Genomic DNA, 72,089 nt, shown 5'->3' with positions numbered 1-72,089 from the left:
TTTGGCAGTTTTCCAGAAATCTAACCAAGTTGATACATAGAGGTTTTGCTTTTGTATCAGTGTTTCTGTGATGTAAGAGGCCCTTGGAATACCTTAATCTATGAATTTTTCTTCTGAAAAGGAATTGGCAGTTACATCTAGGGCCACTAAGTGCTACATACTTATCTTTCAATTCAGTATGCTGAATTTAATCATAATTGCAAGATATATATGATAATTACAGTTTCCAGGTTTAAGATCCAATAGTTTGAGGGCCATAAATGAGCCTCTTATATATATTTCTCACTTTTGCTACTACATGTCTACAACACAAGTTGTAGAATATGTGAAGAGCTCTCTGTTGTGTCAGTCACCATGTATAGCCTCACCTGCTAGTGCAATAAGTCTGCTGATTACTATGGCTAGAGGGAAGAGTCATCATCATCATCATCATCATTATCATCATCATCTTACCATCTATCATCTAGAACTATTGCATATCTTTCCTGGGTGAAAGAGGACAAGGACATGGGGACAACCAGATAGATTATTTCAGTACCTCCATTTTTTTATCTATGGTGTGTCAGGTTTTGTGAATTATAGATATTCATACTTAACCCACAGAATCACGGGTATGTGATAGAAATTGTGTCATTCTTTGTGTACAAGTCATGTTTCAATCCTTTCGAAAATCCTAAAGGATGACAGAATATGTTTTCTACTCTGTTACAGAAGAGAGACTGAGAACTGGAGAGTCTAAACTTCTTACCCAAATTTGCGGTGAAGCCACTTGATGCCTGCAGTAAATGTTTAACCATTGTACTTGCCTGCTGTGAGTACAGTGGGATAAGTCTGCTTGGCAGCGAGGACAAAGAGGCAACTGTGCAAATGGAAGAATGAATCTCTTTCTTTTGATGGAAAAAAAAATTATTCCCAGGCTACCATGGTGATGGTAACATCAGGGAGTGTTCAAGCAAAAAAGAAAATATTTGCTAAGAGCATTTCTTGAGACATTGTTTAAAGGTCCACCAAAGTGACTTTTATCTTTGTGTCTTTGTCTCACTGTGGTTGAAGCTTTAGCAAATCTTCAGGTCAGAATAAGGCCTGGATGCACTAACAATGATTGTCATTCAGATGAATGGATTCTGTGTAATGAGGTCCCAGCATGGGGCATTTTTCTTCTAAACTGACATCATGTTTACTCATATTGGGATTTCAGAGGTTAATACATGGACATCTGGTGAGAATTATACAGATTTGGAGATCTCTGGAGAGATCTGAAATTCCTCATTCGATTGTGTTGAAGGAGATGCAATTAAACTGCCTATGGGGATCCACCTGGTTATTATAGTTTTAATGTTAATTGTATTTTAACTGATAAATGACAACATAAAATTGTACCTATTAATGAGGTATCATAAGATATTACTATACATGAATATACTTTGTAATGTTTAAAGTAGTTTAAAAATATCTATCTCCTTGAACACTTATCATTTATTTATGACAAAAATATTTAAAATCATTTAGTCTATATTGTTGAAATGTACAGTGTATTGTTGTTATCTATATTAATCCTAAGGACACCAGAGTTTCTGGCTCACTTTTAACTGTAATGCTTTACCCATTGATCAGCCTTTCCTGATCCATCCCTTGCCCCTGCTCTCTTCAGCCTCTAGTAACCACTGCTCAGCTCTCAACTTCTGTGAGACCAACTTCAAATTTTCCATGTATGAGTGATCTTATTCGGTAAATGTCTTTTTAGCTTGTCTGATTTCACTAATATCACAGTATCCATTTATATTCACATTATAGCCTATTACTAAATCTCTTCCTTGTTTATGGTTTAGGGGTATTTGATGGTATATATGTACCACATTTTGTCTACTAATTAATTCATAAGTTGATGAACACTTAGATTAACAGTGGTGCAGGGAATTTGGAAGTGTAGATGTCTTCTTGATGTAATTTCCTTTTGATTCACACTCCACAAAAGGATTACTGGTAGTTATATGTTTTATATTTTAAGGAAGCTCTTTTCAGTTTTCCATAATGGAGCTACAAATTTATATTCTCAGCATCGGCATGTGAATGTTCCTTTTCTCTACATTTTTGTAGAGAATTAGTAGCCAGTGCTACTAATTTTTACGTCTTTTTGATGAAACTGTTCTTTCTGGGATGAGGTATCTTCATGTGGCTCTGATCTACATTGCTTTGATTATTAGTGATGTTGAGCTTTTTGTACATAGCCCAGTTACCAGTTTTATGTCTCCTTTCAGTGATAGAGTGCATATTTTAGATCTTTCTGCTTTTTTTTTAAATAGTCACTGATTGCTATACCTTCCCTCTTAGTTCTGCTTTTGCACCATTGATTAGATGTTAATATATGGGGTTTCCATTTTGTTATTGTTGTTTCACTAAATGTTTCAGTTTCTTTCTTGATTTCTTTCTATTGGTTATTTGAAAGTAGGTTAATTTCCCTGTATTTGTATACTTTCCAAAATTTCTTTTGTTGTTAATTTCTGGTTTCATTTCATTGTGGTCAGAAAAGCATTCAATATGATATTGATTTAAAAAAAATTTTGTTGAGACTTCTTTTGTGGTCCCTCATATAATCTGTCCCAGAGGATGTTCCATGTGCTAATGAGAAGAATGCATACTCTCTATTCCAGATGCAGCTACTTGATGAAATGTCCTGTAGATGTCTTTTCAGTCTATGATGCATTTAATTCTGTTGTTTCTGGTTGATTTTCTTTCTGTGTGATCTTTCTGTTGCTAGAACACTGTGTTAATTTTCTCAACCATTACTATATAATTTTTCAGGTCTATTAGCCTTTTTATGTAAAAATAAGAAACTGATGAATTTAACTAAACATTAAAATAAAAAGAAAGTATTATTATACTTATCGTTTGTAACTTCTTGTTCTTCAAATGCAGTTTTTAGAAAGCATAAGTGTTGATTATAAACCAATGTTACTGGTAACACAATATAATAATGTAATTTGTGACGAAACATGAAGTGGCAGGATGTAGCTATATAGGAGTATAGAATTTGTGTACTTTAAAAATTTTTTCACAACACTTAAAGACTCAATCATCTTTTCTGGGGCTTGAGCATATTGCCCACCTGTAGATTTACTTTTCTGCCTTCATGAATCATATAGCCACGTGACTCATATATCTTTATATATGTATATGCATATGTATATATAGTGGACATATATACAATATATGGAGCATAGTAGCCCATAGTATGATCTGTAAATTAAGATACATGAATTTAATCATTGAATACTTCCCTATAAAATACTGAAATCACAGATCTGAGTTACCATGTGCTATGGTTCAAAATCAATATGCTGGGACCAAAATTCCAATGTGATTACATTAAGGTTCTGAGTCTTTAGAAGGTGATTGAGTCTCAGGAGGTGGGTAAGCTCTGCCACCATGTTCTGGAATAGTGCCCTCATGGAAGGGTTGAGAGAACTAGTTAGACCATTGTTTTGCTCCTTTGACTTCACAGCATTGTCCCATTCTGTCATGGGAGAATGCAAGAGCATTTCTTGCTTCTCTACCCAGCATCAAGGAAATGTCTTATGACCACCAAATTTCCAGGCACTGTAATATTGGTCCTCCTAAACTTCAGAGATGAAGAAGAATGAATTTTCATTATTTAAAAATGACCACATCTAATGTATTTTTTGTACCAACACAAATAAACCAAGACATTCTGTATGTGATTCCTCACTACTGCTGCTTAGTAGTAATACATAATGGTGGGTTTTTCTGTAGCTTATTTATATATAAAAAAGAAATATAATTTGATCAACTTTATTCCCCAGGTCCTCTGCTCCCCCCTCCTCCTTCCTGCTGACCCCCTTGCTCTACCCCAGTGGTCTCCCTTTACCCTCATGGCATCCTTTTTTCTTTTTTTTTTAGTTTCCACATGAGAGGAAACAAGCCAATCTTGACTTTCTGATTCTGGCTTTTGTTCAAACTTGTGGTCTCCTATACCACCCATTTTATTATAAATGACAGTTTTCTTCCTCTTCATAGATGAGTAAAACTTCATTTTGTATGACACATTAAAAAATCATTCAGATTTTGGTCTGCTGCTAGACTTTTGAAAATCCTAAATGTTATTCATGGGTCACTAAGTAAACAGTTGACCTGAGCTGCTTATAATAAAGTGGGTGTTATTTGACCTGCCAAATGATAAAATGAGGTCTACACAGAAGGACTCTTATTAAATAGAAATTATATATATAAACAAAGCAGGCCCTGAATGCAAAAGTAAATTATATGAAGACATGACTCAAAAGTCCATGGACTGTATCCTGTTACAATGCGTCTGTCCCCTGATATGCACCTTTGCCTCATAGAGAATTGTCTATGATCACTTGCAAGGATAAAGGAAGACTTGTATATGGTTTACAAGTGGCTTCTCATAATATACAGATACCACACACAGATGGACGTGACAACACCGAAACCTATTTTGCTACATTCCTAATGGACAGTGATGAAAGAACTTATACTCAGTGGGCAAACTTGAGGACAGCACACCTGGCTGTTAATTCTGTTTAGAAGGAAAAATATAGAAATGCATCACAAAATATGAATTTCCAAGTTATATCCTGTGGTTTGGAAGGATAGTAGGAGATTGACTAGAAGATGGGAGGAATATGATTGAAAAATTGACAGAAAATTCCATGAAAAAATTGAAAATGCTGGGCTGTCAATACCCACTGAAGTGTAATCTACAGAGTAAGGGATTTTAATAATCAAGTGGGTAGTGTAATTCAGTTTGTAGATACCATTCTATGTCTTCTCAGTCACCTTTGCTATTTTCCTTGAGGCTTTTGGGACAGCAATGGAGCTTATGCAAAAAGGCTCAGCAGCAACTTAGGCTTCCTCTAACTGCCTTGGGCAGAGCCATTGCTGAGTCCTGAATCCTCCAACAGTAGAAACTAACACTGAGTCCCTGAAATGGCACCATTTCTCAGAGTGATCAACCAATTATTGGGTTGGGGATTTTAGCAATATAATGAGGCACTTGAACTGGAGGTCAAGTTTTCTGTGTTTCTTTTTGAGAGTATCTTTCCTCATAAACAGCTAGTAAACAAGATTTGCAGTGTTGGTGGCTAGTTAATCACTAACAGACACTAGATGGCTTTTTAATAATGGAGGCAAGGAAGACCAATTCTGGAATACGTTAGATTCTTGAGGTATTCTGTTGACATTACCATGCCTGGTGATGAAATTCGATAGAAAACTATAATTCAATTCAAGAAACACTACAAATTTCTCATACTCTTCAGGAATGAAGGTTCAGTCACTCTACCAAATAAAGAATCATGAGAAACTGAGATGTTAGCTAAAGGAAAAGGAATGACAGAAAATTCAGTAGCAGTATGTGCTCATGAATACCTCTTATGAATACATGATCAGTTCAAGAAAGGAAGATTGTAATTATCATGAATATTGTTTCACTATTTTGTTATGCAGGTATGCATATATTAGAAATATATTTATTTCTTCCCTCTGTTATCCCATTACTGTGTGCCCTTAAATGTGCTGACTTTAGATCATAGCTTTTTTTAAAAAACACTGTATTGTTAACTTTACATAATATTTTTTATTTATGGGTTTTCAAGAGTGTAATTTTCACCAGATTGCTTTGCAATGACTGAGGAGAAAACCATGTGTTTCTGGTTGTAGTCATGTGAGGTGGATGAGCATCTTTGCTGTTGTCTTTATTTGGAGATTAAGTATGCTAAAGAGATCTGTGTATGTGCAATTAGATAATAGTGGACTTGAGATGATTAACTTTTATGTGTTTATTTTTTATGTGTTTTTAAATGATATCAGCATATAAACCAGGGAAAATTGGGAGAGGCAAATAGATAGCCCTCCATAATATGGATGAGCCTCATCCAGACAATTGAAGGCCTGAGTATAACATAAACACTGGCTCCCTGGGAAAGAGGGAATTCTCCGGCAGCCACCTTTGCACTAATTCAGCTCTTCTGTGTTTATGTGGCTTCAGACTGGTGAGATGATTATGTGATCACTTCTTGTGGGTTTTTGCTTATGACACTGCAGATTAGACTTGACAACCCCTATTATTGCATGAGGCCACGTTTCATAACCTTTCTTTCTCTCTTTCATTACACACACACACACATGCACACAAACATACATTCTTTTAGAATTGTTTGTATGAAGAACTCTAATGCAATCATTAGGAAAATGAATATATACATGAGATGGTAATAAACAGGTGCATGGCAAATACAATCTAATAATTGACACCAAAGGAAACTGCAATGAAATATTGGGAGAACAAAGTACATATGATATATCGAAAACAATGTTAAAATGGCTGCAGGAAGACCTGTTCTATCACTACTCGATTACGAATATATTAAGCTTCTTGGAACGGAGAAGTAAAGGAAGTATGCACAAGAAAACGTAATTAAACTGTGTAATGTCTACAAAGGATTGATAGAGAGACCAGCTAGTGAAGAGCACATAATTAAAAACACATCTGACAAGAGAAGCCCAAAATATGTGAAGCCAAACTTGCCAAAATTGAAGGGGGAAATAGCTGGTTCTACAATGAGTGATAAAGACATAAATATCTGACCTTGAATAATAGATAAATAGCTAGAGGGAAGAGAAATAAGAAATGGAGAACGTGAACAACATCAAAATCCAGCAAGTATTAACCGACATATAGAGCACCCTGCCCAACTGTGGAATTAATGGTACATGAAGTTTCCCTAAAATGAGACAAAACCTGGGAGGAAAACTGGTCTCAATGAACTTGAAAAGATTAAAAGAACACTCACCATCTTCATAAACCATGGTGCTTTTGAAGTGGAAATCAATAACAAGGAAATATGAATATTTGCATTTATATAAAGAACACACTACAATGATAAATGGGCAAAAGATGAAAAAAGAAATTATAAAATTGTTTGAGGCTTATAGAAATGAAAACCCAACTTATCACATTTTTTTTTCGCAGGCAGAAAAAGTACTGGCCAGAGGAAATTTATAACTATAAATGCATATTTTAAAAATTAGGCCAGGCACAGTGGCACACACCTATAATCTCAGCGGCTCAGGAGGCTGAGGTAGGAGGATTGTGAATGAAAGCCAGCTTTGGCAATGGCAAGGTGCTAAGGAACTCAGTGAGACCCTGTCTCTAAGTACAAAATACGGCTGGGGATGTGGCTCAGTGAGTGAGTGCCCCTGAGTTCAATCCCTCCCCTGCAAAAATTAGTATGATCTCAAAGAAATTAATCTGAGTTTAAATCTTTTTTAAGGTGAAATTTTAAACTAAAAGTAACAAAAAGGATGAAAATAAATATTAAAGCTGAATATGCAAAATGGAATACAGAAGAAGAATGGGAAATATAAAAACCTGAAAGTTGATTGTACAGATAGATCACCATAAGACAAACTTTTGCAGGCTGCCTATGAAAAAAAGAGAAAACTCCAATTACTAAAATTACAAGTGGAAGTGAGGATATAACTACCAACATTATAAGAACAAGAATGATTAAAACACAAGTGTCCACCAACATATTGGAAAACAGAGATAAAATACAAATTCCTGAAAGTACCAAAACTGATTCAGAAAAAAAGAAACCTGAATATACTTATAAGAACTGTAGAGATTTAATTACTAACTAATAATCTCCAAACAAAGAAGATCTCATAACAAGTGTCTTCATTTGTGAATTCTTCATTTGTGAATTCAAGCTAATATTAAATAGTAATATAAGATTATGACAGAGAAACCATGTGGGAGTTTGCATTAGTTTCATATGGCTGCTGTAACAAAATATTACAAACTTTGATGTTTACAACAGTATATATTATTTCACAGTTCTGCAAACCAGAAGCCCGAAATCATCTCCTAAACGGAAATCAATGTGTTGTCAGAGCCCTGGTCTTTTCATAGGTTCGAGAGGAAAATTCTTACATGTCTTTCATTCTCTAGGGGTGACTAAAATTCCATGGCTTGAGGTCAGATCACTTTGGTGTTGCTTCCAGACTCAGATTGTCAACTCCTCTTTTGTTACACATGGATACATAAAAGACAATGCATGCGTTATATTAAGCCACAGCTCAGCGAGTGTAGCTGCTGTGTTATCTCTAGGACGGGATCATGGTCTTTATCTTGGCCTGCTCAGGGAGGATGCTGACATGCAGGGTTTCCATTGTGAGTGGGTTTGAAGTCTCCGAGCTTCTCTCCCTGATTCACCTTTTCTCTGCACCAGGAACAATGAAATTTTCTGGGCTCTCCAGTGTTTCTGAGGCTGTCCTTACTGCAAGCATGTGATTGCTCCTTCAGCAATTCCATGTGAGCTATTATTTTTTTTTATTTCCTTCTTGAAATCCATATTTTAGTTTGCGTTTAAAACAGTCCATTCTACTTATGAATCCTTCTGTCATTACTGTCACCTTGTTGCCAAGTCACAGAGACCTTGGACTGACTTTAGCTTACAGATCTATATTAGTGGCAAAATCCACTTTGAAAAATATTTTTTATTTAAATAATTTCTTGTGTAGTAACAGTTTTTAAATTTTCTTTGTTCAATTTGAAAACTTTGGAAGCATATCCATTCAATACTAACAACTATCCCCTACTATATTTGTTTTAAACATTTGGAAACTTCACTTTATGAACTGCCCCATGAAGACATGAGGTTGGTCTGGCTTAACCCACATCACCATTTTCAGCAAATGATAAGGGCTTCATGTATTACTGAAATTCAAACATTTCAAATCACAAATGATTAGGGCTTCATAGTTTACTCTGTTATTACTTTGTGGGTCTGTTTGTGTGTCTCTGTGTGTGTGTCCATGCAAAAAAATAGGTAGAATTATTTTTCTTGCTTTGTAATTAAATATATTGAGGACTTGAGAAATTTCTAATGCTTTAAAATTAAATGAGTAGGGCTGGGGATGTGGCTCAAGCGGTAGCGGCTCGCCTGGCATGCGTGCAGCCCAGGTTCGATCCTCAGCACCACATACAAACAAAGATGTTGTGTCCACCTAAAACTAAAAAATAAATATTAAAATCTCTCTCTCTCTCTCTCTTTAAAAAAATCATATGAGTACATGAAAAAAATCTCAAAAATATAAGATTTAAAGCCAAATTCAATTCCAGTAAAAATGTATGCCTTAGATATGTCATTGTTAATATGTGTAAACATGCCAGTAATAACAGACCTAAGATGAATATGTGGTTTATAGCTTGTTAATTTAATGAGAATGGTTTTCTAGTTTAAAGATATATCACTTCACTCTTCCATGTTTTTGCTTTTGATTTGTCTGTTTAATGCCACTGAGAAGTAATTCTGTAGTGAGAAAGACAGGATCACTGACTAATCAATCAAAACATTATGTCTCATTTTGGGTGCAGATTTTTAGAGAAATAAGCATATGTTTCATAAGAAACAATAAATTCTTTATGATGGACACTTTGACATTTATACTTCAAATTCATGCCAGTTTTTCAGAACAACCTTGAAATCTTTCTTACCCCTTTTCTAACCCTTCAGTAAGCACAGATGCTCTTCTGCTTTTTCTTGAATTATGCTTCTCACTAACAATGCTTATGCAATACAGAAGCTTTCCATTTTGCTGGAGGAGAAAAAGTAGTCTAGAATAATCAGCATGAAATCATAAAATCAGCCACGGAGTATTGCATGAATTCTGTTAAAACCGTTCTCTCTTAGATAGTGCTCGAAAGGTTCCATATTCTCAAAGGCAGGAGAAAATTGAGGAAGGAACATGAGCCCGAAGAGATTTTTTAATCCAAATTCTTTGGTTCACTCAAGAGTCACTAGTCCTCTTCTTACACGACAAGAACAGCTCTCTCTCACAATTCAGTTTTCATAAATAATAAATAAAGTTCTGGAGACCATCGATGAAGAGATTATCATTTAAAGGTCAGTCAATGAGAGTTTTTCCTGACCAGGTTGAAGGTTCAAATCAAATCCTCAGGTGAGAAGAAAGCCTGTATATACTAGTAATAGTTTTCATTCATATGAATAAATGATGTCCAGTGGGGCATGGCATGCAGGTGTCCTTCCTAAAATGACACGATTCTGAGTCCTGCTGGGTTTACAGAGGCTAATTCATGAATATCAGGGGAAAATTATATAAACTTGGAGATCTCTGGAGCTTTCCCCTGTGACACCATCTGTAGTTCTTGACCCTACTTCGGTAGGGAAGAAGCAATTAAATTGCCTGTAGGGATCAAGATGCTTATTAAACTTTTAAAATTAAAAATTTTAATGAAATGAAAACATTTAATAAAATTGTACAGTTTAACAGAGTGTCCTGTGTTGTTACTATACATGAATATATCATGCAATGTGTTAATCAAGTTAAACATGTCTACTTCCTTGTAAATTATTTATTTTTCATTTGTACATATTAATTACACAGAATAGTAGATATCGTTGTGGCATATTTGTAAATGCATATAACAAAATTTAGCCATTTAGCTTCTTTTTTATAAAAAATATTCAATTTTTTTCTCTTAGCTTTTTTGAAACTTATAAGACATTGTTTTTCTGTATACTCACACTACTGTGCAAAGCTCACCAGAAATTCTTGCTCTTATCTCACTGTGATTTAGTACCCATGGATCAGACTTTGTTGATTTCCCCTTTGCCCCTACTCTCTGCGGATGGATGCTGGTAACCACTACTCAATTCTCAGTTTCTGTGAGAGTCACTTTTTTAGATTTCACACATGAAAAAGATCATTTAATAATTATCTTTCCAGCCTGCTTTGTTTCACTTACCATAGCGATCTCCAGTTTTTTCCATGTCATTTGCAAGCAAATTTCATTCCCTTTTTATGGCTGAATAGAATTTGGTGGTGCATATGTACCACATTTTCTTTACCCCGTTCAGTTCATGGACAATCGGGCTGTTTCCATTTCTATTCAGCATACATAGCCCTGCAAAGAACACAGGAATACAGATGTCTCTATGACACACAGATTTCATTTCCTCTGAGTTCACAACCACAAGAGAGAATGTTGAACCATCTTAAAGTTTTATTATTCATTTTTTTGAGAAACCATCATATAGTTTTCCAGGCTGTCTGGACTAATTTACATTCTCACCAACATTTCTCCATATCTTTGACAATACTAGTTATTGTCAGACTTTTCTATTACAAAAAACTCTTATTGTATTTATTTATTTATCTTAATTTTTGTTATTTTTTAGTGCATTATAGTTATACACAATATTGAGGTTCATTTTGACATAATTAATTGTACAAGCATGGAGTATAATTTACTCCATTTCCCCACCACTTCCTCTCTCTTTCCTCCTATCTCCCTGTTCCCCTTTCTCTACTAGAAATTCCTTCTATTTTTTTAAGTTGGTGCTTTATAAATATATGAAGAAAGATGAAATTCACTGTGATATATTCACATATGTATATAGCATAATTTGTTCAACCTCATCATGCTGTTCCTCCCTTTTACCATCCATTGTTCCTCCTTTTTCTTATCCCTTGTTTCTCCCCTTTCTCTGCTCCACTGGTCTTCCTTCTATTTTCATGAGGTCCCCTGAATTATTCCTTTATTTTGCTCTATCTTATGCATATGAGAGAAAACATTTGACCCTTAATTTTTCTGAGTCTGGCTTGTTTCACTTAACATGATGTTCTGGATTTCCATTCACTAACCAGCAAATAGCCTAATTTTGTTCTTCTTTATGGTTGACTTAAACTCCATTGTGTATATAAACCACATTTTTCTTTAACCATTCATCTGCTGATGGGCATTAGGACTGGTTCTATAACTTGGCTGATGTGAATTGTGCTGTTGGAAATATTGAGGTGGTTATATCACCATAGGATGCTGATTTTTAGTTCTTCTGGATAAATACTAAGGAGTGGGACAGCTGGGTCATTTGATGGTTCCATTTCCAGTCTTTTGAGGAATCTCCATACTGCTTTCCAGAGTGGTTGTACCAATTGGTAGTCCTACCAACAACCTATTAGTGTACCTTTTCCCACACATCCTCATCAGCATTTATTACTATTTGTATTCTTGATTCTACCTAGAGTGAGAAGAAATTTCAATGAAGTTTTAATTTGTATTTCCCTGATAGTTAGGGGTGTTGAACATTTTTTCATATATTTGTTGGCCAGTTGGATTTCTTCTTTTGAGAAATATATGTTAATTATTTTGCTTATTTCTTGATTGGGTTGTTATTTTGGTGTTGTTTTCTGAGTTCTTTACATATTCCAAATATTAATCCCCTGCAGGAAGATGTTTTTCCATTCTGTGGGCTCTCTCTGCACTCTTGTTTCCTTTGCTGTGCAAAAGCTTTTTAATTATATGCCATTCCACTTATTTTTGGTTTTATTTCTTGAGCTTTAGGGGTTTTGTTAAGGAAGTCAATGCCTGTGCCAATATGTTTTCTCCCAGAGGTTGCAAAGTTTTTGGTCTAATTCTAGATACCTAATTCACTTTGGGTTGACTTTTGTGAAAGATTGAGAGAGAGTTTCATTCTTCTACATATAGATTTCCAGTTTTTCCAGCACCATTTGTTAAAATGGCAGTCAGTTCTCTAATATGTCTTTTGCACCTTTGTCGAGTATTAGATTCCTGTATCTATGTGGGTTTGTCTCTGTGTCTTCTATTTTATTCCATTGATCTTCATGTCTGTTTTGATGTCAGTACCATGCTGTTTCTGTTACTATAGCTTTGTGGTATAATTTGAGTTCAGGTATTGTCATACCTCCAGCATAGCTTTGCCTCAGGATTGCTTTGGTTATTCTGGGTCATTTATTCTTCCAAATTAATTTTAGAATTTTCTTTTAGTTCTGTGAAAAATGTCATTTTGATGGGAATTGCACTGAATCTGCATAATGATTTTGGTAGTATGACCATTTTGACAATATTAATTCTGCCTATTCAAGAACACGAAAAATCTTTCCATATTCTAAGTTATTCTTCAGTTTCTCCTGTGAAATCTTCATCCTGCCATGTCTTCAGGTAGATTGGTTAAATTGAATCTGGCTGGTGACTCTGAAGCCCCTGTCCTGGGTATTTGTATCCTTTTTTAGGTTTGGGAAGTTTTCTGTTAAAATTTCTTTGAATAATCTTTTTACCCTTTTTGCATCCTCAAGACCCACTTGTGCCACAACAACTAAAATATTCACAATTTGAATATTGTTTCAAAGTTCCAATAATTTTTTCTCCTTTTAATTCTTTTATCTTCTGTGTGTTTTCAAATAAGCTGCATTCAAGATTACTAATTCCTTTTTTTGTTTTGTCTAGCCTACCACTGATGCCTTCTATTGCATTTTTATTCACACTGAGTGAACTTTCAGCTCAAAAATCTTTTTTTAAAAATATATATAAAGGAACCAAACATTTATTAACATTCATCACATGCAAAAAATGTACTAGATACTCTCTTTTTAAAAAATTTGTTCTAATTAGTTACAGATGACAGCAGAGTGCATTTTGACACATTGTACACAAATGAAGCATACCTTCTCATTCCTCTGGCTATACATGGTGCTGAGTCACACCAGGAGTATAATCATATGTGTATATAGGGTAATGTCTGTTTCATTCTACCATCATTCCCATCCCCACCATCCCCTCTTCCCCTCACTCTCCTCTGCACAATCCAAAGTTCCTTCATTTTTCCTTACCTCTCCCCACCGACCACCACCACTCTGGATTAACATCCACTTATCAGAGAAAGCATCCAGCATTTAGTTTTTTGGGATTGGCTTATTTCACTTATTATGATATTTTCTAGTTCCATTCATTTACCTGCAAATGCCATAATTTCATTCTTCTTTAAGGCTGAGTAATATTCCATTGTGTACATGTACCACATTTTCTTTATACATTTATCTGTTAAAGGGCATCTAGGTTGGTTCCATAGTTTAGGTATTGTGAATTGAGCTGATATAAACATTGGCTGCATCACTATAATATGCTGATTTTAAGTTCTTTGTGTGTAAACCTAGGAGTGGCATAACTGAGTCAGATGGTGGTGGTTTCATTCCAAGTTTTCTGAGGAATCTCCATACTGCTTTTCATGCATTTCTATCATAAGCAATGAATCCACCGCAAGAGAAATTAAAAACAACCCCTTTCACAATAGCCTCAAAAATAAAAAATCAAAATACTTGAGAATCAATCTAACAAGAGAGGTAAAAGACCTCTATATTGAAAACTACAGAACACTAAAGAAAGAAATTGAAAAGTCCTTAGAAAATGGAAAGATCTCTCATGTTCTTGGATAGGCAGAATTAATATCGTCAAAATGGCCACACTACCAAAACTGTTAAACAGATTTGAGGCACTTCATGTTAAAGTCTCCATGACATTCTTTGTAGAACTAGAAAAAGCAATCATAAAATTCATTTGGAAAAATAAGAGACCCAGAATAGCCAAAGCAATCCTTAACAAGAAGAGTAAAGAAGGAAGCATCACAATTCCAGACCTTAAACTATAATAAAGAGCAATAGTAACAAAAAAATGGCATGGTAATGGTACCAAAATAGACATGTAGACTAATGGTACAGAAGACACAGAGACAAATCCACATAAATACAGGTATCTCATACTAGACAAAGGCACCAAAACCATACACTGGAGAAAAGACAGCCTCTTCAACAAATGATGCTGGGAAAACTGGAAATCTATATGCAGCAAGATGAAATTAAAACCTCTATCTCTGATTTTGATCAAAATTAAACTCAAAATGGATCAAAGACTTAGACACAAGAACAGAGACCTTGCACCTCACATCAGTCAGCTTAAGAACTGACTTCCTTAACAAGACTCCTAAAGCGCAAGAAGTAAAATCAAGAATCAATAAATGGGATAGATTCAAACTTAAAAGCTTCTTCTCAGCAGAGAAAACAATCACTAATGTGATCAATAATGTGATGAGAAAGCCTACAGAATGGGAAAATCTCTTTACCCCACACACTTCAGAGCACTGATCTCCAGGATACATAAAGAACTCAAAAAACTTGACACCAAAAAACAAAACAAAACAAAAAGCAAAAAACAAAACAAATAAATCAGTCAATAAATGGGCTATGTAACTGAACAGATATTTCAGAGAAGAAGAACAAATAAATGGTCAACAAACAAATGAAAAAATGTTCATCATCTCTAGCAATTAAAGAAATGCAAATCAAAACTACTCTAAGGTTTCCTCTCACTCCAGTCAGAATGACAATTATCAAGAATACAAGCACTATTAAGAGTTGTGAGGAGGTGGGGAGAAAGTACACTCCTACATTGCTGGTGGGACTGCAAATTGATGTAACCACTATGGAAAACAGTATGGAGAGTCCTTAATTTTTTTATTATTATTTAAAATCACTTGTATTTATCTCTTCATTACATTTATCTTAGGTTATTGGATAATTTTGCAGAATTTTCTTCAAAATCATTGAATTTCCTTAAGGCACCTCTTTTAAATCTACCTGAAATTTCTCCAATAGTTATTACTATCAGTTAAGTTTCTGGTATTTTATTTCAAATGTTAGGTGAGATCATAGTTTCCTAAATCACCTTGGTACTTTCTGGTCTGCATGTCAAAAAGGGCCTTGTTGGATCAGGTATTTATGACACTCTTCTCAAAGTAATTGCATTAATGACTGCCTTTCCAGTTTTTGAGGCAGGCAGCTTATTTTCTGAGGTGAATCCACTTCCACTTCTCCAGCACTGATCATCCAGCCCCCAGGTTCAGGCCAGTGAGGAGTCTGCTGCTTGTGTGGTCACTCTTTTGGCACTATTAGGAAGTCTAAGCTCAAGTTTGTCTCGATGCACAATGTTGTGTTGTTCAATACTCTACACCAACAACCTACCAAGAGCAACACATCACTGGGAAGACCAAGGTCCATACTGCTGTATGTTGCTTATTGCTGAGTTGGACTCTTGGTCCAAAACTTTTGCAACTAGTGACAGGCAGTGCTAAAGAATAGATGTCTGATAGATTGGGGCCATGTGTTTTTTCCCAAGCATCAGAGCTATTCCTGATGCTCTGTGAACAGCCAAGCCTGGGATATGGTCTTTCTTGCATATTCAGTCAAAGCATTCATTAGTCCAGAACTAAGTTCCAGGGCAAAGTCTTGAGACACCTTGATCTATCACCAGTAAATAGGTTTTTGCTTTATACCATGCAGTCTGAGGTAGGGTAGTTTTGGTGAAGGCAGTTCATCATCCACCTAGCCTCACAGTAAGCTTGAGTTGTGATTAAATATCACAGCTCCTAGAACCTGCAAATCTCAGGGGTGAACTGAAGCCTACACTAGTTCTAACACTGGCACAGCTTAAAACTGAGTTACTGCCACTTGCGTGGCAGACTCTGGTTCATGCCAAGTCAGTTCTAAAGCAAGTCTCTGAGCATTGGTCCGGGGGATATGTGTTTCTTCAGGTTATATATTTTTTGTAATGTAGCCAAGTGTCAAGGTTGAATATTCTGTGCTATGTTGCTTCACCTTGAATTCTAATCAAAGGTACAACTTCTTCAAACATTTGTTTATTTGTTGTTGTTAACAAAGGAGATAATGATACTTAGTCATCCTCATATAATTTTGGATTTTCAGGAAGATTTTTATACTATGAAAATTTCTACCACATATTTGGAATTCCATGGGTTAAATATTAATGCATAGTATTTATTCATAAATGCAAAACAAGTTCTGTGTCTTTCTGCTAAGGTGAGATTTTTTACAAGCCCGGAGCTATGAGACATGTTGAGAAATCTCTTCTAAGAAAGATAAAAGAAAGATAGTTGGTGGAAGGCTGTCTTTGGACTAGAAAGAGGCACATCACCCAATAGTTTCCACTTTTCTTTAGAGATAATTTATTTTTCCTTTTGGTGTGTCACTCAGGCACATTTATCAAGTCATATGAAAAGCTGATAGATTCGAGTGGAATCTAGATTAAGAGCAGATCCTAGTTGCTGAGCAAGCTGCTCCACCATAGAGAGTTGACAGGATGCTGTTTGGATGCTTTGGTCCTCATAGGTGAGTTGTAGTGTAGGCCCCTAGGAGGGCAGCCCTGAAGTCTTTTGCAGAGAATTTCTCTCTCTCTCTCTCTCTCTCTCTCTCTCTCTCTCTCTCTCTTTGGCACTTGGGATTGAACCTGGGTTAATTAACCACTGAGCCACACTCCCAGGCCTTTTTAATTTTTGTTTTGAGCCACTTTCACAGCCTGCTGTGAGGCTTTCATAGAAACTGAAGGTTTAGTCGCAGGCCACCAAATTACCAGATCAACTGTGCTGCTTTTCGTAAACTGGACATTAGCTGATAGGTCACACCATAAAATGTAGCGTGCACAGCAGGGCTCCCCTGTCCGGTGGAATTGATTAGAACCAGACAGGACCTGATGGCAAACTTCCAAGAAGTGACTTAAAGGGCCATGGACACTCCTCCTGCCATATTCCTTTCTCCCTGTGGCTGAATTCTTTTCCCTCTTAGGGAATTCTCTCCAATCAACAGGGAAAAGAAGATTTGGACTTGACTTCAGCTGTTTTCACATGATATTTGGACACTATTCACAGGTGGACAGCCATAGCACTAACATGATTTTGGGGACAAACCTTATGAACAGTGTGAAGGAAATGCTACTCTAGACGTACACTTGGTGGATCATTTTACTTGGATGGAGAAATGGCCAGATAAATGATAATATTCCACTTCCCATATTTGGCAATACATAGGGATACAGAAGGAAAATTATTGAAAAAAAAAGGATGAAAAGTCTGTGGAAGAGCTGTGTGGGTAGAACTTTTGAATGTGTGCAACCCTTGAATATATTGGGTCCATTGTCAATACTCACCAAAGCATAACCTAAAGAGCTGGACATTAAAATAATAAAATGCATAGTATAACTCATTCTGTGGATACCAGTCTATACACCGTCATCTCTGCTAGTGTCCAAATAGTTAATTAACAAAACAATGTTGGTGTCAATCATAAGGCTTATGCAAAGGCTCAGTATGATACACTCTTCTAACAAAGTATTATCTTTCTATAGTCTCTGGTGACTGTTGAATGTGCCCATTAATATCCAAATTTAAACATGAAGTTATGATTCTTAACAGTGGTCTATTATAGTTCTATTGTGAAACAGAATCAATAGGATATACACAAAGATGATATGTATTATGAATATGGGCTCATTTAATGCAAAACCTAAGACTCACGCTGTTCTATCTGTAAGTTGGTGGTGCAGTTCACTCTGAGTTCAAAGACTTGAGGAACAAGGGTGTAGGTGCCACTGGTGTAAGTCTCTGAGGCTGAAGGCCTGAAAAGCTGTAGCTATAAAATCTCAGAGTGAGAGAAGGTGGATGTCAGTAAAAGAGAAGGAAAGACAAGAGAAAAGAGAATGAATGAATCAATCAGAATTTGCCCATTCTCCATTTCCACACCATTATGTTCTACTTAGTTGAGTCCTCAATGGATTGGATCATGGTCACAAAATGAATCAGGGAAGATCTTTACAATGTATACTGATTCAAATATCTTTCTTTGAAATCTCCTCACAGACACAGAAAAATGTTTTACTAGCTATAATGTTATTCCTTGGTCCAGACAACTTAACATGTAAAAGTAACCACCACAATTTCTCACACCCATGTGCATGTGTCTTCACAGAGTATCCCCTGTTCAGGGCTTCTTTGTGCCCTTGCTTTATATACATGTGCATTGACATGGAAGACAAATATTGCATGAAAATGATTGAGTACATTCATAGTTTTGAAAAAGTAATTTGATAAGCAGGCCCCAAGATGTCACAGACATTCTCATTCAGGTACAAAGCATAAAGTTTCCTGATTCCCAGGCAACAGAAATTAGCAGAGGTAAAGGTATAATTTCAAGAACTTGAATTCAGTGTAAGTTTTAAAATATGGCTGATTACATGAATAAGTTAAAAATTATAAAGATTATTTTGCTTCCAAAACAATTTTTGTGAAAGCACTCTTGACCTCCCTGTTCCTCAGGCTGTAGACCACAGGGTTCAACATGGGAATGACCATAGTGTAGAACACAGATGCAAGTTTGTCTGTGTCCATGGAGTGACTGGAGCTGGGCTGTAAGTACATGAAAAGGGCAGTTCCATAGAAGACAAAGACTACGGTGAAGTGGGAGGCACAGGTGGATATAGCCTTCCAATATCCTGCACTTGAGTGCATCTTTAGGATGGTAATAAAAATGCACAGGTAAGATATTAATATGACTAGGATAGCAAAAAAGATATTGAAGCTGCCTACATAAATAAAAACCAGCTCATTAACATGTCTCTCAGAGCAAGAGACTGCCAAGACAGCTGGAATATCACAGAAAAAATGATGGACTTCATTGAACTTACAGTAGGTGAGACTGAACGTGTTCCCAGTGTAGATGGAGGCATTCAAGAAACCACAGACATAACAGCCTATGACCAGATATGCACACACTCGTGTTGTCATGGTGGTGGTGTAGTGCAGGGGCTTATACACTGCTGCATAGCGGTCATAGGCCATTGAGGCCAAGAGGTAATTTTCCACAGTAGCAAAGACTCCAAAAAAGTACATCTGAGCAGCACAAGCATTGAAGGAGATGAACTTGTGTCCTGGGAGGAGCCCAGCCATGACTGTGGGCGTGACAGTTGAAGAGTAGCAAAAGTCCACCAGAGACAGGTTTCCTAGGAAAAAGTACATGGGAGTGTGGAGACGGGAGTCCAAGACAATCAACAGGATCATCCCCAGGTTCCCAGCCAGAGTGATGGTGTAGATGAGGAGGAAGGTCACAAAGAGGGGAAGCTGCAGACCTGGGTCATCGGTTAGTCCCAGCAGGATGAAGTGTATCTCTTCTGTCCTGTTCTCCATCAATGTTGTCTGAGAATCACTAGATAATAAGTATCATTTTTAAAAAAAGCAGAAGGAGGGAGAATGATAAAGTTATTGAATTGTAATTGGAGAGTATAAGATGTATTATTTTATTATTTCCAGAACCTGCATTTTGAGATTGTTTAGAGAAAGCGTGAGCCGGAATGACAAACTGACGCATTGATTATAAACAGGATTACGTACTGTATGATCTGAAGAATCTTAATGGAATGTCTATCCAGTTTAAAAGTTTTATGCATTTGTTAACTGAGATGTAACAATGAAATACCCTGATCAAAATGACTTATGTAGATGGATCTATCTAACAATCACTTCTCCTCTCAATTAAAGCTGGGTATACATCTCTTCCATATTTCCATGTTGCATGAACCATGATAGACAATTTAGATGTCAATCATTGTTTCCTTTCACCAATATCAGGCGGTTAACTGGTTGTTACATCCGCTTAAGTTTTGAAACAAAAGAGATAGAGCAATCAATACATATTCACCCTGGGATTATTTGTCATACTTTGCTCTGGACCTATGTGAACTTTTAACCCAAGTTGACTGGTTCCTGAGTCTAATGGTCAAAACTGAACTTTAATGAAATCAAATTTAACTGAAATTGTTATTATTATTTGCCTGTTTGGGTTCATCCTCAGTGTTTGGAATATCCATGATGAACTGAGTGAGTGATTGTTTGGTGGCAATTTGATCTTGCTCACTATATATTTGCTTCCTATGGGAGTTAAACAAACAAACATTCAGAAGAGAGGATCCTTATTGCAACCACTAGAGTGTCCTAATGAATGAACAATATCTGAATTGCACTGCCATTTTTTCCCAACACTATCATCTTTATCTGCTGCGAATCTCCACCTGTTGATTAGGATGTGGTTAAAATGTAATTTTTGTTTAGGTTGATTGTTTAACTTTTGAATCACTGTAGCACAAGTCTGTGTGTAGAAGATGGGGGGGGTGGGTAACTGGTGGGTGGGAGCCTGCAGAAATGGTTCTGAAAGGCGGTGCATCTTCTGATAGAGCAGACACAGACCTCAGCTTCCTGGAAGAGATGCATATCAGACCTACCATTTGCCACCTGGGTATCATTGTTCCTATGCTCCACAAATTCCTTGTGAGTTATTTTTCTACAAAATTCTTTTCTTGAAATACACATTTTAGTCTGTGTTTGGAAGAATTAATTCTGCTTAAGGACATTTCCTTTTGTAATTACTGTCACCTCATAGTCAAGTCACGGAGATCATAATTTGAATGTTCCCAGTTAAAAGATCTCTATTGGTGGCAATTCCTACATTGAGAAATGTGTTATTTGAATCTTTTGTGTGTGTGTGTGTGTGTGTAGTAACAGTATAACAGTACTTAAGTATTCTTGTTTTGAATTGAATTCTTTGGAAGCATATCCAATCAATACTAATACGAATACTATTACTAATACTAATACTATACAATATAATATCAATACTAATACTAATACTATTCCCTACTTAGTTTTCCTAAGTCTTTGGCAACTTCACATTATGACCCTGCCCTATGAAGGCAGTAAGTTGGTCTAACTTAACATGTATTACCACTTTGATCATATACTATGTTTCACAACAAGTGATCAGGACTTCATATATCAATGCATGTATGTGACTGAGTGTATGTCTATGGTGGTAGGATTATTTATCTTACTAAGTTATTAAGTAAATTTATGATTTGAGTACTCTCTCTTTCTTTCTTTCTCTCTCTCTCTCTCTCTCTTTCTTTTTTTGGTACTGGGGATTGAACTCAGGGGCACTCGACCACTAAGCTACATCCTCAGCAGTATTTTGTATTTTATTTAGAGACAGGGTCTCAACTGAATTGCTTAGCACTTCGCTTTTGCTGAGGCTGGCTTTGAATTCACGAACCTCCTGGCTCAGCCTCCTGAGCTGCTGGGATCACAGACATATACCACCTCACCTGGCTTGATTTGAGCAATCTTAATTTGTCATTTACTAAATTTAGGATTTGAGCAGTTTATAATACTCTACAATTGTATAGACAGTATAAAAAATCCTCAACATTTAAGATTCAAATCAACAATCTAATAAAAATGTGCTTTTAGGTTCATCACTGTCAACCTATGTAGTGATAACAATTCTAATATGTGGAAAAAATGCAATAGCTTGTAAATTTATTGAGTACCCATTCCTAGATTAAAGAAAAATCATTTATGGCTAGGAAGATAGCTCAGTAGTAAAGCAATTGGGTACCTTATGCAAGGCCCAGGGCTTGATCCCAAGCATCTCTCTCTCTCTCTCTCTCTCTCTCTCTCTCTCTCACACACACACACACACACACACACACACAGACACACACACACACAGACACACACACACACAGACACACACACACAGACACACACACAATACATAAACAAACAAACAAACAAATAAAATAAGGACCATTTCATTTTCCAAGGATTTTTGTGTCTGCTTTTGTTTCTCTGTTTACTTCCAGTGAGACATAGTCATATCGTGAACAAGACAAAATCACCAGCTAATCAATCAGATCAATATGTGTCTTACTTTGTATGCAGATATTTGGGGAAATAAGCATGATGTGTCATAAAAATCAATGAACTACTTATGATGGAAGCTTTGATATGTATACTCCAAATTCATGTGAGCTGTTCAGAAGAATGTTGTGAACTTCTTTTTCCCTTTTAAGTGACTCTAAGTAAGTATAGTTGCCCCTCCCCAAAAACTTTTGAATGAATTACAGTTCTTACTAGCAATGTTTATGGAATACAGAAGCTTACCAGTTTGCTGGAGAAGCAAAAAAGAAATCAATCCAGAATAGTCAGTTTGAAATCTTGAATCAGCCTCGGTGCATTGCATAAATTCTGTTAGAAGAGTTCTCTCTTGGGTAGTGGTCAAAAAGTGCCAAATTCTCCAGGCGGGAAAAAATGGAGAATAAAACATCAACAAGAAATGTGTTTTCAATCTTCCAGGATTTCTTTCTGTTTTATGAAATATTCACAGTTTCTTCTCCTTTGTAAAATAAGCATAATAAGATTGCTTTGTTCTCATAATCCACAGAATGTTTCTGTAAATAACAGATAGTTCCTCCATTACCATAAAATATGTAGTGAAGAGATATTCATTTAAAAATCAATGAAATTTTTAGGTTTGAGTGTGCTCCCTGACCAAGGTTGAAGACTCTTAGAAATCCTCAGGTGAGAAGAAGGCCTGTGTTCACATAAAAAGATTATCACTCAGAAGAATGAATGTTACCCAGTGGGGAGTGGCATGCAGATGTCCCTTACAAAAACAGAATGATGCTTGGTCATGTTTGATTGGATAGGCTATTGCATGGATACAAGGCAAGAATTATACAGACTTGTGGTCTCTGGAGATTTTCCCTGTGAGACCATCTAGAGCTCCTGATCCTACTTTGTTAGAGAAGAAGCAATTAAGCTGCCTGGAGGGATCAATCTGATTATTATTCATTTAAAATTAAATTTTTAACTGATAATGAAAAACATAAAAATTGTAAAGATGTATTGAGGTAACCTGACATGTCTACACATGAATGCAGAGTGTAATGCGTTAATAAGGTCAAACATGTCTAATCTCCTCAAATATTTATCATTTCTTTTTACTGGTACATATTTTTTGTACAAAATAGTGGGTACATAATAGTGGATATTACCGTGGCACATTCATACATGAATTTAACAAAATTTAACCATTTAATTTCTTTTAAAAATTTGTTTAAATTTGTTTTAATTAGTTATACATGACAGTAGAATGCACTTATATACTTTGATATATCATACCTAGATGGGATATAACTTCTCATCTTTCTGAGTATACATATTGTAGAATCACATTGGTCATGCAGTCACATACATACATACAGTAATAATGTCTGTTTCATTCTACTATCTTTCTTATCCCCACATCCCCTGCTTTCCCCTCCTTTCACTTCCCTCTACCTAATCTAAGGTAATGCTATTTTTATGCATTACAATTCTTAATACACACATATACCACAATTTTTGTATCTCTCTTTGTATATAAAGTATGTTGACACCCAATTCGAGTCTTCATACATGTACTTTGCATAATGATGTCCATCACATTCCACCAATCTTGCTAATCCCCTACCCTCTCCCTTTCCCTCCCTCCCTTCTTCCCTATCTAGAATTCATCTATTCCTCCCATGCTCTCCCTCCCAATCCCACTATGAGTCAACCTCCTTATATCAGAGAAAACATTCGGTATTTGTGTTTTGAGGGATTGGCTGACTTCACTTGGCATTATCTTCTCCAATGCAATCCATTTACCTGCAAATGCCATGGTTTTGTTCTTTTTTAATGCTGAATAAAATTCCATTGTGTATATAGGCCACATGTTTTTAATCCATTCATCCACTGAAGGACATCTAGTTTGGCTCCACAGTTTAGCTATATTCAAACTTCTTTCTTCTAAATGAAATAATTCAATAAATGTCTTTCTGCCTTGACTTATTTCACTTAACATAAGATCTCTAACATGTTATAGATGTCAAGTTTTCATTTTGTTTCATAACAGACTAGAATTTCACAGGGCGTATGTACTCTGTTTTCTTTTTCTACTCATCCATTTGTGGATGGTTGTTTCCATTTCTGGCTATTGTAAACAGTGCTGCAAGGAACACAGATATGCAGATTCTCTGCACACTGATTTCACTTCCCTTGAGTTCATACTTACTAGGGGGAATGCCAGATCATATTGTAGTCCCATTTTTAATTTTTTGAGGAACTTTCAGTTTCTCAGAATGTCTGGAGTAAGTTACATTCTCATTGACAATGGGCAAGGGCTCCATTTCTTTCTACATCTTTGGCAGCACAAGTTATCTTGAGACTTTTTGATAAGGCCAATTTTACTGTGGTGATGTGAAATCTCATTTTGGCTAGATTTGCATTTAGATTTTTATAAACCCATAGCAATTTATAGATCTTCTTTTGGGAACTATTTATTTAGGCTTATTGCCCCTTTTTGACACCATGCTATGTATTTTTTACCTATTGATCTTTTGAAGTTCATTATATTCTAAATATCAACCAATTTTTAGATGCACACTTTTCAAATATTTTCTCCCATTGAGTAAATTGTCTCTTCTCTCTATTGATTATTTCCTTTGGTGTGCAGAAGTTTTTCTTTTGATATAAATGGGTATTTGGTTATTTTTCATTTTGTTTCTTGTACTTTGGAAGTGTTCTCCAAAAATATCTCTGTGCATTCCAGTGTCCTGAAATATTTTCTCTATTTTTTCTTGTAGTAGTTTTTTTTTTAATTATTATACCATTGTTGTTATGCAGATTGAGGTATACACAATATTCTCCAGTTGTCTTTCTCTGGTTCTGACAATCAGCAGGCTTACTGTTCCAGCAGGTGCAGCTACAGATGATGATTTATGCCTTCACAAGCAGGCATCTTTGAGTGACACATACTGAGAGAGCCCCCCACTTACTCATGAAAACTGTGTAATGGACATGAACTACCATAAGATTTCATAAGCAAGATGCAAATCTTTTAGAGATTAAATAATGACCCCCTAATCAAAAACTGATATCTGATATCTCTAAATATCAACTTCTAAGACTATAGTTTTGCAGTTGTAATTAAATTTAGTATAGAACAATGAGATCTTAATCTGGGTTATTTATTGGGCCCTATGTGCTGCTTCCAAATCCTGATAAGAGAGAGGCAGGAAAAGTAGTAGATTAGGGTATTTAAAGGTCTATTACTTCACAGAAACAAACCTGTGATGAAAGTAAACAGACTGAGAAAGAACATAAAATGTGTGAAAATCAATTTTGTTACAATTATGAACCGTTGTCTAAAAAATTAATTTAAGGATGAACCAATAAAAATGTGACTTCAAGTGAGATTTAAAGAAGTCTTTGTCAACTGCCAGCTGACCCAAAGGAAGGCAATATAGGCATCAAACCACACATGATGAACACTCAAGAAACTCACTAAATACAAACTATGTCCAGAGCAAGCAACAACAAAATTTTCTTGGAAAGTGTGAAGAATTCCATTTTCAGAGTTACTACAATATAATATTTTAAATATATAGTTATTAATGACAACAAATAGATACAGAAAGAAATAAGAAACAGATTAGTAGAGAAGTTCTCATCAGAAATCCTGAAGGCCAGAAGAGAGATGACATATTTAAGATTTTTTTTAAAAAAATCTAAAATCTGACCAATCAGTGTATTCTAAGGAAACTTTCCCTCAAGAAAGATAGACAAAATATAGCTTCTGAGGTAAATAAAACTTGAGAGTTGATCACTGGTACAGCTGCTCTACGGGAAATGGTAAAAAAAATTCTTCCTTCCTAGAATTTAAAGATTCTAGAAAGTAACTAAAAGCCATGTTATCATTACATTGTACATCATAGATATATGATTATTGGTCAAGTAACAATTAAAGTATATTTTAATAAAATAAACAGTTAATATTAATAAAGAAAGAAAATTTATGGAGGTAATTATACAAGTAAATAAAATATAAGCATTTTTGTATTTTTCCTTATAACTTTAGACTATGATACATGGCTTTAAAATGTATAAAATATTTATTATAAACCCATGGTATTGGGTACAAAGTATATAAAAGAGAGATGAGGTATCAAAATTTTATGAAGTTGTAGGATTTGGTCAATCTATTATAACGAACTTAAAGTTTAATTATTTTATTCATTTATTTAACAAATATTTATTGAGAATGAACTATAATATAGGCTTTATTCAGGCCCAGATTATCACATTTGAACAAAAGAGATAAGTCACTGTTCTCATAGAGTTTATATTCTTGTTGGGTAAGATAAATAAGAAGCCAATAAGCAAAGCCATCGTAGGTGAGTGTGGAGAAGGTCCATGAAGATAATATAGTATAAAGGAGGCACTCTATAGTGTGAAAGGAAAGTGACTAGTTTATAAAGGTGACCAACGAAGAACTCCAGGACAGGGTTAGATTCAGCAAAGACCTGGGTGGAAATGAGAGCATTCCTTAGAGGGAGCACCGAAGGCAAAGGTCCTGAAGCGTGGCCATGACTGGAGTGAGGATGAAGTTGGGCACAAGAATATGAAGGTGAGAGGGTTGGAAAGATGGTGCAGTAGAGAAAGGAGGCACTTCCTACTTGTCCTGCTATTAGGAATTTGAATAACAGGAATAGCACTGCATAATGACTTTATCCCTTTGGGGAAGGGAATAAGATGGCTCTCTCTCTCTCTCTCTGTGTGAGTGTGTGTGTGTGTGTGTGTGTGTGTATGAATTACCAATTTATAAAAGCATTCAGTAGATGGAAGGAAGGCCAGGGGGATCTGGGTGGGTGGAAAAGGGGAGGTAGAGAAGTGATACTGGGGACTAAGTGGAATGAATTATATCCCAGGCATGTTTAGTTATATCAAAATGAATCCCACTATTATATATAGCTATAATGTACAGAAAAAAACATAAAAATACTATGAATGTGACAAAAGAAAATATGACTAATAAAACAAATAAACAACAACAACAACAACAAAACCAAATAGGGAGTACTGATGTTTTCACAGCCTTTCTGGAAAGAAAAATGCACACCAATACTATGTTTCAATGTACCTTTTAAATAGTCTGATAAATTGACATATGTGAATACATTAAAATGCTTTTAGTTTTCTTCCATTTTTCTGGTAATCTTGCAATTTTATCCCTTTAAGCATTAAAATATGAAGGTGTTGATTGTTTAAAATGACAAAATCAAACAAATATTTGTTTACCTGAGAAGCTAGCTTTATATATCATTTGTAAAAATGTGCAAAAAAGAACATACTTCATTCAATAGCATATCTTTTTCCCCCTCAAAATAGGACTCTGAGAATAATAGAGAAATAAATAATTAGATATAATTTTATTTTAATACCATATTAAAGGTTAAATGATTTTTAAACACTATTAGTCTGGGTTCTACAGACAAACAGAATCAACAGGACATGTATAGACAAGTGAGATTTTTATTATGAGTCTGGGCTCACGTGACGCAAAAGCTAAGAAGCCCGTGCTGTGCTCTCTGCCAACTGGAGAACTAGGAATACTGCTGGTCAGTTCATTGAGACTTGAGAAGCAAAGATGTGATGAGTGTGTTTTAGAACCTGAAGGCCTGAGAGGCTGTAGCTCTGAAATCCAAGAGTGAGAGAAATGGATGTTTCAGTTGGAGAAGGAGGAGAAGGAGAAGAGGATGAGGAAGAAGGAAGAGGATGAGGAAGAAGGAGGAGGAGAAGGAGCAGAAGGAGAAGGAGAACAAGAAGAAGAGGGAGTAGGAGGAGGAAGAGGAGGAGGAAAAGCAAAGAAAGGATAATTTGCCTATTGTACACGATTTTGTTCTACTGTGAGCTCTCCATGGATTGAATCAGACTAAAACACATGGGTAAGGAAAGATTTTGCTAAGACTACTGATTCAAAAACTAGTGACAAACCTCCTCACAGACACACTCTGAAAAAATGTTTTACTTGTTGTCTTATTATCCCTTAATACAGTCCAACTGCCAGACCCCCCCACCCTACCCCTCAAAAAATTGCCACGAACAGCCACATCAAAATCAATTCTGGCAAATCTGCCACACCAATGTAGGTGTATGTTGTCCTCACAGGACGGCCAACTTCACTTTTTCTCATGGGCTTTTATGTTTACTTGGTTTACAAACCCGTTGACATGTGGAAGAAAAATATTGCATGGAAAAAGATCGTACACATCAATATCTTTAATCAGTGATTTAACAAGCAGGCCCCAAGATATCACAGATATTGTTATCTAGATGTTATTTTTATGGACATTAAATTTTTTTCTCAGATGAAAAATTTTTTCAAAGGTAAAGGTATTACTTTAAGAAGTTGAATTCAGTGTGAGTTTAAAATATGATTTGTTACATGGATAAGAAATCACAGGGGTGAGGACACATGTGAATCTCAAAGAGTTAAAATCAAGTTGTTAAAGATTATTTTGCCTTCAAAAAAATCTTTGAGAATGCACTCTTGACCTCCTTGTTCCTGAGGCTGTAGACCATAGGGTTCAGCATGGGGATGACCATGGTGTAGAACACAGAGGCAACTTTGTCAGTGTCCATGGAGTGACTGGAGCTAGGCTGTAAGTACATGAAGATAACAGTCCCATAGAACATGGAGACAGCAGTGAGGTGGGAGGCACAGGTGGATATGGCTTTCCGATACCCTGCAGCTGAGCGCATTTTTAGGATGGTAATAAAGATAAATATATAGGATACGAAGATAAGTAGGAGAGCAAACAAGATATTGAAGCTGGCTACATAAATAAGAACCAGCTCATGGAGATGTCTGTCAGAGCAAGAGACAGCCACAACTGCTGGAATGTCACAGAAGAAATGATGGACCACACTGGACTTACAGAAGGTGAGACTGAACGTGTTCCCAGTGTAGATGGAGGCATTCAGGAAACCACAGACATAGCAGCCTATGATCAGATATGCACACACTCTTGTCGTCATGGTGGTGGTGTAGTGCAGGGGCTTACACACTGCTGCATAGCGATCATAGGCCATTGAGCACAAGAGGAAATTTTCCACATTGGCACATAATGCAAAAAAGAACATCTGAGCAGCACAAGCATTGTAGGAAATAACTTTGTCTCCTAGAAGGAGCCCAGCCATGACCATAGGAGTGACAGCTGAAGAGTAGCAAAAGTCCACCAGAGACAGGTTACTAAGGAAAAAGTACATGGGAGTATGGAGATGGGAGTCCAGGAGAATCAGCAGGATCATCCCCAGGTTCCCAACCAGAGTGATGGTGTAGATGAGGAGGAAGGTCACAAAGAGGGGAAGCTGTAGACCTGGGTCATTGGACAGTCCCAGCAGGATGAACTCTGTCACTTCTGTCCTGTTCTCCATCGGTTACCTGAGAATCACTAGATGTTAGGTAGCAATGAGGACAAAGGAAGAGAATTGGCAAAGGCATTGAATTCTAATTGGGGCATATAAGTACAAGATATATTCTTTCATTATCCCAATAACTTGTTCTTTTAAGACTCCTTGAAAAACACATTTCTGCTTTAATTATACAGTGAGTACAAGCTGTTGGATCTGAGAAATCTTAATAGGTCATCTACTAAATTTAATCATCATGTATAATTCTTAGAGGCATTTTAATATTTTGAAGAAAATGGCTTGTGTGGGTGAATCTGTTTATCACTCCTCGGCTCAGTAACAGCTGACACATCCATGTTTCTCATCTGCCAACAACTGCGGTAGACACTTTAGATTTTCATCTTTGTTTCCTCTCAACAATCTTATGGGTTTAATTGGTGTTACATTCACTTAAATTGTGAAACACAAGAGGTAGAGCCCTTAATACGTATTCACACAGTATTATTTGTCAATCACTTGCTCTGGACCCAGGTGAATTTCTAACCCAAGCTGAGTGGTTCCTAAATCTCATAGTCTAAAATGAACATAAAAGAGATTAAACTTAATTGAAATTACAATTACTCCTCCTCTCATCTACTGTGTTTCAATCTCAGTGTTTGATATTTCACAAGTGAAATAAATAGTGAGTGATTGGATGTAAATTTCATCTCATTCATTCTGTATTTGCCTCTCATTGGAGTCCTAAATGAATTAACAAGATCTAAATTGCATTGTGACCTTTACCTAACTCTCTTGTGCTTATTATTCTCAGCATATCTGCATATGTTGACTATGAGGACTATGATGTGGCTATAAGCATAAACTGTGATTAGGCTGAGGAAGAATTTAACTCTTTCTGATTTCGTTGTTGTTGTTCCTGGGGATTTAACCCAGGGGCACGTTGCCACTGATCTATTTCCCAGCTCCTTTTTAAATTTTTTAAAAAAATTGAGATAGTGTCTCAATAATTTGCTGAAAGCCTCCCTAAGTTTCAGAGTCTGGCCTTGACCTTGAGATGCTCCTGCCTCAACCTCCCAATGTGCGGGGATTTCAGGTGTGGACCACTGTACCTGGCAGAGTTTACCTCTTGAGTCACCATAGCAAGTCTATGTGCAGTAGATGTGGTGGGATAACTGGTGGGTGGGAGCATGTTCAGCCTGCAGAAGCAGTTCTGAGAGGAGGTGTATCTGATACAGCAGACCCAGAGCTGAGGTTCCTAGAAGAGACACGTATCAGACCTACTATTTACCACCTGGCTATCATTGCCCCTAACCTAACTCTCCTGAACATCATGTTTCCATTTGCAAAATGAAGACAGTATTAAGACCTATTTTTAGGTATTAAGAAAGATACTGTGTAAAGGACAATGGATGTTATATGTGTCTGGCAAGCAGAGCTTGGTGAGTGTTGGTTATATTATCATTAGAATGCAATTACGGTCTTTATTTTTTTTTATTCATTTATTTTGGCATAGAGGCAGAAGTTTATTTAGAAAGATAGATATACATTCAAGGAAGAATGCAGGCTGCAGCCCTGACTTGGGCTTGGGGTCCAATATTTATAGAAGGGCTGGATCAGTGGCTTGATTGGAAGTGGAATTAGGGTGGAGCTGCAATTTCCCACCAGTTTTTCTGCACTTGTATATTCCACTCATTTTACAAGGGCAAGGACTAAGAGTGTGAGCCAAGGTTTGCAACTGTGTTTTCTGCACATCAGTGGCTTGATTCTGCATTTCAATGGCTTGTTTCTGTATTTTCTCTCCTTTCCCTAAATCCCCATCTCATCTCCCCACCCCAGACTTTGGTCCCTTAATCTTAAGGGCTGGTGAGGGGTAAAGAGGATCATGGTTTTTAATCGTGGTTTGATCAGGTTGGATGCTGACTGTCAGGGCCTCTGTACTGGGTGAGTAGAAGTCTCCAGGCTTCTCTTCTAGCCTTTTTCCTACACAAGGGCCTGTGAGATCTTTTGTGCTCTCCTGTGTTTCTCAGGCTGTTCTTACTTTAAGCACAAGATTACTGCTCCAAAAGTTCCATGTGAATGACTTAAAGAAAAAATTTCCCTATAAACTAGTAATTTAGATGGGGTAAAAAGTCCATTCTACTTAAAAAATTATTCTTTCTGTCATTACTGTGACCAGGTGGCCAAATCACAGAGAGCAAGGGTTGAAAATTCCCTATTTAAGGGCTGTTTTTAGCCCACAGATCTCTTTTGGTGGCAAGTCTACATCTTAAAACACATTATTTGAATATTTTCTTGTGTTGGTAAGAGTATTTAAATATTCTTTAATTGAAACGAATTTTGGGGAAGCATATCTGTCCAATACTACTATTCCCTACTTATTTTTACTAAGACTTTGGTTATTTTCACTTTATGAAGACATGAGGTTGGTCTAACTTAACATCTATGACCACTTTTAGCATGTACCATCTTCCAAAATCAATAAGGGTTTCACATAGTAGTGTGTGTGTGTGTGTGTGTGTGTGTGTATGCTCTCTCACTTCTGTGTGTATGTAGGCCTATGCCAGGTAGGGTTACTCAAATGATCTATCTCATCCCCTGGATCTCCCTTTTATCAAAACACAAGATTGAAAGCTATCCTCAATCTAATAACAAGTGCTTGCTTTTAGTCATGCCATTCTTAATGATTGCCGATATGCTAGTAAAAGTCAGCCTGAGATTATGTGGGAAAGTTTAATATGCAGGTCGGAGTTTATTAGTTTGTTGAGGAACCTTTTCTAGTTTAAAGAAGTATGATTTCACTTTTTCTGATTTTTGTTTTTGTTTGTTTGTTGGCCTCAAATGAGAAGTAAATATATAGTGAACAAGACAAAAATCACCAGCTAATCAATAAGAACATTATGTGTCTCATTTTGTGTGCAGATTTTTGGAGAAATAAGTACAATGTGTCATTAGTATTAAAAAAATCACCTATGATGGAAGCTTTGACATTATACCCCCTATTTACCACAGTTTCTCAGAGAAATGTTAAAGATTTCTCATTCTCTTTTTAAGTAACTCTAGGTAAGCATAGCTGCCCCACTACTGTTGCATGCATTACACTTCTCACTGATGATGCTTTTGGAATGCAGAAGCTTACCAGTTTGCTGCATGAGAAAAAAGTCGATCCAGAAGAGTCAGTGTGGAGGCATCAAATCAGCCAGAGTACAGCATAAGTTCCAGTAGAGCAGTTCTCATTCGGGTAGTAGTCCAAAGTTTCCTCATTCTCTAAGAGAGGGAAAATGGAAGGAGAGATCCTTAACATAGATCAAGTTCTAAATCCTCCCTGCATTCTTTCTGTTTCCTAGAAGAGTCACTTTTTTCTTCCTTATTTATAAAATAAACATGACAAGATCACTTCTCTCCTAAAGTCCCCACATCAATTCTGTATATAACCAATAAAGAAGGTCTGTAGAACATCTGGTGAAGAGGTTACCATTTGAAAGTCCATCTATATGACTTCTTTTTTTTTTTTTTTTTTTTTTTGGTGCTTTCCCTGACCAGGTTGAAGACTCACAGTAAATCCTCAGGTGAGAAGAAGGCTCTCTGCACTAACAGTGCTTGGCATTTAGGTGGGTAAGCAAGGACCAATGGAGCATTGCGTGGAGTGAGCTCCTTCTAAAACACCGTGATTCTGAGTCACACTGGGATTATAGAGCATAATAACTGGATGCCAGGAGAGAATTATAGAGACTTGGAGATCTCTGGAGATTTTCCCCATGAGACCATCTACAACTCCTTATCCTTCTTTGGTAGGGAAGAAGCAAATAACCTGTCTGGAGGGATCAAGCTGATTATTATATATATATATATATATATTTTACCATGTCATATGTTTTAATTTGATTTTTGAAGGTAGTGCATTCATGTGATTACCAAAGCAAAATTAAAGTGAAAAGTAGACATTGAGAAGTTTCACAGACACTATCTTCCACCCTGTTATTTTACCTGGTTCTCTGTGGCCAGGACTTTTATTAGTTTCTTGGATTGGAAATAGAATATAATCTGCTTAGATAAAAAGTAATGTAGTATTATGTACATTCTTCTACACCTTGCTTTTCCCATTTAGCTTGTCCTGAAGGTCTCCCATATGAAAACATAAAGCTTTGTTATTTCTTGTACAGCTATATAGTATTTGGTTCTATGGAGATACCATAGTTTAAATATTTTGTTTTTCATACACTAGATTTGCCATTGTGAACAGTGTTACAATTAATGTATCTATGTCACACATGTAGAGATATAACTACAGGAAATTTTCCAAAATTAAAATCACACAGTTATGGGCTGGGGATATAGCTCAGTCAGTGGGGTGCTTTCTTTTTTTTACGGGCTTTTTTTTAATTGGTTGTTCAAAACATTACAAAGCTCATGATATATCATCTTTCATACATTTGACTCAATTGGGTTATGAACTCCCATTTTTACCCCAAATACAAATTGCAGAATCACATCGGTTACACACTCACATTTTTACATAATGGCATATTAGTGACTGTTGTATATTTTTAAAAGTAAAAATTTTAACTGATAAATGAAAAACAAAAATTGTCCAAAAAATAAGATATTAAGAGATGTTTGTGTAAATGAATACATTGCACAATGTTTTAGAATATACACCTATCTCCTAAAGCATTTGCCATTTCTTTCTTAATTGGTATATGTTAATTATACTGAATAGTTGGTATCCTCGTGGCATATTCGTACATGCATACAACACATCATTATCCAAAGTACATGCATGAAGACATGAATTGGTATGAATGTACTTTGTATACAACCAGAGATATGAAAAAATTATGCTCTAAATGTGTAATACGAATTGTAATGCATTCCAATAAATTTTATAAAATTTATAAAATATAAATTTTAAAAAATTAATAAAAAATTGATCATGCATTGGGTTTTAAAAATACTTTTATTGATGAATCAAAATTATATACGATAGTGGGCTTAATTGTGATATAGTTTCACTTACACATAGTGTAATCTGTTGCATTTCATTCTCCCAACTTCCCTTTCTCTCTTCTCTCCCTCTACCTAGTCCCCACTCTCTACTGTACTGTTCTTCCTTCTATTTTCATGAGATACTTTTTTCCCCAAAATGTACTCTAGCTTTCAAATATGAAACAAAACACATGATCCTTGACTTTCAGAGTCTGACTTATTTCACTTAACATCATGTTCTCTGATTTCACCATCTGCCTACAAATGATATGATTTTGTTCCTTTTTATGATTAAGTAAAACTCCATTTTGGTATATATACCTAATTTTTATACATTTGCCCATTGACAAACACACACACATACACACATATCATTATAAGTCTGCCCACTTTAGTTCTTTTGGATAAATACCAAGAAGTACTGTAACTGGGTCATATGATGGATTCCATTCCTAGTCTTTTGAGCACACTTCATACTTATTTCTATAGTGTTGTTCTAATTTAATCACCCACCAGAGTGTATTCACTAGCATGTTCGAATTTTCCACCTTCATAAATACATTAAGTCAATTCCTCATAATACAGTTAAAACAATATATTGTTAGAGTCTGTAAACAAGTCAGGATGGCGCCTGGCATTTTGCCAGAGAAATGTTAGCGGCTGTAAACAAGTCTGGATGGCGTCTGGCAAAATGCCAGAGGGAGTGGTTTGTGAAGTAACACCAGCGAGCCATTAAGTGTGGAGATTCCTTATTGGTTGACTGCTGTATCTATTTTATGTTAATTAGATAAGCTGTGTGGAATGTATAAATACCGCTCTTATCCTACAATAAATGGCTCCCACTCCTGCTGTATCAATGTACACAAGTTGCTTGTCACCCTCCGGTTATTTTGCTGCATCCGGACTGCAGCAATATATAGGTGTACTCTTTCTCTCTCTCTCTCTCTCTCTCTCTCTCTCTCTCTCTCTCTTAATTCTCATTGTCTTGAGACTCTACCCAAACCAGATTTTATAGAGTTATAGAGTTTTGTTCTGGTAGAATAAAACCTTAAAAATTAAATTTCTGATTTGATTCTGGAGTTTCTAGAATTAGTTCTCTAAACTTATTAAATCCTAAATCACTAATGACTACTTTAAGTAATAAGGAGGGGAGGACAGTTTAGCCCATGTTACCATCTGGGAACATATAAACACAAAATATCACCATTGGATCTTCCTAATAACTCACTAAAAACAAATATTGGGGTTTTTGTTCAAATGTTGTGTCTCCCTTAAATTCACCTGTTGGGACATAACATACAGTATGATCACATTAAGACATGAGGCCTTTAGGAAGTGGTTAAGTCTCAGTTAGGAGGTGATTTGCCTCAGTCCCCATTATTTGAATTAGTGCCCTTGTGTAATGGTTAAAGGGAACTGACTAGTCACCTTTTGCCTTTCTGCCTTCCACCATATGACAACACAGCACCCTCCTGTTCTTTCACGCATGCTCATGTTCTTTTGCTGCCTCAACACCTTATGAGGTTATAGCAATAGGCCTTCATCAGTCACCAGGTCACCTGACACCTTGACGTGGGACTGTCCACAAGTCCAAAATGTAAGGGAATAATTTGGGGTCCTTAGAATTGACTGCTTCTAAGGTATTTTATTATAGAGACACAGTTGGATGAAGACACTATTTAGTTGTTGGTTTTGGATCGTTTTGTCACTCTAGTGAGTGTAATCAAATTGGCTAGTTACTGGAGAAAGTAGAAGAAAACTGGATGCATTCAGGGATTTGAATGACCATCTTAAACTCTGAATAAATGACCTGAAATCTTCTAAATCTGTCCTGAAACACTTTTCTGCTGTATTATAGAACTGAGACAACTGAAACCAAACCAACCCTGTGAGAAGTTGACTTAAATTGCCAACACACACCCCTTACCTAGTAGTGTGTGTACTAAAAAAAAAAAAAAAAAAAAGAAAGCAGTGATTTTGAAGGTACAGAATCCTGAAAGCTGGAATAGATAAGCAGGAAAAGCCTGATGAAGCTAGAGACATTGATCCCCTAAATTATGTTGAGTCTTATTTACCAGGATAACTCTTCATTTTGCCACAAGTAGAGTCAACCTGCCCATTTACGTCTGAGGAGATTATTCTCATATTGCCCAAGAAAGTTTAATGGAACTCTATATAGACCAAGAAAAGGTGGTTATTGTAGCCGATGTAGCAGTCCTGAAAAACAAGTCTGATTGTCTTCAGGACCCCTTCCCATTGCTCTTTGCTTTAGCTCTCTAGCTAGTTTCAGGTTCCAGAAATTCCTTACACAGTATGTTATAGATAAGGAGGAGGTATGCTGATCTACAAAACCACTACTTGAGTTTTCTAATTTATGTAGAAATAAGCCTTGGGCTTATGTATGGCCATAGATATTAATAGTATGGTTGTGTGAAAGAAAGAAAAATCTGAGTTAAGCCCAAATTGCTACTATAGGTCAAAAAAAGATAAATTCTGCATTAAATGTTGTGTGTCAAAGAGTTACAAGAATTCCTAAATTTCTTTATATTTGGATGAAACAACAAAAGGTGGTCTTCAACATATGAAGTAGAAATCCATGACACATTTTGGTTTATTTTAGAAGAAGGGATTCAAAACCTTAGATAAACTGCAGTGTCAGAATGGATTTGTTATTGTAAATGTGCTTAGCCACTTGTGAGTTGATAAAGAAAACACACCTTATACCACAGCAATGAGAAGAAATAATTTTGTAAGGGGAAATCGAAGCATCTTTTTAGAGCTCTATGATTACACATCCCTGTAGGCCAGACCTTAAAGTCAGAAGTGAGGCCTCTTAATCGGAAAATATTAAAACATGGGAATGATTGAATCCCAATGTGGCAGGGGCCAACTGCCAACAGCAAGATGTGTGTGATTAACATAATGAATAGCAGATTCAAAGTAGCAGCAAGAATAGTGGGATGTGTGTAATCCTATAGCATTGCTTTTCCAAAAAGTTAACCAGAAATTAGCTCTATTAAATTCTTTTCTAAAAAAATATTTTTTAGTTGTCAATGGATCTTTTATTTAATTTATTTATATGTGGTGCTGAGGAACAAACCCAAGGCCTCACACATGCCAGACAAGCTCTCTACCCCTGAGCCAAAACTCTAGCCCCTTAAATTCTTATTCGATATATATAAGAACAGATTCTAAGTCAAGTGATCAAAATCTACCTGATTCATAAGAACAGTCAAAATCTGTCAATAAATTCCCAGACTTAAGTAAATTTAAAGATCAAGACATGCTCTAGAGAGCTGCCAACCACTCCTGCAAGGTAGGCGGGCCTGCGACCCACCGGCAGAACAGGGGCAGCGGCCTGCTGAGAGGCAGAGCCACCCCCTCCCACCGCGCCTGCAAGGTAGACGGAACTGTGACCACCCACAGAACAGGCCCAGCGGCCTGCTGAGGGGCAGAGCCGCCTCCCACCCCCTGCGCCTGCCAGGTAGGCGGAACTGTGACCACCGACAGACAAGGCCCAGTGGCCCGCGGAGGGGCAGAGCTGCCAACCATGCCTGCAAGGTAGGCGGAACTGTGACCACCCACAGAACAGGCCCAGCAGCCTGCTGAGGGGCAGAGCCGCCCCCCCCCCCCCGTGCCTGCAAGGTAGGCGTAACTGTGACCACCAACAGAACAGGCCAGACCTGCAACCAACAGACAGAACAGGCCCAGTGGCCTGAGGAAGGGTAGAGCCGACCCCCCCCCGCGCCTGCAAGGTAGGCGGACCTGCGACCCACCGGCAGAACAGCTCCAGAGGCCTGCAGAGGGGCAGTGCCGCTGCCTGCGCCTGCAAAGTAGGCAGAACTGCGACCACCGACAGAACAAGCCTAGCGGCCCGCAGAGGGACAGAGCCGCCGCTCGCGCCTGCAAGGTAGGGGGACCTGCTACTGACCGGCAGAACAGGCCCAGCGGCCTGCCGGCGTGGTAGGCACATTGCCCCAATTGGAGGAGGGGCAGAGCCACCGCCTGCGCCTGCGAGGGAGACTTTGCAACTATACAAGACCAATATAAATATATAGGGGGAAAATTCAATAGCACAACAGTTTCACCAAGTAGAAAGGAACGCGAACAGTATGAAGAGACAAGGAAAGAAAGGACCACAAGCAATGCACGTCAACTCAACGTTAGAAGAGGTAATAGCTGCAGCAGATGGAATGTCAGATAAAGAATTCAGGATATACATGCTTCAGATGATCTGGAGTCTCAAGGAAGACATCAGACAGCAAAATCAGACAATGAAAGATCACTTCAACAATGAATTACATAAACAAATCCAAGAAGCAAAAGATCAACTATACAGGGAGATAGAGGTTATAAAAAACAAACAAACAGAAATCCTAGAAATGCAGGAAGCAATAAACCAACTTAAAAACTCAATTGAGAATACTACCAGCAGAGTAGAACACTTAGAAGATAGAACATCAGACAATGAAGACAAAGTATTTCAACTTGAAAAGAACATAGACAGCTCAGCAAGACTGTTAAGAAACCATGAGCAGAACATCCAAGAAATATGGGATAACATCAAGAGACCAAATTTAAAAGTCATTGGGATACAGGAAGGGACAGAGTTTCAAACCAAAGGAATGAGCAATCTATTCAATGAAATAATACGAGAAAACTTCCCAGACTTGAAGAATGAGACAGAATCCCAAATCCTAGAAGCCTACAGGACGCCGAATGTGCAAAATCATAAGAGATCCACACCTAGACACATTATAATGAAGATGCCCAACATACAGAATAAGGAGAGAATTTTAAAAGCTACAAGAGAAAGGAAGCAGATCACATTTAGGGGTAAGCCAATCAGAATAACAGCTGATCTTTCAACACAGACTCTGAAAGCTAGAAGATCCTGGAATAACATATTTCAAACACTGAAAGTAAATGGGTTCCAACCAAGAATTGTGTTTCCAGCAAAATTAAGCTTCAGGATGGAAGATGAAATTAAAACCTTCCACGATAAACAAAAGTTAAAAGAATTTGCAGCTAGAAAAGCATCTCTTCAAAACATCCTCGGCAAAACATTACAGGAAGAGGAAATGGAAAATAACAATGAAAACCAACAGTGGGAGGTAGGACAGTAAAGGGGGAAAATAATCAAAGAGGAAAACAAACCATGTTTAGTAACATAAATAAACAAATATGGCTGGAAGAACAACCCATATCTCAATAATAACCCTAAATGTTAATGGCTTAAACTCACCAATTAAGAGACACAGGCTAGTAGAATGGATCACAAAACAAGACCCAACAATATGCTGCCTACAGGAGACGCATTTGATAGGAAAAGACATACATAGGCTGAAGGTGAAAGGTTGGGAAAAATCATATCACTCATATGGACTTTGGAAACAAGCAGGTGTGTCCATACTCATATCAAATAAAATAGATTTCAAGCCCAAGTTAATCAAAAGGGATAAAGAGGGACACTACATACTGCTCAAGGGAACCATACACCAACAAGACATAACAATCATAAATATATATGCCCTAACAATGGTGCAGCTATGTTCATCAAACAAACTCTTCTCAAGTTCAAGAGTCTAATAACCCACAATACAATAATCATGGGAGACTTCAACACACCTCTCTCACCACTGGACAGATCTTCCAAACAAAAGTTGAATAAGGAAACTATAGAACTCAATAACACAATTAATAACCTAGACTTAATTGACATATATAGAATATACTACCCAACATCAAGCAGTTACACTTTTTTCTCAGCAGCACATGGATCCTTCTCAAAAATAGATCACATATTATGTCACAGGGCAACTCTTAGACAATATAAAGGAGTAGAGATAATACCATGCATCTTATCTGATCATAATGGAATGAAACTGAAAATCAACGATAAAAGAAGGAAGGAAAAAGCATACATCACTTGGAGAATGAACAATAGGTTACTGAATGATCAATGGGTTATAAAAGACATCAAGGAGGAAATTAAAAAATTCTTAGAGATAAATGAAAACACAGACACAACATATCGGAATCTATGGGACACATTGAAAGCAGTTCTAAGAGGAAAATTCATTGCTTGGAGTTCATTCCTTAAAAAAAGAAAAAAACCAACAAATAAATGATCTCATACTTCATCTCAAAATCCTTGAAAAAGAAGAGCAAAACAACAGCAAAAGAAGTAGAAGGCAAGAAATAATTAAAATCAGAGCTGAAATTAATGAAATCGAAACAAAAGAAACAATTGAAAAAATTGACAAAACTAAAAGTTGGTTCTTTGAAAAAATAAACAAAATCGACAGACCCTTAGCCATGCTAATGAAGAGAAGAAGAGAGAGAACTCAAATTACTAACATATGGGATGAAAAAGGCAATATCACAACAGACACTTCAGAAATACAGAAGATAATCAAAAATTATTTTGAATCCTTATACTCCAATAAATTAGAAGATAGTGAAGGCATAGATAAATTTCTTAAGTCATATGATCTGCCCAGATTGAGTCAGGAAGATATAGACAACCTAAACAGACCAATATCAATTGAGGAAATAGAAGAAACCATCAAAAGACTACCAACTAAGAAAAGCCCAGGACCAGATGGGTATACAGCAGAGTTTTACAAAACCTTTAAAGAGGAACTAATACCAATACTTTTCAAGCTACTTCAGGAAATAGAAAAAGAGGGAGAACTTCCAAATTCATTCTACGAGGCCAACATCACCCTGATACCTAAACCAGACAAAGACACTTCAAAGAAAGAAAACTACAGACCCATATCTCTAATGAACCTAGATGTAAAAATCCTCAATAAAATTCTGGCGAATCGGATACAAAAACATATCAAAAAAATTGTGCACCATGATCAAGTAGGATTCATCCCTGGGATGCAAGGCTGGTTCAATATACGGAAATCAATAAATGTTATTCACCACATCAATAGACTTAAAAATAAGAACCATATGATCATCTCGATAGATGCGGAAAAAGCATTCGACAAAGTAGAGCATCCCTTTATGTTCAAAACATCAGAAAAACTAGGAATAACAGGAACTTACCTCAACATAGTAAAAGCTATCTATGCTAAGCCTCAGGCTAGCATCATTCTGAATGGAGAAAAATTGAAGGCATTCCCTCTAAAATCTGGAACAAGACAGGGATGCCCTCTCTCACCACTTCTGTTCAACATAGTTCTCGAAACACTGGCCAGAGCAATTAGACAGACGAAAGAAATTAAAGGCATCAAAATAGGAAAAGAAGAACTTAAATTATCACTATTTGCAGATGACATGATTCTATACCTAGCAGACCCAAAAGGGTCTACAAAGAAACTATTAGAGCTAATAAATGAATTCAGCAAAGTGGCAGGATATAAAATCAACATGCATAAATCAAAGGCATTCCTGTATATCAGTGACAAATCCTCTGAAATGGAAATGAGGACAACCACTCCATTCACAATATCTTCAAAAAAAATAAAATACTTGGGAATCAACCTAACAAAAGAGGTGAAAGACTTATACAATGAAAACTACAGAACCCTAAAGAGAGAAATAGAAGAAGATCTTAGAAGATGGAAGAATATACCCTGTTCATGGATAGGCAGAACTAACATCATCAAAATGGCGATATTACCAAAAGTTCTCTATAGGTTTAATGCAATGCCAATCAAAATCCCAACGGCATTTCTTGTAGAAATAGAGAAAGCAATCATGAAATTCATATGGAAAAATAAAAGACCCAGAATAGCAAAAACAATGCTAAGCAGGAAGTGTGAATCAGGCGGTATAGCGATACCAGACTTCAAACTATACTACAGAGCAATAGTAACAAAAACAGCATGGTACTGGTACCAAAACAGGCGGGTGGACCAATGGTACAGAATAGAGGACACAGAAACCAATCCACAAAACTACAACTATCTTATATTTGATAAAGGGGCTAAAAGCATGCAATGGAGGAAGGATAGCATCTTCAACAAATGGTGCTGGGAAAACTGGAAATCCATATGCAACAAAATGAAACTGAATCCCTTTCTCTCGCCATGCACAAAAGTTAATTCAAAATGGATCAAGGAGCTTGATATCAAATCAGAGACACGCCGTCTGATAGAAGAAAAAGTTGGCTACGATCTACATACTGTGGGGTCGGGCTCCAAATTCCTCAATAGGACACCCATAGCACAAAAGTTAATAACTAGAATCAACAAATGGGACTTACTCAAACTAAAAAGTTTTTTCTCAGCAAAAGAAACAATAAGGGAGGTAAATAGGGAGCCTACATCCTGGGAACAAATCTTTACTCCTCACACTTCAGATAGAGCCCTAATATCCAGAGTATACAAAGAACTCAAAAAATTAGACAATAAGAGAACAAACAACCCAATCAACAAATGGGCCAAGGACCTGAACAGACACTTCTCAGAGGAGGACATACAGTCAATCAACAAGTACATGAAAAAATGCTCACCATCTCTAGCAGTCAGAGAAATGCAAATCAAAACCACCCTAAGATACCATCTCACTCCAGTTAGATTGGCAGCCATTATGAAGTCAAACAACAACAAGTGCTGGCGAGGATGTGGGGAAAAGGGTACACTTGTACATTGCTGGTGGGACTGCAAATTGGTGCAGCCAATTTGGAAAGCAGTATGGAGATTTCTTGGAAAGCTGGGAATGGAGCCACCATTTGACCCAGCTATTCCCCTTCTCGGTCTATTCCCTAAAGACCTAAAAAGAGCATGCTACAGGGACACTGCTACATCGATGTTCATAGCAGCACAATTCACAATAGCAAGACTGTGGAACCAACCTAGATGCCCATCAATAGACGAATGGATAAAAAAATGTGGCATTTATACACAATGGAGTATTACTCTGCATTAAAAAATGACAAAATCATAGAATTTACAGGGAAATGGATGGCATTAGAGCAGATTATGCTAAGTGAAGCTAGCCAATCCCTAAAAAACAAATGCCAAATGTCTTCTTTGATATAAGGAGAGTAACTAAGAACAGAGTAGGGTCGAAGAGCATGAGAAGAAGATTAACATTAAACAGGGATGAGAGGTGGGAGGGAAAGGGAGAGAGAAGGGAAATTGCATGGAAATGGAAGGAGACCCTCAGGGTTATACAAAAGTACATACAAGAGGAAGTGAGGGGAAAGGGAAAAATAATACAAGGGGGACAAAGGAGTGACAGTAGAGGCGGTAGAGAGAGAAGAGGAGAGGGGAGGGGAGGGGAGGGGGGATAGTAGAGCATAGGAAAGGCAGCAGAACACAACAGACACTAGTATGGCAATATGTAAATCAATGGATGTGTAACTGATGTGATTCTGCAATCTGTATATGGGGTAAAAATGGGAGCTCATAACCCACTTGAATCAAAGTGTGAAATATGATATATCAAGAACTATGTAATGTTTTGAACAACCAACAATAAAAAATAAAAAAAAAACATGCTCTAAAATTTTTAGATGTTGGTGCAGTATAATATACATGTTAATGGTATTTATTGTAATTTTTTTATTACATGCACATAACATACTTTCATCCATTTTATTCCCCAGTACTTCCTCTTTATCTCTTTCCTTCTTCCCTCAGGGTGGATCCCTTCCTCCACTCTGCTGGTCTCTCTCTCTTCCATTTTCATAAGATCCCCCTTTTACACCTCTGTTTTTCTAACTTCCACAAATGAGAGAAAACATATAACCCTTGATTTTCTGCATATTTTATAATACTTTATAATAATTCTTTATAATCTTGCTATTAATCTTTTTCCTTTTCTTATCCAAAATTTTAATGGTGTTTTATACTAGGGCAATTTTTACTCTGATAAGGAAAATAACTAGATCTTTTGAGGGCTACTCAATAATGGCTCTAAATGGACACTCAGATGCACAAAACATCACAGTGGCATATTAGTAAGAGGAGGGCACTTGTGCTTTGGGTATGAATTGTCCCCCAGAGGCTCATGTGTTGAATGTTTGGTCACCAAACTCAGCGATATTTACAGATGGGGCCCTTGAAAAGTGATTGGATCACGAGGGCTCTGACCTCATAAGTGGTTAATCTATCAAGGCATTCATAATTTGAATGGACCATTGGGAGGAGGTATAAACTGTAGACAGGTGGGGGCATATTTGGAGGAAGTGCACCACTGGGGATAGTAGCAAGAAGTGAGGTGATTTCTTTGAATTTACTGATGTGGTTCAGAAACTGATTTGTGAGAGAAGTTTGGAAAACTTTGAAGATGCAAGCCAGAGAAGACTTAGTGTGGAGAAAAGGCTGTGCCCTGCTGCGTTAGTGCATAATGTATAAAATAGTGGTTTTCAGGCTGTCCCCTGCTCTGAATAGATAGAAGAGTAGTTTTAAAACTGTGTCTAACCCTCACTCTATTTCATAAAGTGGTAGTTTGCCATTAGTTACTCCATTTTCAGTACACATGCTGAGATAAAATGACCCTACACCTTGTTTATACAAGTAAACAACCACCAACTCCCAGCACAACCACAAATTGATAATAATTTATATTTGCCAACTTATCAAACTAAATTAGGAGTACCAAATCAAATTAAATTAGCAAATTTATCAAATTAAATTAGGAGTCACAAATCACATCAGGAACACCAGACTCAGGAGCTTATCAACCTCATCTCCTAAGACCCAGAAAATGAAGATTCCTCAAGACTGAACACAGTCACACTGACACTGTCACCCAGTCAATCATCAGGAGCCTTGCCCATCACCACAGTGATGAACATTTGATTTCTTTCCCACTGGACTTTGGCACAGGGTGATTTTTTCCTGCCTTTGAGTAGGATTCACTAACTTCCATCCATCCAGACTCTCTGCCTGGACAACTCTGCAGAACTGATTTGTTAAAATCCTTGTCTGAATACCTACTGTGACTCTTTGATACTTGGCATTAATATCTTATTCTACTATGTTCTTGGCACAGGATCTTGCAACCCTGGGTCACCTTACTCATTTCTTAGTCTTTCTGTGAAAAATAAATATATATTTCACACAATGATATGCATTTAATTGTGGAACACTAGACACATATAAACCTGGTGAGCTTACCATCCATGTCACTCCAGGTTGTTTTGGATGGAACTTATGACAGCAGATTAAAGGACATAAGACTCCCATTGGATTTGGTCAATAGTTACAGAAGCGGGTAAAAGAACATTACAAGGTTGTTGAAAAGACTTGTGTCACCTTTCTTGTTTTAGAGCCCATTACCAGAGAAACACCAGTCATGGCTGTACAACTAGTGAAGATAAGATGGTTGTGGAAAACCTTGGCAGAAGAAATTGCCATTTGACCTCATTGTAGACTAAAGCATACAATACTATGTGGGCAGCTGTAACATGCTGGGGACTGCCCACAAAGATGTCTGATGTTGTTGCTGTATTCCAGAACTGTCTTGCCTGCTCTCTCTTTGGTGCTTATCAAGATGAGAGTCCTTATTCATAATTCAGAGGTGGGGTGACTTCCAAATTCAGTCTCTTCCCCCAATACTTGGGTCACAAGATAGTCCTAAACTGGGCAATTACAATTCTTTTATTCCATTATAATCTTAATTTCTAACACCTATTACACTCAAGTCACACATTACATTTTAGAGAGAGCTGTGGACTCTGATTTTATTAAATCTCCTAATTGGACAGGCTTGTCTCTGTCTCTTTTTGGAGGAAGAGTCCACTCTACCTTTGAGATTGCCTCCCCTTTTGTTTTCTTATTGAGAGGTAATGGCCAAAACATCTTCCCCTTCAGCAGTCACTTCTACAACTGTACCAGGGTGTCATTAGGTTATTGATCTATTTTCCTCTGATCTACTCCTGCTGCTATTAAGTCTACCCACATGTGTCTATGAAAAGCTTGGAGAGGTCCTCCCAATTTGGGATGGGTGTCACTGTTTTCTGTCACAATATTTCTGTCTCCCTTGGATCTATTATGAGCTGTACTGCTTGCTGGAGGTGTTGCCTTATTAATGGAGAAACAGTTGATACCATGACACAATAAATGGATGGAGGGGCTATGTGTTACACTGCAGTCCTCATCCTGGCAGCCCAAGTCATACTGTCCGGTCCTGGGAAGGGCTTTGAAAAGTAGCATATTTCATTCCCAGTATCCACAAGTAGCTTTGTAGTTCTTTCATATAGTCCCAGGTATCTATGGGCATAGAAATATCTCTGGAATTTGGCCACACGCTGTGAGTGACAAGAAGTAGCCAATCTAGTAGTGACCCAACACTGTCATCTGCAGAACTGATGTAAAGCTCCTGACATAAAGCTGGATGAGCAGCTATCAATGCCATTTTAGACAATTCTACACAATTCAATATAATTCCATCAGTTCCAGGGCCCCACAGGCAGAGCAGACATGCCTGTACTTGGACCCCAGGTCCACCAGCTCCATGTCTCTGGAGTGAGGTGCAGATCTGGATTCACCCAGCATAGGCTGCATCTATTGGGGCTTCCTCCATTCATTCCTGTTCTACCTTTTATTATATTTTCATTCTCCACCTCAGCTTATATGTCACTAGAAGTAGAGGACTCCCTGAGTGGATCCTAGGTCTGAGGGTTCCAGTTTTCACTAGTCACTCCTGCTGACTCTGGGCACTCATACTGACTCTGGGGATGTGATGTTCCCTCAATTTACATTTTAGCCTGCTATGGGCTCTGGGAAGTCATCTATAAATTCTAGGTACCACAACAGCCCATCCTTGCTCTTAACTTGTGCTAAAGTGGCATCTCTTTCTAATTTCAACCCTTCCTGAGTGGCTAGCTCCTGGTATGTGACTAACTTTATTGCATACAGCAGGGGCCTTGTCCCCACGGAAGCAGCAGCAATGCTTGGTCCTTTCACTTTTCTGTGACCACTTTGGACACTGCTTCCAACACTTGCAACACTCCTCTTTTTATTTTTAGGTTGTCCTTGTATTCATTGATGGCTCCAGCCTCTCCAATAGGGAAGTCACCTCCAACCACACGGAGACTTATGGCCAGCCTGGGATTTTCCTTTCAGACACCAAGTCCCTCCCCAATTCTGGAGTCAATTCAACAAGTCCCCCTGTGGAATCCTCCTGACTATGTCAATTCTTCAACCTCAGGGCTGCAAACACCCCAAAGCATACTGTTTACTGATCCCCCAAAACACACATAGGGACCAAGCAGGCAGGTTTTATTACTTACTCTCAGTGACACTGGGCCAGGAAAAAATGGAGGGCTGCCTTATGTCTACAAGCAGAGGACATATATAGGATAGCTTGCATGCCTACTGCACAGGTGGATTTTCTCAGATATTTTATGAGTATATTCCTTTACTGTAAAACCAGGATCAATGTGATTAGATTCTCTCCTAAAGACTGGAACTAAGGGAAGTGGGCAGCTTCCCTTCTCTGTTTCCTTTGTTATCATATTCTTTAGAGAGCATCTTATCTCACTGCAATCTTACTTAGGCACTGATTAGTGTTTCATTCAGTATGAATTTCAGCAAGAAACTTGTCCATATCTTGTCCATGTCCTGAGAATGTGTGCTAGGCTGAATATAAATCTGGTGGTGAACAATAATTAATCTGGGGTGGTGAAAAGTTTAAGAAACTACAGCATTCAGGCCAAGGCATGGTATTGCTGGCAACTTTTAGCCAGGTTTATAGCTGAGAGTCAGAAAGAGGAAGAGAGCAGAAACATGAAAAAAAATTTAGTTTGGCTAGAAAAACACATGTAAAGTTGGTACCAAGAAAGGTGTGGTTAGTGAAGACATAAGCACCATTAACAAAAAGGTAGGTATTTTTTTCACCAGAAGAGTAGAAAAGATGCCTTGAGAACATTTCAGGAACTGAATAGTGTAGAGTTCAATAGTGTAATGTGAAAACTTGTTTGAAAGTCTTTGCTATGAGAAGAGAGTCCTGGGTGCCCTTTTCCCACAGGGCTGACTAGAAGATTTTTCTACAGAGTTTGTTTCAGACTCCCAGGCACTCAGAGCCACCTGTTAAACTGGGCTTTGATACTGTTTCTACTGGTAGCAGACCTTGGTGTCTTCCACATGGTGTAGGTTTTGCAGGCAGAAACAATGTGAAAGTTTGGATCTGGGGTATCTCTCCAAAAAAGCTCCTAGTCAATGCAAGAATATTTGGAGGTAAAAATAATTGGATTGCGAGAACTGTAACCTAATCAAGCCATCCTACTTTGAAAGGACCATCTGGGTAAATGCAGGCAGGTGGGGTGTAGCTGGTTGAAATGAATCACTGGAGGCATCCCCTGGAAGGGTTTTTCTTCTTGCAACATCTCTCTCCCTACTCCACCCCTCTCCTTCCTTGTTGCTATGAGGAGAGAAGCTTCTCCTTACTACAGTTTTGTCCCATGATGTCCTGCCTTACTTTGGACCCAGAGCAATGGAGTCTCTCATCTATGGACTTAGACTTCTGACCATGAGCTAAATAAAAATTTCCTCCTTTAATTTGTTCTTTTTGTGTATTTTTTTTTGTCACAGTGATAAAAATATCTGACCAAAACAGAGACTGGTACCAAGAAGTGGGGTCATAGCTAAGACAAACCTGACCACATGGTTCAGAAGCTTTTGGAGCTGGTTTGCAAGAGGTAGTTTGAAGAGTTTGGAGATGCAGGCTGGCAGAGGGATAGAAATGAGTGAAACTTAGTGGGCAATTCTGGTGGGAGCTCAGAAGACTAGAATGCCAATAGAATTATACATCATGCTCATGAGGTTTCAGAGGATTCTATTGGAAATTTGACTAGAAGAAATTCATGCTACACTCTGGCAAAAACACAACAACAAACAAACAAACAAACAAAAAACTAGTCAACTTTTTGCACATGTCTTGAGATTTGGTGTGAGGCTGAATTTAATGGTGATGGACTAATTAATGTGGTTGAGAAAATTTACAGCAGCACAGCATTCATCCAGTGGCATGGACATTTCTGGTAGCTTTTATTTAGTCAGCTTACTGTAAGAATTGAGAGCAGAAAACAGCTAAAGGATTTTTAAAACTTGAAATTTGGCTGGAAAAGTACATACAAAGCTGGAGCCAAGAAGTTGTGTTTGTTGGAGAAATTACAGTCCTTAAGGCTATGCTAAATACTTTGCACAGAGAAAATAGAAAAGATGGCTTGAGAAATTCTCAGGAATTGGTAAAACAACATCCATTGCAAGCTCAAGGATGTAAAAGTAAAAATTCCTTTGAGAAGGGATGATGAGGAAACCCTGCTTGCAGAGTGGGGCTAAAATGCTATTTCACCATTCTGGGACACATAAGTACTCAGAAGGTGCTGCAGCCATGATACCAGGGGATCCATGCACTAAATGAGCAGGTGGTGTACTTGGCAGCATTCTTATGGTGACGGTTTTTCAGGAAAAGAGGATGCTAAAATTGAGGGGTCATGAAGGTTTCCACTGAGATTTCAAAGGAAAGCTCGAGAAACCAGTAAAAGTATGGCAGGGTTAGAGTCAATACCCTGAGAAGGTGATATATAAAGTTGTGAAGGTGAAGCTGGAACTGGGATGGAGACCCCAGGGATTAAGAGATGCCAGTAATGTGAACTATTTGCTGAGAAAAGCTGTTGTCTTCAGAAAAAAAAAAAAAAAACAACTAAAAGAAAACCCATATGTTCTGCTACTGGCAACCAGAGCTGCCCATACACTTTTGGAAGCACATTTCCCTACCAGGTGTTCTAGAGATGCTGTACTTGGAGTTACTGGACCGTTTGACTGGCTGGGCTTTGGTCTTGTGTTGGCCGTATTTCAATTCTGTTCCTTCATTCTGTGCCATTATTCCTCATTTCAAAATAGGAATGTTTACTCTGTGCCACTGTATATTTATAAGTAACTTGCTATTGGTTTCTACAGGGACTCACAGCAAAGACTTTGCTTTGAGTTTCAGATGATTTTTTTGACTTGGATTTGGGGTAATGCTAAAACTGTAAACACTATGGGACTCTTGAAGATAAATTAAATGAATTTTATATTGTGAGGTAGACATAAATTTGGGGGGAAAGGAGCAAAATCTTATGGTTTAGATATAAGGTCTTCCCCCCAAAGCCCTTGTGTTAACAAAGGAGTATTTGGAAGTGAAATAACTGGATTGTGAGAGCTACAACACAATCAGACCACCCTAGCTCGCATGCATTGACTGAGAGATAACTGTAAGCAGGTGGGGCATAGCTGGAGGAGGTGGGTCACTCAAGCTGTGCCCTGGAAGTACTTATTCTTCCTGGGGCCCTTTCCTTTCTCTCTGCTTCCTTGCTGCCATGAAGGGAGGGTTTCTCTTTGCTGTGCTCTTCCCCCGTGATGTTCTGCCTCACTATGAGCCCAGAGTGAAGGAGTCAGCTGTCTATGAATTGAGACCTCTGAAACCTTGAGCCCCAAATAACCTTTTTCTCCTCTAAATTGTTCTTTGGGGGTTCTTTTGATCACACTTATGCAAAAGCTGATGGATGAAAATGGACTTGGTTCAATGGCTGGAGATATTCTACCAAGGGAGCTTACATAGATTCTAGTGAACTACAAGTCAATTTTTCCATTTTCTCATTGGGATTATCATTCATCTGAATCATCCATTGAATAAAAATTTTGCATTTCTTATTATTGTTTAATCATGACTAACATGATAACACTAAGCCACTGTTTCATAGAGATAAGGAAGATTCCACCAGGAATACAAGAGATCCCTTAGGGTTGTCTTAGTGTTATCATTCCCAGTGATTAAGTTGAATGGGAAACTATGACAACTCAATTAAAGAAAGCTAGTAATGTTCTTGGCCCTTCGGGAATGGAGATTTAGATCACCCCTACATGTTAAGAACTATAAACAAATGAAATGTTCACTGAAGGAAAGAAAATAAGAGAATGGGTAGTGGAACTAGGTATTTAGAACACCAGTTATATTCCCATGAGAAGTTAAAATTAAGAATACAGTCATGAGTACTTCTTCTTACGTTGTTTATGAGCATATGTGTGCTGTTTGAAATATATTTATTTTCCCCTCTCTCTTATCCCATGATCATGAATCACTTGATGTGCTCACTTTAGTTCATAGTATTTAAGTACAATGTTATTATATTTACATAACAGTTATGGGATATCAATAGTAAGTGTAAACATCATCCAAATTATTGGCATCCTGTGGTGAGGAGAGATCAGTATGTGTTTGCTTATACTCAGGACATTATATTATGTTAGGTGGGCGAATTGCCTTGTTATTGCCTTATTTGGAAGTAAAGTATGTTTTAAAGAAATGTGTATCAGTGCCAAGTCAACACATGTAGGACTTGTGATGATTAATTTTAATTCATCAACCTAGGAAGTGTTTTGAAATGCTATTAACATTTAAGCCAGTGAAACTTGAGTTGGGCAAAGTATGGATGAGTCTCATCCAATGACTGAGGATCTCAACGTAACATAACCACTTGCTTCCTGAATTACAAGGAATTCTCCAACAACTACCTTTAGAGTGATTGCACCATCAGCTCTGTGGAAGTCTTCTTGAGGCTTCAGACCTGAAATACACAATTAGTTCTAGTAAGTCTTTCTTTGCTGGCCAACACTGCAGACCTGGATCTGCCAGTCTCCATAATTGTAAGAATGCATTCCTCATAAAGTATCTCTCTCTCTCTTTTCTATCTATTTCACTCACACACACACACACACACACACACACACACACCCCTGTTTCTATGGAGAACACTAACTAATAAAACTACTGGGAAAATTTATACATGAATGGTATAGGAATTAAAAGGTGCATGACAAAAGCAATTCACACAAAAGGAAGTTGTAGCAGAACATCTGAGGAGCAAGAACATACGATGGATCAAAAACAGAAAAACTACAGCAGTTCTTTATTATCATTTATTACTGAACTATAAGTAAATGAAACTTTTCAATAAGGTAGACAATGGAAGAATGGATTTGAAAGGATGATTAAACTGTGCAATACTTACAAAAGAGCTGCTTATATACAAAGACACAAATAGCATGAAAATGAAAGGATGGAAAAATATTCACTCATTATCTGCTCCTGGAAAACAAAAGAAGTTATTATATGACAAAATAGGCTTTAAGAAAAAATATGTTAGAAGAGAAAAATAAACAATATATCTGGAGGCGCCAGTTATTGAAGAGAATATTATTAAAAACAAATATGATGGACATTATTACCCTGGGTCCACGTATGACTGACTGCACATGTGGTGCAATGCTACATTGTGTACAATCAGAGAAATGAAAAGTTGTGCTGCAATTGTGTATAATGAATAAAAATGCATTCTGCTGTCATATATATCTAATTAAAATAAATAAATTAATTTAAAAAATAGTCATCTATCATCTGGTTCTCAAAATATATGGAGAAATGTAAACAAAATTAAAAGGAGATCTAGACCATTTCTATAGTAGTAGACTTTATTATGTGACTTTTAATAATGAATAAAATAGCTAGAAAGAGGATCAAGATAAAATAGAGAATATGAGTAACATCATAATCCAAAAAGTCTTAACAGACATACAGAGTCTTCTGTCCAAGAACTGCTTATTCTGAGTTGCACGTGAAACATTCCCTAGGGCAAACTATATCTTAGGCTAAAAATATATTCTCAATAAACATAGGAAGATTTAAATCACAGAAAACATCTTCACCCGCCACAATGCAATTGAAGTAAAAATCAATAACAAGAAAAATTTTAGTATTCCCACATGTAAGAATACGTTATAATCAATGAGTAAAAAATGGAAGGAAAGAAATTATAAAATAATTTGAGACAAACAGAAGCAAAACAACAAAAAAGTAGATTTTGGCAGAAGCAGAAGTTTGTCATGGTAAGTGTCTATGTTAAAATTAGAGTGATCTCAAGGAAGTAAGCTGACTTCAAAGTTGAAGAAAATATTATTATAAAGTGAAAGCTTAAACTGAAAGTATCAAAGAAAGAAAATAAAGATTAGATCAGAGTAAATAAATAAGATGTAAAATAAGAATAGGTATAATCAATAAAACCAAATATTGATTGTGTGGACAAAAAAGGACAAAACTTTGAAGACTGTGAAAAAAGAGAGAAAATTCAAATTAACAAAGTCATAAATAAAACTGAGAATATAACCTCTGACCCTATTTATCCAAGAACCAAGTGAATTTTGTGAATAGCTCTATAACAATATATTGGAAAACACTGAAAAATACAGATTCCTGAAAATAACCACACAAGCAAAATGGACTATAATAAAGAACTCTGAATATACTCATAAAAACTGCAGATAATCAATTAGTAAAAATAATATTCCAACAAAGCAAACCCCAGGAGCAGATAGTTTCTATTTGCCTTCTCCAAAACTAACATATAATTGTGATGTATCATGATGACATGGAAGAGACTACATGTTTTGGCTGCTTTCTATGGTTGCTATAACTGTATTGCATATATGAAGTTTAGACAGCACATATGAATTCTTTCACAGAAACCAGAAGCTTGAAACCATCTTCCTGAGCTGTGACCAGTGTGTCATCAGAGTCTTGGTCTCTACATCATCTCTAGGTGAAACTCCCACATTCACACCTTCCACCTTGAGGTGGCGGCTACCATCAATGGTAACATCCCCTGCATCCATGGTCTTGTTGCCAACTCCCCTTTTTCTGTGGTCATGTTTTTCTGACTTTCTTTCATAATATGCATGGGATTGGCTTTAAGGCATGCATGGTTAATTTCAATGGCTTCTCAGTCCTAAAAGTCTCAGTTAATCATACCTGCATAGTTAGTTCCTGTGTGCCAGGTAGAATAACTGAAAAAAGGTTTTAGAAAACAGCACTTGACTAATTATAAGGCCAATATGGAGCTTGTCAGTGTTCCATATGCCAGTCACACTATGCACCGTGTTTGAATTTTTCCACCAATGCATAATAATTTCAAAATTAAAGACCATGAAATATGTGCCACATCACATGGAAAATATCATAAAGAAATGAGTTCAGGTACTATGCATCTCAAAAAAGTTAAAAGCAGAATCATAAAGATTATTTTGCCTTTAAAACTGTCTTTGTGAATGCGCTCTTGACCTCCTTGTTCCTCAGGCTGTAGACCATAGGGTTCAGCATGGGGATGACCATAGTGTAGAACACAGATATGATTTTGTCAGTGTCCATGGAGTGACTGGAGCTGGGCTGTAAGTACATGAAGATTAGAGTCCCATAGAAAATGGAGACTGCAGTGAAGTGGGAGGCACAGGTGGACAGAGCCTTCCTATGTCCTGTATCTGAGCGCATCTTCAGGATTGTGATGAAAATGAATACGTAGGATATTATGATAACTATAACACCAAAAAATATATTGAAGCTGGCTACATAAATAAGAACCAGCTCATTAACATGTCTCTCCGAGCAGGACAGAACCATGACTGCTGGAATTTCACAGAAAAAGTGATGGACCACATTGGAAAGACAGAACACAAGACTGAACGTGTTCCCAGTGTGGATGGAGGCATTCAGGAAACCAATGACATAACAGCCTAAGATCAGCCACATACACATACTTGTTGTCATGGTGGTGGTGTAGTGCAGGGGCTTGCACACTGCTGCATAGCGATCATAGGCCATTGAGCACAAGAGGAAATTTTCAACAGTAGCCGAGACTACAAAAAAGAACATCTGAGCAGCACAAGCATTGTAGGAGATGACCTTGTCTCCAAGAAGGAGGCCAGTCATGACCTTGGGAGTGACAGCTGAAGAGTAGCACAAGTCCACCAGAGACAGGTTACCCAGAAAAAAGTACATGGGAGTATGGAGACGGGAGTCCAAGACAATCAACAGGATCATCCCCAGGTTCCCAACCAGAGTGATGGTGTAGATGAGGAGGAAGGTCACAAAGAGGGGGACTTGTAGATCTGGGTCATTGGTCAGTCCCAGAAGGATGAACTCTGTCACTTCTGTCCTGTTCTCCATCTATGTTATCTGAAGAAGACAGTGAAATTCTACAGCATGAGAAAAATGAAAAGAATGATAAGGAAATTATAGTGAACTTGGGAAGTATGCATATCCTATGTAGTCTTTCAAAAACTTGCATGCTAAAAATTCTTCAGAAAAAGCATTGAACTTAAAACCGTGTTTGGGAAAAAAACAAACAAACCGTGTTTGGCGTACAAGTTATATATATAATTATTTGTGACAAATTATATATAATTGTATATGTAACAGGGTGACATACTGTCAAATTGAGGAACATTAATGAATTATGAACATAATTTTTAAAATTTTAATGCTATTTAAACTGTGATTAGATAATTACTACCCTTTGGAAAATAACATAAGGGTAGGTACATCTCTCCAACCATATACTTCTGCTGAGCTGTCAAAGCTGGCCCTTCCATGTTTCTCACTGACCTACAACTGCTCTAGACATATCAGATGTGTATTCATTGTTTCCTCTCAATAATATTAGGAGTTTGGTTGGTTGCAATATTCATGCAAATTATGAAGCAAGAGAGGCTTGGATCACAGCTCTAGACGAACTCTATTCAGCGTGCAGAAGTGATTTTGTGAGAAGCCATGCCATCAGATTTAGCAGACATAGAGTTTGGGTTCTAGTAAGAAACTCACATCAAACCTACCATTAACCACTAAGAATCACCAATCCTAACACAACTATCCTGAGCACATTATGTCCATCTGCATAGTGAATATCATAAGGAGGACTATTATGAGGTATCATGGTGGGAATCAAATAAGATATGCAGAAAAGACAACAAAATACTGGGTGTAATCACAGTCTGTTGAGTGTAGCTATCATGTTCTTATTAGGATGGGATCATGGTCTTTATCTTGATTTGATGGAGGGCATGCTCACATGCAGACTTCAGTTGTGGGTGAGTTTGAAGTTTTGAAGCTTCTCTCCCCAAATAGCATTTCTCCCACACTAAGTCCACTGACATTTTGTGATCTCTCCACTGACATTCTGTCCTTGCCCCAAGCATGTGACTGATGCTCCTGTAATTTCAATGGGCCACACTCTTAAAATTTCAACAGATGAATAGATAAAAACATGGTGTATATGTGTGTGTGTGTGTGTGTGTATAAATGAATATTACTCAGCCTTAAAAAACAATGAAATTATGGCATTTGCTAGTAAATGGATGGAGTTGGAAAATATCATGCTAAGTGAAATGAGCCAATCCCCAAAAAGCCAAAAGCAGAATGTTTTCTCTGATAATGTGGATGCTAATTCACCATGGTTGGGGTGGGGGAACTAAGGAAGAATAGAGTTACTTTAGATCAGGTAGAGGGGAGTGAAGGGAAAGGGGGGGTATGGGGATATGAAGGACAGTAGAATGAATCAGACATTATTACCCTATGTAAATATATAACTATATGACCAGTGTGATTCTATATCATGTGCAATCAGAAGAATGAGAAATTACACTCCATTATATATAATCTATCAAAGTGCATACTACTGTCTGTATAGCTAATTAAAACAAATTTTAAAAGTCTTCTTTAAAATGCATATATTTTGTTTGAGTATAAGAATCCATTTTTCTTTACAACAACAACAAATATTCTTTCTCTCCTACTGTCACTCCATAGACAAATCTCAGAAACCCAGGGTTAAAAGCTTCCAGTTTATGGGCCGTCTTCAGCTTTTGCTGTATATTCCCTTTCCTGTAATATCATATTTCAAATTTTCTTTGTAGTAACATTATTTTTTAAAAAATTTGCATTGAGCCTTTGGAAGAATTTCTACCCCAAAATAATTATTGTTCCCTAACATCACATCTCCTAGGACTTTGACTTCTTCACTTTATGTGCCTGCCTCCTGTGAAGTCATTGTGTTGGTCTAATGTAACACACATCACCTTAACCAACATATATTTCCACAAGAAATTATAAGGGCTTTAGGCATTCATGTGTGGGTAAGGTAGACAGCATACTATTTTTACATAGTCTTTTAGAAAATTGAGGATTTGAGAAGTTTCTGATCTTCCAAAATTATATAGCTAGAATGAGAAAGTCTCAAAATGAAACATTTAATGTCATCTTCTCCAGAATCTAAATGAATGCTTTAAGCTCCCTCATTGTCAAAGTGTATGGAAGTTCTAGTAATGATGAGCAGGAGCCTGCAGGCAGGTGAGGGAGGGCAATTCAGAGCTTCTTAATCCTGAGGACCCCTTTCTAGTTTAAAGAAGGATCGGTTCACTCTTCTAGGATTTTTATAGGGGGAGGGGTTGTTTGTTTGTTTGACCTATAATGAGTCATAAATGCATAGTGAACAAGATGAAATCACCTGCTAAACAATGAGAGAATCTTCTTTTTCGTATTTTCATGTGTATTTTTGTAAAAGTAAGCATGATGTGTCATGAGAATCACTAAATTAATTGTAACAGGCATTTTGACATTTATATCCCAGAGTCTTCTCAGTTTTTCAGAAAAGTGTTGAATTCATTCCTTTCTCTTTTAAAATAACTCTCAGGTACTATGGCCACCGCACTGTTGTTGGTTTTTTGCATAAATTACACTTCTTATTAAGAATATTTAAGGAATACAGAGCTTACCAGTTTGGTGTAGGAGGGGAAAAAAACTCTCAATTCAGAATAGCCAGTCAGAAATCATACAATCCACCACGGAGTACTGCATATATTCTGTGAGTGGATCTCTCCCAGGCAGTAGTCAAAATTTTCCAAGTTGTCCCTGGCATGCAGAAATGGAGGACAGAACACAAACATGGGTAAAGTTCCAAATTTATCATTAATTCTTTCTGTTTCATTGAAGAATCTCCTTTCTCCTCCTTATTTGTAAAATAAGCCTGGATAAGATTATATCTCCCACATAATTCACGGACTATGTCCATAAACAACAAGAAGCCAGGTCTCTAATACATCTTGGGATGAACTTATCGCTTAAATGTCAAACAATGGGACTATTGTCTTTGTGTGATTCCCTGACCCTGTTTAAAGGCCATTAGCAAGTCCTCATGTCAGAAGGCCTGTGTGTCCTAAGGACAATCATTCAGATTAATAAACAATGACCAATGAAGCACTGGCATGTCATGTGTTCCTTCAAAAACAATGTGACATTGAGTCCTATACATTTTTTTTTCTTTTGAGAATAATACATGGAGATGTGGAGAGAATTATATAGACTTGGAGATCTGTGGCATTTTTACCTGTGAGACTCTCTGTAGTGTCTCATTCTATTTTCTGGGAAACAAGCAATTAAACTACCTGTGGGAATCAATAGGCTACCATAACATGCACAGGTTTTTGTACTGCCTTTTTGTTTTTCAAAAAGTTCTAGTTAATGCATAATTCATATACAATAAAATACACATTTTATAGTATGTAGTTCTAAGGACTTTGTCAAACGCATGGCCCTGTAACTACTCCCACAATCATGTAAAGCTTTTCGTTTGAGCTCCTATTGGATAACTTGCCCATATTCTGCCCTTCGTCAGCTGTTTTCATCCAATTGATTTTCCCTTTGGTAGAATGTCTCCAGCTATTAATATGGAGTACTAGACTACGTTGTCTTCGAATTCCACATTTTTACTTAGAGTTTGAAGTCCATTCCTATTTTCAACTGCATCATTGTGAAAACTCATGTATCAAACAATAGTAAGCTTATACATTAATTCCATTCTGTAAGAACCATTTGCTTTTGCTTTAGTCTTTGGTCATTACACTTCAGACTGATCTAAATAGTTGTTTCAACTTTGTGGGGGTGTGTGTGAATATCAGCTTTATGGCACATGTGTAAATATAAAGGAGTCTGGTTGATTTGTGAAAGAATAAGTACTTCTTGATTGAATAAAAAAATTTGAAACTATTTTCTGAAAGTCTCTTCACCTTTGAATTCCCACCAACAATCTATTTGCGTTGTTTCACATTTTTATTTTTATTTGGTATTTAAATTTTTAAATTATTTTCTTATATACTTTCATTTTTGGTATTCTTTAACACATCTATAGAAATTTCTTTAGCAAAACTTGTTTTCTTCTTAAACAGCCACTGAGATGAGAGATGAATGTGAATTACATAGGGGGTCTAGATGCAAGCTACCATTTCCTTATATGATAGAACTGAAGTAAAAGGTAGTTTGAGGCATACCAAGGGCTTGCTACACCACAGAATACCCCCAAAGAAATTGAAACCTCTCTGAATCTAAAGGCTGGGTTCCTGTGAAATTTTCTAATATTTTTGGAATTTTTTAGTATTTTTAGAAAATTAGTTATTAGTGAATCAGGAAAAAATCATGTCATTTACTTATAAACAGATGAAACTTGAAACCAACATGCTAAGTGAAATTAGCCAGAGATAGAAAATGTCAAATACTTTTTCTCATATGTGGACAAAGAGAAAGTGGTGTGTGGGGAATAAAAAAGTGATATCATAAAAATAGAAGGTGTATCTAAAGAGTAGAGAAGGGGATTGCGAAGGTATGTGGGGAGGACATAAGGAAGCACTAAGGAATGAAATCTACCGAATTATGCTATGTTCATGCCTGATCATAGTATAATGAATCCTACTTTATATATATGTATATATATACACACACACACACATATATATAGTTTATATATATAGTATGTGTATATATTACTTTATACATATTATTTACATATATAATATATAAACTATTGTTTATATACATAGCATGTATATATAATTTATATAAGTATATATTATTTTGTATTATATATATTATTTTATTATATTTATATACTATTTATATATTATATATGATATTATAAATATTATTTTATACATTATGTGTAAACTATATTTCAATTATTTTGATTGTGGAGAATTGAAATCAACAAATTAAAATAATAATAGAAGGCAGATCAACAGAATAGACTATGTTGATCATGCGGAGAAAGAGGAGGTGAAGAAAAAGGAGGTCCTGGGGAATGAGACTGATCAAATTACATTATATAAACATATGAATATTGAATAATCAATCCCACTGTTATGTGTAATTGTAATCTACCAATAAAAATTTTTAAAAAATAATAATGAAGAAAGTAAATATGCATGGAATTTAAGAAATATTTGTCAAACTTCCGATTTTCTCAGGGAAAAGGACAGAGGTTTCAGACCAATATTGTCAAAGACTATACACTCTTGAAAGTATTTTAGGGACTGGGACTATAGCTCAGTGGTAGAGTGCTTGCCTTGTATGCACAGAACCCTGGCTTCAATACCCAGAACCAAAATAATTGATTTTTAGAGAACTCAACAAAATTAGCAACAGCACCCAAAACAAGCAATGACCTTGGTGATGGAGAAGTATTTGATTTACTGTGTAACCACACTAAAATATTACCAATGTCCAATTGTCAACCATAAGGAATATATATGAAAATAAATAATAAAATATTTCTCATTCACAGAAAACAGAAATTCACAGTAACTGGCCTGAAAGAGGATGAACATTATATTTAGAAAGAATCTAGATCAGCTGTCTTAAATATACCCAAAACAATTGAGGAAATATTGAACAAGGAACTAGAGCAATATAGGAAAATAATGTTTCCATAAATATTAAATATCAATAAAGACAAAGAAAATTTAAATGGACCCAGGTAGATCTAAAAACCACAGTAAGTGAAATAAAATGTTCATTAGAAAGTTTAAGTGGTGATTTGAGCATGTAGAAGAATCAGTGATGTTGAAGATAAATCAATCACATTAATTCTGTAGAAGGAGTAGAAAAGATTCAAGAATGAATAATAACTTAATGGAGCCTAACAGACCTATTGCTTGCCCCACAGTTACCAACATATGGATAACTGGAATAAAAGGAGAAAAAAATATGAAGAATTGAAGAATTTAAGAATAGTTAATATAATATGTCTAGAAGCTCACATTTGATAAAAGATGTGAACCTCCTTTTCCAAAATGTTTATAGAACCCATGAAGCCTTATACAAACCTAAAGAAATGCACACATACATCATAATTCAACTGTTCAAAGTCAAAGAGAGGAACATAAAAACCAGAAAGATAAGAACCTTGTTACATCTTGAGTAACTCGAGGGATTACTAATCAGATTAATAGGGATTTTCTCATAAATAACCATGGAGCCAGAAGTAGTAAGAAGACATATTCAATATTTGAGAACAGGAGAGAAAATATCCTGTACAAATCTATATACAATAAAACTATTGTTGCTGTCAGCTTCCCTTCACTGTGACAAGTGAAGACCTGACAAGAACAATGTAGAGGAAGAAAAGTTGATTAAGATTCATAGTTTTAGAGATTCACTGCATTGTTGACCATCTTCATAGCTCAGGCCACCCCCCGCCACCAGGTGTGGCAGAATATCACAATGGAAGGGTGTAGTGGAGGAAAGCAACACAGAATATTGCAACCAGGAAACAGAGTGAAAAAAGCTCTGCTCACCAGAAACAAAATGTAAACCACAAAGCACCCCTCAGTGGCCTGCTTCCTCCAGCCTCTACTTACCTCTAGTTACCACCCAGTTAATCCTTATCAGTAGATTAATCCATTGATTTGATGAAGGCTCTCATAACCTAGTCATTTCACCATATAATTCTTGCATCATCTCACATAAAAGATTTTCACGGGACAGTTTATATCTAAATCATAACAACTATTCTTCAAGAATCAGACAACAGAGACCTTATGAGATAAAGGAAACTTGAGAGTTGGTCACTGGTAGAACTGCTTTGTAAGAAATGCATAAATGTCCCTCCAACCTGAAATGAAGGGACACCAGAAAATAACTTGAACCCACATGAATATAAGGTTGTCCATCATAATAATGAAAAATAATTGGCTTAAAAATAAAACAATTTTGAAAAGATATCAAAGTCCTGCTGAAGGTGGACTGCCTATAATAATTAAAAATATATATAATTGCATAGTATTGCATTTTTTGTTTTAATTCCACTGTCCGTCACTGATGGTCTTTTAAATACATAAAACATCAAATATAAATCTATGGTAATGAACACAAACATATGAACATGTAATTTTTAATAAAATGACAAGAAAAAGGAGGAGATATTCCATACAATATTGGAGCTTTTTTGGCAGTGTACTAATTAGAGAACTACTGGTTCTTTCAGGTCTTGAGCATGCTCCCTCTTGCATATTGGTCTTCTCAGTCTCCATATTCATGGGAATCAATTCCATAAGTAGATAAAAATAACTTATGAGATATTCTATTAGTTTTATTTCTTCTGAATATCTGATAACCTTTTTTAAAACAGAATTTTGTATTGAAATTGGATCTAGAGGAGACCTATTTTAAGGATGAGTTTCCTGAATTGGTTCTAGAGATCGGGAAATGGAGCCCTATCAGATGGGTCAGATCTAAAATCACTCAAGACTCTGTTTTTGATAGTGAAGAGATCATGTTAGTTCATGGCATGATCTAGCAATAAAGACACACAAAACAGCAACATTGAATACTCACATAAATCAACTACTGTAATCCCATGCACCCAAGTGAACATTTGCTATAATTTAAAAGTACTTAAATCTCCCAAATTATTTTTTGGAGTCTAAGACCAAATTTGATGGTTTTAAAAGGTGGGACCTTTAATAATTGATTAAGTATCTTCTAGAAGGCAATTTAAATATTCCCTCATAATTGGATTTAGTGTGGTTACTGGAGAGCTTTGGGAACTAGCTATTCTTTTGTTGTCTCTCTGCCTTCCACTTTATGAAGATATAATAGTCTCCACTTTGGCCGTGTGACAGGTTGATTTAAAATGCAAATTAAATTTTTAATCTGGCAGGGAATCTACTACAAAAGTGATGCCATGGGTTGTGCATGAAGATCTGGATGCTGTAATCAGCAAATTTGAGAAGACTGCAATGAAGATAAATAAATGGAAATCCTAAATTCTGATTAATCTTCTTTATTAGTGGAATAAACCTTTCTTCCCACCACTACTAGAGAGTAGTAATGTCAGACTGTCCTGGTGTTTGAGGAAATTAGCCATACATTCTTTTCTGAAACTTGGACCACTAAGTGCCCTACAATGTATACTTGAAGTCCTTACACACTGTCATGGTGTAGAAGCAAAGATTCCAAAGCTTAGGGTTATTGGACTATTAGAATGGACTTGTTATTGTAAGCCTCATGTGCACCCCAAGAAGGCCTAGGAAACACACCTTTTACCACAACTATAAGAGAAAATAATTTTGTGAGGGGAGCCAAAACACCTTTGAAGAACTCTGTAATCACACCACTTTTTAGGCCAACCATCAAATGAGAAGTGAGGTCTCTGAATTGGTGAAATAATCATAGTGAAGCTTCCTGACGTGGCAGGAAAGCTATGTGATGTTGTCAAAATGCACAGAAAGTTGAAAGCAGCAGTCAAAATATTCTGATGTGTGAGTCTTGTGGTATTGGCAAGGTGATTACGGAGTTCCTGGAAGTGAAATAGAAAGCCACACTATTAATTATTATTTGATGTGTGTGAGCAGAGATTCTAGTCAAGTGAACAAGTCCATGAGAATCAGAAAAGCCAAGAGACATTATCACTCAGTCTATTCTCATAGGTGAACCAGTTAATGGCAACAGGATCCCAATAACTCACAAAGATGTATGTTGTATATTTTATCTAAACCTTCTCCAATATATTTTATAATCCTTTATCAGAGTAATGTAAACCAGAAAAAGGAGATAACTGGGACTTTGGATGACTACTGGACTTTAGCTTTGAAACTGATGCTATTTTTAGATGAAAAGCATTACTGTCGTCTGCTATTAATCTCACACCAGTAATATTAACGAGTCAATAGCCCATTGGGCCCAGTGCATCCCCATACCATTATGTGGTTATGACCAGAGTTTCAGAATGCATAAGTAAAACAGTTACACTTAGCCATTGGCAGAATTTCCATATCATTTGCTGACCTATGAAGGGCAGCTGTTATGGTTGGAAAGGCCATGGGGAAGTCAATGCAATTGCATATACCTGACAAACAGTATGTCAAAAGCAATTCCACGTGCTTGGAGGAATTTCAGAATGATTCCACTATCGAGGACTTCAAGTGCAAGGGTGGTGAGTCCCACGATACAGCCATCATATTAACTGTTTGGCCAGTGCACAAAGCAGACGTATCTTGGAGAACAAAAGTAAGTTATGGGGAGTTAAAATAGAATGTACACTCAAATGATAGTCACTATATTAGATATGGGTTTTTTTGTGAGCAATTAACACATCATCTGGTATTTGGGTGGTAGCTGGTGTTTTTGTTTGTTTGTTTTGATTTTTATCCTTATTAGTGATGATAACCAGAAGCTATCTGCTAAAAACACTTTCAATGTCCCACCTCAGGGCTGCTTCGTCCCCTGGTCTACTTGGTAATTTAATCCTCAGGGAACTTGATCAATTTTCCTTTCCACAAGATACCACTTGGGCCCATTAGATGGATGACATTATGGGGATTGGATATAGTGGGGGAGAATTCACAAATATTCTAATATTATTATAAAGCCATTTGAGTGTCAGTGTGTGGGAAATAAATGGAAGGGGCCATTTTCCTCAGTGAACTTTCTAGAAATTCAGTTATTTGTTATATCTTGAGATATTTCTTTGAAAGTAAAGGATAAATTACTTCATCTGGCCTGTCTTTCTAACATATACATAAATGAGCAGTCGTCTCTGAGTTTTAAAGGCAACCTATCCTTTTTTTGGTGTTACTCAAGCCCATTTTCCCAGTGACCTGAAATCTGCTAGGATTGAATGGGGTCCAAGTAAGAGAAAAAAATATATATTTTAGAAAATATATATTTTAAAATTCATATATTTTATATTATTATTTATAACAGTACAAATATATATTATTAATAAAATATGTATATTTTGTTGTTTATATATATATAAACAATTAGAATTTTGTGAATACAACAACAGATTGGAAAATAGTGAAAAAATACAAAGTTCCTTGAAATACCCACACTAGCAAAATGAACTACAAAGAAAAAAGAACTCTGAATATACTTATGAAAAGTGCAAATAATAAATTATTTTTCAACAAAGGAAAGTCCAGGAACAAATGAGTTCACTCTGAATTCTCTCAAACTAGCATATAATTGTAATGTATGATGACAGGAAAGAGACCCCACGAGTGTTTTTGCCGGTTTCCTATGGCTGCTCTAACAGGATTGCAAACATGAAACTTTTGATGGTACATATGGATTCTTTGACAGTTCTGGAAAAGAAAAGTCTGAAACCCATCTTCCTGAGCTGCAGTCAAAGTGGTATCAGATCCCTGGTCTCTATATAATTTCTGGGTGCCACTCCATCATCTATCCCTTCCACCTGGAGGTGGCTGCCAGCATCAATGGTAACACCACTTCAGTGCTGTATCTGTGGTCTTGTTGCCAAATTCCCTGATTCCTGTGGTTAAGTTTTTCTAACTTCCTTTCATCATATGCATGGAATTGGCTTTAAGGCATGCATGGTTAATTTCAATGATTTCTCAGACCTGAAAGTTTTAAGTTGATCATACCTGCATAGTTCCTCTGAGCCATGGAGAATAACAGTAAAAAGTTTTGGAAAACATAACCTGACCATTCTTAGGGCCATTAAGGAACCTGTCAGCATTTGGTATGTCAATCACACTATGCACTGTCTGAAATTTTTCTACCAGTACAAAATAACTTCAAAATTAAAAATATTGAAAACATGATTTAAAAATTTTTCAAGTGGAGAAATATCACCACAAGTGAAGAACTGAATGTTAGTGTTAACTACACTATTCCAAAGTATCAGTATGGCCATATTAGCACATTCAGTCCCAGATATATTGATGTTGATGCCTGTTATTGCATAGCAATAAAAAATTACCCATGGGGGCACAATACTATGCTTGAGTATTGTATAATATTGAGTTTTTTGAGGATTAATTTTAAAATCCAGGATATAGTGCATGATATAGGCATATTGAATATACCTTATAACTGCTATTGACAAATACTGTCATGTGTATATTCCACATGGACTTTTTGAATATTTTCAATTAATTGTATTATGTGTGTGAAGCAATTTTAAAAATATAACAATGAGGGAAAACTTTAATTCATCTCATACTGAATTTATGGTTTCCTGAATAGTACTCAATTGACATTTTACCTGCCGTTTAATGACACACCACTTGTAAGTAAAAATTATGAGTGTTTGAAATGATCTACTCCATGGTGGAATTTCTAGGAAATGATTTCCTTAAAAGTGTAGCATGTGCTGGGCACAGTGACACATGCCTGTAATCCCAGAGGCTCGTGTGGCTGAGGCAGGAGGATTGCAAGTTCAAAGCCAGCCTAAGCAAAAGCAATGGGCTAAGCAACTCAGTGAGACCCTGTCTCTAAATAAAATACAAAATAGGGCTGCAGATGAGGCTCAGTGATCAAGTGTTAGAGCCTGTAAACAAGTCAAAATAACACCTGGCATTTTGCCAGGGGAATGTTAGAGTTCGTAAACAAGTCTGGATGGTGCCTGGCAAAATGCCAGAGGGAGTGGTTTGAGAAGTAACAAAAGCGAGCCATTAAGTGTGGAGATTCCTGATTGGTTGACTGATGTATCTAGTTTATGCTAATTAGATAAGCTGTGTGGAATGTATAAATACTGCTCCTGTCCTACAATAAATGGCTCCCTCTCCTGCTGTATCAATCTACTCAAGTTGTTCGTCACCCCCCCTGTTATTTTGCTGCAGCCGGACTGCGGCAATCAAGTGCCCCTGAGTTCAATCTCTGGTATTCCCCTGTCCCCCAATAAAGTGAGGCATGTGAGAATTGAGAGACAATGCAGTAAAGCTGTTGCAGAAAAGGAAAAAAATTCACTGTGTCCCTACAATGCATGTTTATCTAGATGGTTTATCTCATGAAAGACTTGGCAATCAACAAAGGTCAACAGACTTATAATAAGCTTAAGTATTTTATTCACCCTTCTAACAAATATGTATTGATAATCTACTATGAAACAGGTATCTATGCAATTACTGATGGTCATGTTTGAACAAAACAGGAAGTCCTTGCTCTTATGGAGTTTACATTCTGATTGGGAAAAAAATAGGAAACTAGTAAGTAAATATATAGTAGGAAAGGGTTTATAATAATAGGTTAAGGAGACAGTTTGTGGTCAGGGAAGGACTTTCGGATGGGGTAAGAAAAGACCTGAATGGTATGAGGGTGTTCCTCACAGGGAACAAAAAGTGCAAACACCCAGAGACGTGAACAAGGTGAAGAAATTTGTGAAGAAATAGCACAGAAATCAGAGAGAATGGACTGAAGTAAAACATTAGGGAAATGACAGTAGAGAATAAAACTCAAACAAAATTAAAAAAATAATAATAGGAGCACTAACAATTTCAAAGCACTTACAGAAAGAAAAATGTACAGCATTATTGGTTTCTCTGTGCAATTTTTACCACGTCTAAAAAATTGAAGTAGTGGTAGATAAACATATTAAAAACTGCTTTTATTATTCTTTCATTTAACTAGTAAGAAGACTATTTTATTCCTTCAAAATTTAAATCATGAATATAATGGTTGTATAACATAATACTTTCAGACAGATTCACTAATTCATATGAGGTGCCAGATGCATGTGTTTCTTGTTAAAAATTGCAAAGAAGAATCACAGAGTTGATTTGATACTGTACCATGTTTTCATAATCCTTAAAAGCTTGTCTATGAATCAGGGTTCTGTAGCGAAACAGCATCAGTAGAACATGTACAAAAGTATAAGAGGAGACTTATTACAGGTATGTGCTCTTGAGGTTATGAAAGCCTCGTAGACCCACACTGGGCTGTATGAAAGCTGAATGTCAAGGGAACTGAAGTGTAATTCAATCTGGTTCAAAGACCTGAGAAAGTAAACGTATGTATCAGTGCACGACGGGTGGGGACGGGGACAAGGAGAAGGAGGAGGAAGAGGAGGAGAAAGACAGGGGGGGAAAGAGAGACAGAGAGAGACTGAATTCACCCATATTATGAGGGAAGATCTTTAGTTAAATCTACTGATTCAAATAGTAGTCTGTTTAGGAAACAGACTCACGGACACACGAACACCCAAGGTGTTTTATTACCTATCTAGCTATTCCTTCATTCAGTTAAGGGATATACTAACATGTAGAAGTCAGCAACACACGTTACAGATGGCACTTAATTCTGGGACATTTCCATATACCCATCTGTCTGCATTCTCTCAGGACACCTTAATGCAATGTTTGTATTCATGTTCTTCCTTGTGCACTTGTTTTACATGTATCTGCACTGATATGTGGTGAAAATTAGATGGGAAATTTAAACGTTTGAGGAGACAGAGTTCTCTCTCAGGAACCTGAATATGGTGTAAGGTTTAATATGTGCCACATTATATAGAGGAAATTTGAAAGAAATGAATATAGATACTGTACATCTCAAAAGAGTAAAAAAGTAGACTCATAAAGATTATTTGGGCTTCAGAAAGATCATTGTAAATGCACTCTTGACCTCCTTGTTCCTCAGGCTGTAGACCACGGGGTTCAGCATCAGGATGACCATAGTGTAGAACACAGATGCAAGTTTGTCCATGTCCATGGAGTGACTGGAGCTGGGCTGTAAGTACCTGAAGATAACAGTCCTATAGAAAATGGAGACTGCAGTGAAGTGGGAGGCACAGGTGGACATAGCCTTCATATGTCCTGCTCCTGAGCACATCTTCAGGATTGTGATGAAAATGAACATGTAGGATATTAAGATATTGATAACAGCAAAAAAGATGTTGAAGCTGCTACATAAATAAGAACCAGCTCATTCACATGTCTTTCAAAGCAAGAGAGAATCATAAGTGCTGGAATATCACAGAAGAAATGATGGACCAGGTTGGACTTACAGAAGGAGAGGCTGAATGTGTCCCCGGTATAGATGGAGGCATTAAGGAAACCAACAATATAAGAGCCCACAACCAGATATGAACACAACCTAGTTGTCTTGGTAGTGGTGTAATGCAGGGACTTACACACTGCTGCATAGCAATAGAGTCCATTGAGTCTAGGAGGTAATTTTCAACAGTACCAAAGGCTCCAAAGAAGTGTATCTGAACAGCACACGCATTGTAGGAAATGACCTTGTCTCCTAGATGGAGACTAGCCATGATCTTGGAAGTAACAGCTGAAGAGTAGCAAAAGTCCACCAGAGACAGGTTACCCAGGGAAAAGTGCATGGGAATGTGGAGACAGGAGTCCAAGATAATACTAGGAACCAGGATCATCCCCAGGTTCCCAGCCAGAGTGATGGTGTAGATGAGGAGGAAGGTCACAAAAAGGAGGACTTATAGACCTGGGTCATTGATCAGTCAGCAGGATGAAGTGTGTCACTTCCGTCCTGTTCTCCATCAGTGTTACCTGAGAATCACAGGATGTTCTGTAACCATGAGAAAAGGGAAAGGAATGATAAAGAAATCGAATTGAAATTGGGAAGAATACATACATTATGTATTATGTATTCTTTTAAAAACCTCTACTCTAAAAATCTCCAGAATTTTATGCACAGGGTTACTGTCAAATTAAAGAATTTTAATTGATAATGTACTTAATTTTAAAATTCTGTGCTTTGTGAACTGCTATTTAGACAACTTCTCAAGTTGGTAAAATGCCTTGTGTGGATGAATCTCTCTGATGATATACTTTGAAGGACCTCAAGACCCAGGCCCAGCATTAGGTGACCTAACCCCTAGGCCTCAAAGCTGCAAGATGTTCCCTCACCCAACCCCCATGTCAGAACCCCTCCAGCAGCACGTAGCACCTCAGGTGTTGCACAATGTTACCACAAGATGTTCCATGTAGATAACCCTAAGGGGCCCCCTACCACAAGATGTTCCTTTTAGACAGCCCTACCGGTTAAACTTGAGAACTAGGTTTAAAAACAGGAACTGAAAGGACAGAATGCAATTTTATGGTTTTTCCGAGAACAAAAAGTTGAAAAACAAGTTTACCCCCTAGGTGACCCAACTGCTGGATTCAGAGGGACCAATAGGAAGGCTGTTGCTGTGCTAAGCTAAGACCTAACCCATCTGTTCCCTATAAAAGATCTATACCCCAAAGCCCGGTGTGCCAGTTCACCGAAGCTCCGGCTGAGGTTACGCTGAGCACCCGCAGGCGCTTGTGTGAGAATAAACGCCTCCTGCTTTTTGCAGCCAGTGTCTCGTGTGGTTCATTCCGGGTTTGGGATCTGTGGATCTTTCAACTTTACCTAAGCTTAGTAAAAGCTGCACCTGCTATGTGTATTCATTGTTTCCTCTCAAAAACATTAGGAGTTTGATTCTTGATTTTAATTCTTGTACTTTAGGAGTCTTGTTAAGGAAGTCAGATCCTGAGCCGACATATTGAAAATTTGGGCCTACTTTTTCTTCCATTAAGTGTAGGGTCTCTGTTCTAGTCTTTGATTCACTTTAAATTGAGTCTCATGCCTGATGAGAGACATGAATTTAATTTTATTTTGTCACATGTGGATTTCTAAGTTTTCCAATACCATTTGTTGAAGAGGCTATCTTCTCTCCAGTGAATGTTTTTGGTGTGATAGGGAAGACAATGACTGCATTAGGCATGCGCACATATTACCATAACAAAATAAGGAAGAAATATTCTTTGAATAACAACCTTGATTTTTTTTAATGAGCAAGTGGTAAAAGCTGGTGTTAATAACTACATGTTTCTGCTCCCCATTCTGTTATTACCTTTGTCTTCAGTAAGCATGTCAGGTGGTCATGGCTCTTAATTGGTGGGCTCACCCAAAACTATAATCCTACAAGTTCTAATAGTCCTTCCTTAATTGAACCATTGGATTTTTCCTTTTAGTCAATTGAAATACAATTTACAATAAGCAGCTAAGGTTGCTGGTAATTTGGGGCCCATGGTTAGGGTTTCAGTGTCTGCCAATGCCCAATATCTTTCTATTTCTCAATATCTGTTTTACAAAAGGAGAGTCATTATTCATAAAGGACAGCAGGACCTTCTCAGAGTCTATGTTTTGAACTCTTGCATAACCTCCTCATTATTAGTTGCATACTAATAGTGAAAGGAGTCCCAAGGGGGTCTCCTGCACTCCAAGTATATTCTTCTTTACCTCCACAGTGAAGTAGAAGTCCCCTCGCTAGTCAGTGTCAATCACCAGAGAATACTTAAAATTTTTCACAACCTTTCATTTCAGAAACATGGAGAGCTCAAAGTGGTTGAGCACCAATCTTAACTTCCACTCTCTAGAACCACTCTTGTGTCTTCTGGTGGAAGAATTTCTCACTAGCATTGATGTCATTTTCTTTGTCAC

At 36.9% G+C, this 72,089-nt stretch overlaps 3 protein-coding genes across 3 annotated transcripts; all 3 read right to left on the bottom strand.

Moving 5' to 3' along the window:
• Nucleotides 1-18,968: 18,968 nt before the first annotated feature.
• On the bottom strand, nucleotides 18,969-19,892 carry LOC124092830 (olfactory receptor 5B3-like). The gene has a single exon (XM_046444642.1). It carries the CDS (start codon nucleotides 19,890-19,892, stop codon nucleotides 18,969-18,971), a length of 924 nt encoding a protein of 307 aa, XP_046300598.1.
• A 9,024-nt stretch (nucleotides 19,893-28,916) lies between these two features.
• On the bottom strand, nucleotides 28,917-29,852 carry LOC124092795 (olfactory receptor 5B3-like). The gene has a single exon (XM_046444603.1). The coding sequence runs from the start codon at nucleotides 29,838-29,840 to the stop codon at nucleotides 28,917-28,919; it is 924 nt and encodes a 307-aa protein (XP_046300559.1). The 5' UTR covers nucleotides 29,841-29,852.
• A 24,975-nt stretch (nucleotides 29,853-54,827) lies between these two features.
• Nucleotides 54,828-55,754, bottom strand: LOC124092796 (olfactory receptor 5B3-like). The gene has a single exon (XM_046444604.1). The coding sequence runs from the start codon at nucleotides 55,749-55,751 to the stop codon at nucleotides 54,828-54,830; it is 924 nt and encodes a 307-aa protein (XP_046300560.1). The 5' UTR covers nucleotides 55,752-55,754.
• Nucleotides 55,755-72,089: the final 16,335 nt, after the last annotated feature.

Source organism: Marmota monax, unplaced genomic scaffold (genome assembly GCF_021218885.2).
Source record: "Marmota monax isolate L192 unplaced genomic scaffold, Marmota_monax_Labrador192_F-V1.1 WCK01_AAM20220418_F8-fsc00038, whole genome shotgun sequence".
Lineage (NCBI taxonomy): Eukaryota > Metazoa > Chordata > Mammalia > Rodentia > Sciuridae > Marmota > Marmota monax.
This window is presented reverse-complemented; position numbering and strand designations above follow the sequence as displayed.

Coding starts and splice junctions, on each gene's coding strand:
- LOC124092830 (XM_046444642.1), bottom strand. CDS start 19,892: ATGGAGAACAGGACAGAAGAGATACACTTCATCCTGCTGGGACTAACC.
- LOC124092796 (XM_046444604.1), bottom strand. CDS start 55,751: ATGGAGAACAGGACAGAAGTGACAGAGTTCATCCTTCTGGGACTGACC.
- LOC124092795 (XM_046444603.1), bottom strand. CDS start 29,840: ATGGAGAACAGGACAGAAGTGACAGAGTTCATCCTGCTGGGACTGTCC.